General features: G+C 39.5%; 3 protein-coding genes across 4 annotated transcripts; 2 read left to right on the plus strand and 1 right to left on the minus strand.

The window, feature by feature from the left end:
- Positions 1-3864: 3864 nt before the first annotated feature.
- Positions 3865-19185, plus strand: LOC135463817 (sialin-like). Its single transcript, XM_064741264.1, has 12 exons — positions 3865-4002; positions 6380-6535; positions 7967-8154; positions 9548-9781; positions 10396-10483; positions 11073-11168; positions 12546-12670; positions 13668-13817; positions 14442-14574; positions 16412-16567; positions 16881-16966; positions 18519-19185. Exons 2-12 carry the CDS (start codon positions 6421-6423, stop codon positions 18741-18743), a joined length of 1596 nt encoding a protein of 531 aa, XP_064597334.1. The 5' UTR covers positions 3865-4002; positions 6380-6420; the 3' UTR covers positions 18744-19185.
- Positions 19186-20058: 873 nt separating this feature from the next.
- Positions 20059-30966, minus strand: LOC135464132 (mRNA turnover protein 4 homolog). The gene is made up of 8 exons (XM_064741625.1): positions 30922-30966; positions 28543-28601; positions 27185-27288; positions 26193-26342; positions 24939-25090; positions 23991-24067; positions 20808-20934; positions 20059-20164 (listed from the first exon to the last, which is right to left on the minus strand). Exons 1-8 carry the CDS (start codon positions 30947-30949, stop codon positions 20067-20069), a joined length of 795 nt encoding a protein of 264 aa, XP_064597695.1. The 5' UTR covers positions 30950-30966; the 3' UTR covers positions 20059-20066.
- A 7016-nt stretch (positions 30967-37982) lies between these two features.
- On the plus strand, positions 37983-54741 carry LOC135464073 (14-3-3 protein zeta-like). 2 transcript variants are annotated; one of them, XM_064741558.1, is made up of 6 exons: positions 37983-38119; positions 38327-38666; positions 49160-49283; positions 50826-50989; positions 52123-52218; positions 53029-54741. In XM_064741558.1, exons 2-6 carry the CDS (start codon positions 38334-38336, stop codon positions 53086-53088), a joined length of 777 nt encoding a protein of 258 aa, XP_064597628.1. In that variant the 5' UTR covers positions 37983-38119; positions 38327-38333; the 3' UTR covers positions 53089-54741. The 2 variants fall into 2 exon arrangements, with proteins under 2 accessions (XP_064597628.1, XP_064597627.1); XM_064741557.1 differs by lacking the exon at positions 49160-49283 and adding an exon at positions 49324-49447.
- Positions 54742-72089: the final 17348 nt, after the last annotated feature.

Raw genomic sequence — 72089 nt, forward strand, 5'->3', positions numbered from 1 at the left:
TGAAGTCTGGCAGGCTGTCGTAATCCACCTCTACCGTTCCGCTGCAGGTTTCGAACACTGTTGTATCTCCTAGCCTACATGAGGCCAAAATGAGCTAAAACCAGTCGCCGATCACGTAAATCCCACAGGAGATACAGAACACCTTCTAGCTGAGCCAAGCACATCTCCTGAAATCGGCATGCAATTATTTTATTTGATTTTTATTTGCCGCCAGACTAAATAATAATTAGCGGTATTTCAAATACATGTAGACATGGGGAATTTTATGGGTAGAGGAATTTGCGGTGCATGGTGTAAACCACAGACCTATGGTAATGAAATGACGGCCTTTCCCACTGATGAAGTAGATATAGGCCTACATATTCGCATGCAGTACTTATACACGAATGTTCAAGTTGGAATAGGTGGACTATCACGTGCACACTCGTGATCGTCGTCGATCGCTTATTGTCATCAACATCACATCACAAAACGCAAATTTACGTCAACGAATTCCCCACCCAATGCTAGGATTTAACTCGCATGTAGTGCATGCTTGACGTAGGGCATGTAGAGACAGGATGCTCTCCCCTGTGCTAAGCTGATTTTCAATGACGATGTAGGTCTGTTCTGTCTCTCAGGCCTACATGTAGTGAGTTGGTACATTGTGAATATGAAAGATAGACTGCTGCAACAACCACGTCGCACACAAATTGGACTGATAATCAGACGGGCGTGTTGTTCTCTAGTGGAGGTGGATCATATCTTACCAGTTGTGGTATGAGGGTTTGAGCGACGTAACACGCCAAGGCCTAGTCAGGGGGCGTTGTTAGTGGACTAGATCAACGGAAGCCCATAGCGACCACCGTCACTAAACTTACTCGTTAACGATGGCGTGTACATGTACTTGTTTCCGCTGCAAGGAAACTATGGAAGACAGTTAACACCAAGTGTACAGAACATCACGCTGGAGCAGCAGATTTCCATAACGAAGTAGGCCTATTTTGGATTAACAATTTATAAATATATACTTGTATACGTTAGATGCGTTAGTTTATATATACTTTATATATCCTCTCCTGCCGTATATGGGAAGGCCTACCAGCAGCTTGCTAAGCTTGGTCATGCAAACTTTCACTCGGACAATTTCACTTAATAAACCGGCTGGAACCCTATCTTACTTTTGCCATCCACCGATTCCCTAAAACGCCCGAAATGTAGTATGTCAAAGCCAACATTGGTAAACTATCTTTCAACAGTAACCCAGCCGTATAAAATTTCGAATCGGACATCTCAAATCAACGTCTGCCATGTTTGTAATTTTTTTTTCAACTTTGGGCAAGGTGATGGGCCACGAAAATTTTATCCTACCCAACAATCTCTGTGATAATTGCATGCCATGTAACCAGAATGTTGGGCGTGATAAAATTTTCGGGGCTATGACTTTTGAGTTTTGGCTTTGACATATTAAATTTGTCCGTGTGGAAGTCTATATGATCGAAGCTGGTAGGAACGTCCAGCTTAGCTTTGGGCTCGCAACCTGCGGATGGCCGTGATTTTCCCCGTGGCTCTGTTCCGTTTCCTCCCTCCATAATGCTTTCCACTGTCGCAGAACTGAAATGTTCTTGAGCACCGCGTAAAACACCAATCAAATAAATTAATAGATATACTTTATTGGTTCATGGGCAAGTAAACGTGCTTATACAGCCAGAGCTGGGTGGGCTGTGGCTTTAAGTCAGATTTTTAAAGTAGAGCTGGAAAAAGTCGGTGTTTTCTCCGGGGACATTGGTTTCATCCACCGAGTACGGCGTTGGAGAGGCTATATACCACCTGGAGATTGTTGGCCAAAAAACAATCAAATCAATAGCCTCTTTCAGTAATCACCAAATGAAATAAAATAAAACACTGGCTTGTATGTTGGGGCAGCCAGGCTTGTAAAGTTCCAACCGGAACCACGACAACTGCATTGCTTTTCTGAATTGCCGATCGACACCTGACCAAGGGGTTCGCAGGCTCGAACCCAGCTTTCTCTGGATTGATTCGCGGCTTTCCATAGAAAGGTTTGTCAGGTAGCTAAGCAGTAGTGGTGGATTACTTCGAACACAGATCCCGTTTTCCTCACCAAAAAGCCTAACTGAATTAGCCTTCAAACATGCACCAGTCGAATCAAATTAATAAATAAGCTTCCCTTAATGGTGTTCAAGATATGAGGTCTGTCTGTTGTTGTTTTTGACCCCATCGTTTTAGTGCTCTTGTCCTTCCGATCTGGATAGCCCTGACTGAGTAATAAGCATGATTTATCTTAATATGTCTGGAATCCTGATAGTGTCTATATATAACTTTGCCATAATCTTCTATGGGAATTGGTGTTCATCCTTAATCGAAAGTTCATCCTGCTATTTCTTATTCATTAATCCTTTGTATTAGGATTGGCCTACCAAATTGTCGCAACATGTCTGGAATTCTGATTGTGTCTATATATAACTTTGCCATAATCTTCTGTGGGACTTGGTGTTCATCCTTAATCGAAAGTTCATCCTGCTATTTCTTATTCATTAATCCTTTGTATTAGGATTGGCCTACCAAATTGTCGCAACATGTCTGGAATTCTGATTGTGTCTATATATAACTTTGCCATAATCTTCTGTGGGACTTGGTGTTCATCCTTAATCGAAAGTTCATCCTGCTATTTCTTATTCATTAATCCTTTGTATTAGGATTGGCCTACCAAATTGTCGCAACATATCTGGAATTCTGATTGTGTCTATATATAACTTTGCCATTATCTTCTGTGGGACTTGGTGTTCATCCTTAATCGAAAGTTCATCCTGCTATTTCTTATTCATTAATCCTTCGTATTATGATTGGCCTACCAAATTGGACGCATAAATGAATATATATCTGAATATATAATTCAACATGGCAGCCATGATGTTCGCAGTTCAGGAAAGCAGGTATGTCATCATCTTTATAGTGCATGCGTCGCTCTCTACATTTCGTTTTGCATCACTGCCACCAGTAGCAAAAGTTGTGCAGATATCTTGAACAACGTCGACATCACTGGAGCTGCGGTGATGAAGCAGTAAGTTGTGGTGTTTATCTTTGATTACGACATATGAATGACTGATAATATATATGTGTGTATGTATCATTGTATGCCGTAAAGCGGTTCGAGGACAGCATAGCAGCGAATGTAGGCAGACGTGTTGTAAGCAGGGCTCAGTGTCATTAAATCCAACTTTTTTCTTACTAAATTTATTTATTTATTTGATTGGTGTTTTACGCCGTACTCAAGAATATTTCACTTATACGACAGCGGCTAACACTATGGTGGGAGGAAACCGGACAGAGCCCGGGGGAAACCCACGCTCATCCGCAGGTTGCTGGACTTCCCACTTACGACCGGAGAGTAAGCCAGCATGAGCTGTACTTGAACTCACAGCGATTCTAACTAAAAGCGAAGTCTCTCTAGCTGATGTCAGAAAACACAAACAATCCGTCTCAACATTCATATCTAATAATACTTCATACACATGTGTTCTCTTTATCTAGAGAATGTGCAACATGATTCTATCCAACACCTAAAACAATTTTATTGATGAAAGCTGATTAAATAGTTCCGCGGAAGGACACAAATGATGAGGTTAATTCGAAACAAGCCTACGTGGGTCTCACATGCTTCAAAGGTCAAGCTTGTCTATTGGTGGCAGCGATGTAAAGCGAAAGGTGGAGAGCGACTAATGCGCTGTAGGGAGTATTATGGAAATGTGTGTATATATATACAGGACACATGATGTAGTTAAGCAGATTGGCCCATATACGTTAACAGTATGTTGTGATAATTCTGATAACGGGATATAGGTGAGACCTATCTCTGTTGGACAAGGAGGCTGTGTGCCCGTCTATAGCTTGTCTTTGTTCTCCAGAGTAGTGGCATCGTGTCCCAGTGACGCAAATGTTCGCTATCGGTGCCCAAGCGTTACCTCTGTTTTTCACCTGACGGGGTTTAGGTCATATATCCCGGTGAGTATACACGGAAGTTTAACGGTAACGTACATGGCTTCCTATGTACGTGTGATGCTTAGGTAAACAACTGGGTTTCATGTTAATGTGTGTGTAGTACTTTAAAAGCGAAGTTATTGGCTGTTACTCAGTGCACACTGTGCGTGTGTATTCGTGTTATAGTAAGATTATAACATTGGCCCGATGCAGTTATGTATGAGACTACGATTTGTGTGGTAAGGATTGGAATTAAAGTAGAAAATATATTTAAGGTGGTTGGGGTATTACGTGTGGGGAAATCGTATGGGAGTTGAAGAGTGTGGTTGTGGTGGAGGTGTGAGTGGTGGTTGTGGGTGGGGGGTGGGGTTTGGGGGGTTGGGGTTGTCGTGGTGACTGGGTAGGTTTAGGATGAGATTGTAAGACGTGGCAGAGGTGTTTATTTAATTATACGAATACAGCTATAACGTGTTGATTTTCAAGAAAGTCATGCATTGCATGCATTGTAGATTATTCGAAATCGGTACTTTTACTCCCCATGCGTGTATATCTTCGAACTTTCCAAATTAATTGGGTAACAATCCAGTCGTTTTCACCTGCTAACTGCATGTATACAGCTCCCGGAAAATTTGTAGGACTATTTACTGTAGTCATCAAAGCTGAAATTAGGCATTGAAGAAGAAGGAAAATATATATTAGGCTGCTCATAACGGGAACTACCATACATATTTATCCGTATTAAGACGCTGAGGGTGCGGTGTTTGTGTAGTATGGTAGAAATGATTAACACAAGCCTTTTTTTAGTCTAACCTTTGTCAAATACAAGCTAAAAAAAGTTGAGTTTTTAGCTTCAATTATGACGGACTGACAAAATACCACTAAATATACTCCTCAACCGTAGGCTAAAATGAACGACGAGAAGGTAATGAAGGCACAGATCCAACGCACTTGAAGAAAGTAGACCAAGAACAGTGAAATAGGGTTCTTCTACATATACAAGTGTGATCAAGAGATACCCTGTTCACCAGCCTTTCCCAAAATAAGACTTAAACTACAAACCTTTAAACAATTTTTCAAGTCCACCAAAAATTGATAGGATTCTTCCCGTGCAGTTGGTTCCCCTACATGGGGATCACCGGGATGTTGATTGCAACTGATCTTTGTAAATGATCAAAGCTTGTGATTTTAACCTATTTCTGAAAAAGATTTGTGTGCAAAATTTCTTTACTAACAATGTCAAGGTCACATTCATGTTTAACATGTCCTTTTATGAGGCTTGAAACATCCCATGTCGGCACGAGCAGCATAAACTGTTCAAAATGGGGAAGCTTGACTGTATGAATTTAGCCAATGAAATGCGCCTTTTATGTGCAAATGGAAATGACTCGAGCACTCTCCATTAGGTTCTGTTCCGCCATCAGGAGAAGGCATAGATTTGAGTGAAAGTGATTTGGAAATGTAAATAAGTGTATATAAGAAACACGGACCAACCGCCTGGTTTGATCATAGGTTCATTTGTTGTAGAACGTTGTATCAGACTGAACTCAAAGCAACCAGCCTTGCCATGGTCATTTGTTTTGGTCCAGACGAATTGTTCGTCTGGGAGCTGATAGTTATTCTTTCACTTGTAGATTGTTGTTGCTGTTAAACTTTTGGGTACTCGATATTAACTGTCTCCGTCATTAATACATTCCTGGAACACACGGATTTGTTCACACCGACAAATACTGTCACTGAACAGACTTGGTGTGGAAAATATATCGTACAGTAAACGCAAAGATTCCGTAAAACACGAGCGATTATGAGATAATAATACTACATATCTGTTGTCATATCAGTCCCTTCTTTTTGACTCCACGAGGTGATAATGTGGGTATCTGTTATCATAGCAGTCTCTTCGTATCACGATCCTCACAAGGTGTGCCTGGCGTGCAGAGCGTTGTTCCTTTATGGTATATCACATGATCATAGGTGTATCTGAAATCTCCCCTCATATCAAATGAACCTTGCCTGGTTACGGTGACATTATCTGGATTGAGCTAACTTGTCTAATTTTAATAACCGTGTCTCATTTCAGGGATCTTGTTTGGCTTCAATGACCTTTGTGTGCTTTCCTCAGCATTATCTGGTTTCAGCGACATTATCTGGTTTCATTGACCATGTCTGGTTTGAGTGACCATGTCTGCTTACAGAGACCTTGTCTGTTTTCAGTAACATTAGCTTTGAGCGACCTTGTCTGATTTTGGTAACCTGGTCTAGTTATGGTGAACTTTTCTGGTTCCAGCGACCTTGTCTGGTGTTAGTGACCGTGTTTGGTTTTTAATAATCTTGTCTGCTTGTAATGACATTGTCTGCTTTTAATGATATTTTCTAATTTTCAGTGAAATTTGTCTGGTTTCAGTGACCTTTGCTCGATTTGGTGCCCTCAGTTAAGCCAGGAGAATGTCTCTCCAGGAGGAAAAGCGTCCCCTCCTCCCCACCGCTGACACTGGGGACGGGGGCAGCCTCACCAACCTGCATTCGGAGCAAGAGGGCGCACAGCGAAAAGCTCCCAAAGGTAAGTATTCAAGAATCGTCTTTGCTTTTATTAATATTGTGTAATTTCAGCTACCTGATCTTGATTCTTTGACATTATATATGGATAGATGGGTAGGCCCTATGTTCCCTTTGTAAATGACGGAATAAAGACCTGAATTATAAGATACCCCCGTAAACAAATACAACTGAATAAAAGACACGAAATATAAAGTAAAAGCACGAAAAGCAATAGATGGATAGATAAGTATCTTCCCTTTGTAACTGACGGAATACATGTACTTGATTCAGTGACCTTGTGTTTGGATAGATAGGTATCTACCCTTTGTAACTGACGGAACACAGACACGAATTACAAGGTACCTCCGTAAAGAGATACAACTGAGTAAGTGACGTAAGAAAGACACAAAATATAAAGTACTCCGTAGAGAGATACAACTGAATAACTGACGTATCAAAGACACGAAATACTAGTATAGGATCTCTCTGAAAAGGGGAATAACTGAATATGTTAAGTGGCAAAGACATCAGACAAAGGGTATCCACTTGAAGATATAAAAAAGAGAAGAACAGGAGAAGAAATGAGAGGTGTTTGGGGTCACATATAAAAGTATTACGTTGGATAACTGATTGAACAAAGTCACGAAATATAGGGTTCTTCCTTAAAGAACTACAGTTAAATAACGACCGGTGTATAAAGTGACACAAAATGAGATGGAGCGTTTATCACCCTATTAAGATATGAATTACCCTGTACTTGAGATTCCTCGTGTTCTTGTTGTTTAGTTCTTGGTAATTTGTAGAATAACGTTTTACTTTATGTCGTAGTGTTTTATTTTGGCATTTATTGAGGAACGTCTTCACCTTTATGAACCTTTCTTTTTCACAGTCTGTATTGCTGAATAACTGAAATTCTCCGTGTTGTTGTTGTTTAGAACCCAAAATGTCAGAGGAGCGTCTTCACATTTATGTCTTTCTTTTTCACAGTCTATATTGTTGAATAACTGAAATTCCCTGTGCTGTTACTGTTGTTTAGAACCCAAAATCTCAAAGAGGAGCGTCTTCACATTTATGAACCTTTCTTTTTCACAGTCTATTTTGTTGAATAACTGAAATTCTCCGTGTTGTTGTTGTTGTTTAAGACCCAAAATCTCAAAGAGGAGCGTCTTCACATTTGTGATTCTTTCTTTTTCACAGTCTATATTGTTGATTAACTGAAATTCTCTGTGTTGTTGTTGTTGTTGTTTAGAACCCAAAATCTCAAAGAGGAACGTCTTCACGTTTAGGATTCTTTCTTTTTCACAGTCTATATTTTTGAATAACTGAAATTCTCCGTGTTGTTGTTGTTGTTTAGAACCCAAAATCTCAAAGCGGAACGTCTTCACATTTATGAACCTTTGTTTTATACAGTCTAAATTGTTGAATAATTGAGATTCTCTGCGTCCCTTTTTAGTTCCTGGAATTCCAAAGAGGTACATTCTGACATTTTTGGGTTTCCTCGGCTTCGTTAATGTCTACGCGCTACGCGTGAACCTTAGCGTCGCTCTGGTGGAGATGGTGACGCTCAATGAGACGAAGGTGGAAAACGCCACATCGGAATGCCCTGGTCCTAACAACACCGACGTCCCTGACGTCTATCGGGTAAGACCAGACCCGCCTAACGACACTGATATATACGACTGCATGACAGAGAGTAAAATCAGAGCTGTGATGAGTTTGATGGGTGATATATGCTCACTCGTGTACCCGGTGAAATGCCAAGCTTAATGACTGTTGTTCATTTCTGTTGTTGTTGTTTTTTTTTGGGGGGGGGGGGTTGTTTTTTTTTTGTTTTGTTTTTTTTTTACCTATTTCTGGTTAAGCCATAATGATCGGGAGCACGCATTTTGCTACTATTTAAGCATTAACACGAACAGTTAGAATTAAACCATAACTGCATGACGTAAATTGACCAAAGGCTGTATTTCACCGGTGTGACCATTTGCCAACTATCACAATGTTGTCGATGCTGTGGTTTTTCTCCCTGTGTTGTACGCCCTAATTATGTCGTGTTTCTGCAAAAACCAGAATTCCACTGGTGGACTAAGTATCCCCGAGCCCTGGTCCGTAAGCATTCTTTCAATGCTATTGTAGGCCTATGTTTAATATGATGACGAAATAGCATTTTGAGTATTTCTTGATAACTGACGTCTAATCAATTGTAATTAACATCACTGCATTTTTTGACCTAATTCTGCTTAAGTCATGGCGTGTAAATTGCTACCTTTCATACATTTACATGGACAGTTAGAATGAAACCCTAACTGAGATAAATTGAAAAAGTCCGTATTTCACCGGTTACGTGTGATCATTTCCCAGATATCGCACTGTCGTCGCTGCTCTGGTTTTTCTCTCTATGCTGTACGTCTTAATTATAATTATTTGCAATGACGTTTTATAGACTGACTGCATGAATGCATGACTGTATGAAATCGTATTACTCATACATCACTAGAGAGCAATCATCAGTTCAAATGAACCCCATTCAGAAACCAGGCTTGCTTGGCCAATCGGAAAGCCTGAATGCATTCAAAAATTTGCATTTGTGAGAAAGCTTCTTTGACTCGATTTATAGTATCCGATACCATACGATATCACTTAAATCACACTTACACTAAAATAAAAAGTTTGCAAGAAGGTTTTCTTTAAGTGAATATGAATAAAAAGAGAATCCCTGCCTGGAAGATAGATCCCTAAATCATTCCTAATAATTCATAAATATGTAAATACTTAAGTACGCTTGCTTAAAGGAATACTTGAGCAGAACACTAACCACATAATTTTCAACGTCTAAACACTTTTATCCATTTGCAGCAATGTTCAAAATTCTGTTCATTTATTTATTTATTTCATTGGTGTTCTACGCCATAATCAAGAATATTTCACTTATACGACGGCTGCTAGCATTATGGTGGGAGGAAACCGCGCAGAGCCCGGGGGAAACCCACGATCATCACGTGTTCAAATTCATCCATATCATATTTTCTTGCCACAGAAGGGAGAGTTTGACTGGAGCCCGTCACTGCAGGGAATCATTCTAGGCTCGTTCTTCTACGGTTACGTCACCACCCAGATTCCAGGAGGTTGGATTGCCGAGAATTTTGGTGGAAAAAAACTGTTTGGATTTGGTGTCCTGTGTACGTCGGCGCTGACGTTGTTGACGCCGGTCGCTGCGAGACTACACGTCGGAGTGTTGATCTTGATCAGGATCCTAGAGGGAATAGGAGAGGTAATCACTTATGAGTAGATTTATTCCAATCCCTTGAGGTTATCCTCTACATATACTATTCGCGTTTTTGTCCAACCAAAATTTCTCCAGGGTGACCGAAACCCTCTTATTTTTAAAAGCGTTATTTACTTAAATTGAATATTGATATTTATACGTGAATTTATTCGGCGATCATCCAACAATGATCTCTCAGAGCCGTGGTAGTTTACCTCTGATTTCGAAAATCACTATCACTTTGTCCAGTGGGGAATATAAAGTGAAAATGTAGCATATGTACATATTTAAATCTTCAACCTTTTCAACCACTAAAGCAACTTAATCAGTGGAATTTTTGCATACAGTTATCAGAAAGTTGACACTAAAATGATTTGTTGTGTCATTAAAGATACAAACTTCACAATACTGTGCTAATTATTTCTCCACACCCCATAATTCTCTCAGAATATTTCGAATTACTGGTTGCAGAGGCGGTTGACAAGTTGGAGGAATTGGTGTATTTACCTTACCCATTACGGCTTTGATGACAAAAAATCAATATTTCATTATTTTTGTTATTATGAAGGCTGTAGCCGTATAATTTATAGGATATATTCTCTGTTCATTGTGTTATACAGGGTGTGACGTTCCCGGCAATGCATGCCATGTTTGGCAAGTGGGCGCCGGTGTGGGAGAGAAGCCGATTGGTTTCAATCACATATGCAGGTTTGTTTTTCTTAATTCATTGAGCTTCCTGTTTTCTTGTGTGGTTTTTCTGTTGTTGTTTGTTTTGGGGGGGGGGGGGAGGAGGGGGTGTCAGTTTTGTTTTTGTTTTGTTTCTTTAGTCAGGTATGACGGATGAGGGTGGACAAAAATGGGTAGATCTCTGAAACTTATCAACGCCCTTCGTCGACCTATACCCGTCAAACCGACTTCATGTTTATTGTCTTGGAACGTTCGTTATGCATGACGACTGATGTATGATTTTACACCGTCGTGCTCAAGAAATTTTCACTCATAAGACGGTGGTCAACATTATGGTGGAAGGAAACCGCACATAGTCCGGGGGAAACACACTATCATCCGCAGGTTGCTGGAAGACCTTCCCAGGTACGATCGGAGAGGAAGAGTGTATGAGCTGGATTTGAACTCACAGCGTCCGCATTGGTGAGGGACTCCAGAGCCCATCACAGGACTGGTGCGGATGTCATGTAACCAAAAAATATTGAAGGGCACTATGGTGACAGACAGGGGAACCCATTCAGCTGTACATGTGCATGTACCGCCACTGACACCATGTTGTTTCGTATTTCAGGTGCCCAGATGGGAACTGTTGTGTCATTACCCATCTCTGGCATCCTCTGTGATTCCCACATATTCGGTGGTTGGCCTGCAGTGTTTTATATATTCGGTGAGATCTTCCATATTAAATATCGCAACTTGAACAACTTACTATGGTATATCCGTAAGATGGATATGAAGTAATGGGGACCTGTCCAATACAGGGCTGGAGGACCTTGACGTCATTTTATTGACATCAAATGTTCCTTTCCCAGCTCAGTATAAACTGATACATTGTAACGGTGTAGACGTTACGCTACAATCCATTCTTGATTAGCAATGGCTTGAGGTCCTGCTTCACATTGACGCCACCTCACGAAAATATGCCGTCTCCCCATTAAATCACAAAGTAAGGAAGCTCAGACAGATGCACAAGTTCGGTGCGCACACACTGAAACACATACGTACAGTATGACGTACGCATATGACGAAACACCACACTCACCAGATATATATGAAGATTACAAAGAATCAATCGTTTGTTGAACGTTATCTCGACTCTGAGTGGTTTCCAGTGTGGATGTTTATGGTAGTTGACACTATATACACTCCCCCGTATAATCATTTTTTACCACTTGCTTTAGGTATTGTGGGTTTCATGTGGTTTGTTGTGTAGATGTTCATAGTGGCTGTAATACAATGTCGCCGGACCCGGTCGTACCGTGTGGTTTGTAGATTCGTTAAAGATGTAGAAAACATAAAAGTTACATAAAGATTAGGTGACAGAGTTCGAAAAGTTAGTTGTAAATGTGGTCTTCTGTGCTTTTTTCGATTTTTTGAAAATATTAAACATATGTTACATTCTCATTTATAACATTATTACATAAAGACGTATTTATTTATTCCATTGATGTTGTAAACCGTACTCGAGAATATTTCACCTATACGTCGGGGGCCAGCATTATGGTGGGAGGAAATAGGGCAGAACCCCGGAGGAAAATCACGACCATCTATAAATTGACCTTCCAGGCAGACCACGTACGGCCGGAGAGGAAGCCAACAAAGGCTGGACTTGAACTCAAAGCAAACGCATTCGTGAGAGGCCATTGTGCCGCGCTGTCACGCTAACGACTTTTATCACAGAAAGGCAATGGAGACCAAGAGTTGGTCCAAAATACCTATCACACAAAAAATATTTCAAATTACCTTTTCACCTGAAAGAAAAAATCCAGAAAAAAAATTTAAGACCATATTTACAAATAAGTTTTCACGCTCTTCCATTTGAATTTGACATAACTTTCATGTTTTCTTCTCCTTGTGTTTTGTTTGCTATGTGGATGTATAGGCCTACACTGGCTGAGTCTATCTTTTTTCAGACACTGGGCTGGTTAATTCTGACACAATTTGTTGTAGGAGATCTGGGTTATTTGTGGATCGTTGTGTGGAGGTTTATGTTTGCGGTCTCCCCGAACACTCCGGTGATTAATTATCAAACCATTTGTTTTAGGTGCTGTGGGTTGTTTGTGGTTCGTTGTCTGGATGTTCATGGTGGCTGACACACCGGCTAAACATTCCACCATATCTACAGAGGAAAGGGATTTCATAGAGCAATCCATAGGTTCAAAGCCACAGGTAAATGCATGAAGGTTGCTATACACATATATTATACAAAAAATGAATATCCATGAATATGAAAAAAATGGAAAGATAAATAATAATTAATGTAAAACATCTGATAAAAATTGTACAAATGTTTAATTGATTGATTGATTTATTTATTTGATTGGTGTTTTACGCCGTACTCAAGAATTTTTCACTTATACGACGGCGGCCAGCATATTGGTGAGAGGAAAATGGGAAGGGCCCGGAGAACACCCAAGTACAAATGTTGAATGTTTTAAGAAGTGTTTCACACAAAGTGGACATGTTTTATAAGCAAACAGTTCAAGTATGTGTGGAAGCAGGCCGATCATGCATGGTCTAGTGGTTAGAGTCGTTTTTCATTCATTACCTGAAACACATGCGTTACAAGTTCAAAAGTGGTCTTAGACAAGGGAGCGGTCACTGCTTTTGGGGCCTTGGTGGGAACAAGCGGTCGAGGAAGCACGTGCGACCGTTTGCATACCTACACTCAAAAAAAATAATCTGTTAAATTTAACAGTCTGTTGTCTGAGTAATACTTGAAAGTATTCTGCTCTTGCAGCAGATTATTCTGTTAAATATAACACACATATTCTGTTAATTCAAAACAAATATTTTATTAGACTAGAAGGATGTTATGTTGAATATGAAAGAAGATGGTGTAACAATAACAGAATACATTCTTTCACCAGTCAGACAACAGACTTCTGTTACAATCAACAGATTAATTTTTTAGTAAAATGAAGTTATTTGTTTATTTTAATTGGTATTTTACGCCGTACTAGAGAATATTTCACACACACACGACGGCAGCCAGCATTATGTGGGAGAATACCAGGTAGACCATCCGCAGGTTGCTGGCAGACTCCAAAACCAAGTCAGTTATAAACTGGGTTCGCTATTACTGAATTACCTTCTTACTTGTCAAATGGACCAAATCTGTCAGTCAATCAGTTCATTATTAAACTGATCGTTTCTTTGTTCCCAGAGAGAAAGGACACCATGGCTAGGTATTTTCACGTCCATGCCCTTCTGGGCGATTTTCATCGCTCATTTCTGTAACAATTGGGGTTTCTACACTCTGCTTACCTGTCTTCCAACTTACCTGTCCGAGGTTCTACATTTTAACATCAAAGAGGTATTTTACATAGTACTGAACTCTACAAACAATCCTAAGAAATAAACTCAACATTAAATAAAAGAGCATTTGTATATAAACAGTTGTATAGTATTTGTTTTATTCCTTTTTGAAAAATTATCCCAAAATTCTTATTGTCGTGAGTTAAATTCTCGTATTATGTTTTGTTTATAGTATTTTGGTAAAAGTACTTCTGGTCGCTGCAGATTTCTTCCATTACCAATGTCACAGCAATTATGTTTTTGCTGGCGGGAAAGTTGTAACTCACAAATATTACTTTTCTAACTCCAAAAATTGCAAGAGGCTGGATTTCACCGGTTACCTGTCACTATCTGTCAACAGTCACTTTGTCGTTGCTGCTCTGGTTTTACTGTCTGCACAGTAAAATGCACGGTTTGAATGACATTTTGTGTACATGCATCTTGGCCTTGGATCTACATTGTATGTAAAAAATCCATTACATTATGGCGGTTTTTTGGATCCGAATCCCGGCATTTTTTAAGTTGGATATAGATTAAATGTAAAGCATGTAATGGAAACAAAACACAGTTTGCTAATGTATTAATATATAATTAATCTAACACGTCATCAGCCGATGAATATTCATGTCGGATTTGTTTCCAGAATGGTCTTTTGTCAGCGCTGCCTTATTTCTGCTGTTGGGTAACGATGAATGTGACGGGGTTTGTGGTGGATTACCTGAGAGAACATCGTTACTTGTCCACGGTACATGCCCGAAAACTGGCCACATCACTGGGTAAGTCTGTGTCACTGTCCATGGGTGGCGATGAATGTGACAGGGTTTGTGGTGGATTACCTGAGAGAACATCGTTACCTGTCCACGGTACACGATCGGAAACTGGCCACAGCACTGGGTAAGTCTGTGTCACTGTTCGTGGGTGACAATGTGACAGGGTTTGAGGTGGATTACCTGAGAGAACAGCGTTACCTGTCCACGGTACACGACCGGAAACTGGCCACAGCACTGTGTAAGTCTGTGTCACTGTCCATGAGTGGCGATGAATGTGACAGGGTTTGTGGTGGATTACCTGAGAGAACATCGTTACTTGTCCACAGTACACGCCGGGAAACTGGCCACAGCACTGGGTAAGTCTGTGTCACTGTCCGTGGGTGACGATGAATGTGACAGGGTTTGTGGTGGATTACCTGAGAGAACATCGTTACTTGTCCACAGTACACGCCGGGAAACTGGCCACAGCACTGGGTAAGTCTGTGTCACTGTCCGTGGGTGACGATGAACGTGACAGGGTTTGTGGTGGATTACCTGAGAGAACATCGTTACCTGTCCACGGTATACGACCGGAAACTGGCCACAGCACTGGGTAAGTCTGTGTCACTGTCCGTGGGTGACAATGTGACAGGGTTTGAGGTGGATAACCTGAGAGAACAGCGTTACCCGTCCACGGTACACGACCGGAAACTGGCCACAGCACTGGGTAAGTCTGTGTCACTGTCCGTGGGTGACGATGAACGTGACAGGGTTTGTGGTGGATTACCTGAGAGAACATCGTTACCTGTCCACGGTACACGACCGGAAACTGGCCACAGCACTGGGTAAGTCTGTGTCACTGTCCGTGGGTGACGATGAACGTGACAGGGTTTGTGGTGGATTACCTGAGAGAACATCGTTACCTGTCCACGGTACACGACCGGAAACTGGCCACAGCACTGGGTAAGTCTGTGTCACTGTCCGTGGGTGACGATGAACGTGACAGGGTTTGTGGTGGATTACCTGAGAGAACATCGTTACCTGTCCACGGTACACGACCAGAAACTGGCCATAGCACTGGGTAAGTCTGTGTCACTGTCCGTGGGTGACAATGTGACAGGGTTTGAGGTGGATTACCTGAGAGAACAGCGTTACCTGTCCACGGTACACGACCGGAAACTGGTCACAGCACTGGGTAAGTCTGTGTCACTGTCCGTGGGTGACAATGTGACAGGGTTTGAGGTGGATTACCTGAGAGAACAGCGTTACCTGTCCACGGTACACGACCGGAAACGGCCACAACACTGGGTAAATCCGTGTCACTGTCCATGAGTGGCGATGAATGTGACAGGGTTTGTGGTGGATTACCTGAGAGAACAGCGTTACTTGTCCACGGTACATGCTTGGAAACTGTCCCCAAGACTGGGTAAGTCTGTGTCACTGTCCATGGATGACGATGAAGGTGACAGGGTTTGTGGTGGATTACCTGAGAGAACATCGGTACTTGTCAATAGTACACGCCCGGAAACTGGCCACAGCATTGGGTAGTCTATGGATGTAAGTGGGTCGTGGTATAGGACTCTATGATTATTTTCATCAGAATGCTGAACTATGATATTATCAAGTAAAAATGGTGATCTGGTAAAACTTTTGACTGGTGAGTAGAAAGGTTCACCACAGTAAAGTTTATAAAGTAATGTAAAAGAAGCGTAGACCCCCCCCCCCCACCCCCCACCCCCCCACCCCCCCCTCTTCTCGACAAGGCTGCAATATTACCTAAGTGACATTAAGCCACGGTCATTCATTCGAATTCACTTTTTGTTTGCACTGCCTAAGCTAGGTTTCACATCTTTGTATTCTCCAGGTTTCCTGTTTCCCGGTGGGTTTCTTGTGGCGGCCGGTTATTCGGGATGTAACGCGACGTTAGACGTGGCGTTTTTGACATTGGCGCTTGGTCTCTCGGGGATTTACATGTCTGGTTTCATAGTCAACCACCTGGATATTGCGCCGAAATTTTCAGGTGAGGTTTGTAAACACAAAACATTATCGGGACACATTTTGCCCCAGTTGGACCATAAGGTGCCCTTTGTTTTTTTAACGAAGGAGCTAAATCGTAAACCATAGACATTTTCGTTTAAGAGTACGCAATCAACTGGTATGAGGTTCAGAAAGCCAAACATATTCAAACATTTAAAGTCTCTTCAAAAACCTCAAAAAATGAAAGTAGGTGATAGTACTGTACGCATGATTTTCAGTTGTGTCTTAGTTGAGCCTTACATGATCGTCGTCTTTGAACTTTTTCTTTCACTCCATTCCACATTCGATGTCCACAGGTACTCTAATGGGTTTGACGAACTGTTTCGGAACACTTCCAGGCTTCCTTGGCCCAATTCTCGCTGGGTACCTCACGGATAAACAGGTACATGCATAACCATAAATGTAGGACAGTGTGTATACATGTCTTTGTGGAAGTATTATAGACCTTTCCGAACTGTCAATCAAGAACACGCAGTTGACCAATCATAAACAGTATTGTTGCTAGTAGGTCAACCGGATGTCCCACTCATTGGTTACAAATGCTCTCTTTGACGCAATGACGTAACAATTGCTTTTTTTTTTTTTTTTTATTTATTTTTTTGCACATGTGTAACAACACTGTGAATAAGAAATGGTGTACATGTACTTTATTTTCACAGTGAAGTTTGCTGGCAGTTTGGGGAATTTTACTGCCGAAGCCAAAGTGTTGCAAATGTGTGAACACCAATAGGCCGTATACACCGACATCATGATAATTTAAAGCTAAAATGAGTGTAGGTAATTCGACGGTATGCCTTTGATGTGAACTTGTATTTGTACAATAATAGTTGTAATTATTGTATATATATATATATTTATTTGATTGCTGTTTTACGCCGTACTCAATAATATTTCACTTATACGACGGCGGCCAGCTTTATGGCGGCAGGAACCCGGAAGATATATAGCCCGGGGGAAACCCACGACCATCCGCAGGTTGCTGACAGACATTCCCACGTACGGCCAGAGGAAGCCAGCATGAGCTGAACTTGGTGACCACATTGGTGAGAGGCTCATGGATCATTACGCTGCCGTAGCGCGCTAACCAACTAAGCCACGGAGGCCCCCAATAATATTTGTAAATCAGCTACATTTGTTTTTTAAAGGATTTACAGTACTTTGTCTATGTCGTAAAATACAGCAAAAAGTAATGTGCATATGTACAGAAATTTTCAGCAGGAAAGGGAAATAGAACGTATCAGACGAAATCAAAAGTGAAAACAATTCCCTGAATTTCCCGGTTTGATATGAGTGCATACTCCCTAGTTATGGGTCCCCTGTGTGTCTATTTTATGGTTTAAAAGTGGTATGAGAACGTTGAACGTGACACCTTGGCAATGCCAGTTATGTATAAGAAATAATGACTGTATCGTTGTTCATTTTAGCGCGATTAATGTGAAGTTTTAGAATGAGGCGCCGTATGTTATGACGCAGGTATGGTCCGAAGCCTGTGTCTAATTTTTACACGCGTTGGTGTTCAACGTTGCATGTAGTAGCCAATTACAGTATACAGAATTTGTGTTTTACGCGACACCCGACTCTAAAACAATCCAAAAATGCCTGGAATAAGTACAAAACTGAAAAACCGCCTTTTTCTTTGTCCGATTTCCATGCTTTCTTTTATATAATTTTACTCTCATACTAGGCTTTGTGACCAAGTATCAATGTTTTCAACACTCAAGATTGGCAGAATAGTCCTCACTTTGCACAGCTCATTATGATGGAACCATATTTTGGCAGATAGCTGTAATTGTTCACATAGAGAATGTAGAAGCGCAACTTTGGTCCATGCAAATACACTCTAGTGCTACTGAATTTCTCACTACACGCTCGCCATGTGTCCAGTGGTCCTCTAATTCTTACAGCTCATAACTTTTATATCTTGCCTGTTTCAGCAAACCTCAGCACAGTGGCAGAAAGTGTTCTACATCTCCTGTGGGATTTACGTGTTCGGGACCGTGTTTTATCTTGCCTTCGCCTCAGGAGACATACAAAAGTGGGCGCAGCCTAAGAGCGTAACGATAGAGGTGAACAACGACGGCTCGGACGTCAATAACAAATCTATTCAAAATGGCCGATCTGTGACGCCACTGCCGGAGATATTAACAGGGCCTGACTGATTACAAACTATCATGGTTTGCTGCCATAGTGATCGAGGATGATCACAATTGAAAAAATGACTATCAAAAATCTGAAAGATTTCTTTTTGCGTACATGCAAACCGTAATGTTGAGATAACTTGAGATTAGCTATCCCTCAATAAGAGAAATTCATTAGCCAAGATGATATTCATGTACAGAAGCAATGTTACTAACCACAGATGGTAATGAAGTGGTTATTCTTTACCAACAACTGCATTTAGTTGTTTCTAGATTGTAAATTGTGCATATTAAATTCACAATCAGGTCACATATATACATGTACATCAGCTGTGCATTTTTAGCAATGTTTTACAGGTGTTGCACACAAATGTCCATATCCAAGGATGTGGTACTGAAAATATGTATGGCCAAGTCTACAAATTTTCTTTGATGTATTTCAGTATACAATGATCGGGTACAATTATTTCTACAAATTTGTTTATTTTCTGAAATAAAGGCTTTTTCTTTTTTTTTTTTTACGAGAGATACATCATAGTATTCGTTGGTTGTTATGCGGTTTTACCGGAGTTGCAGTTTTGCACCTTACAATACTGTAACATTCGCCCAGAAAATTTACCTATGAAATCTTAACTCTGACGTCACATTTTGCTCGGGCGATGTTGTACACTTTGGCAAAACATGCATTACGCGATACTGACCAGTTTCATGGGTCCAGACGTACCTGGGGTGAATCACCAGGCTTTGCAGAGCTATTGGCGAACCCCTTTAACATATTCCACATATGTGGAAGGCGAATGATCACCAGTGAACTCCATGCATCCTTGCAAGGCTACACAAACCCTGCTTTCACTGAATCCTCCTACATTATGCCTCTAATGCCCAAACCTTTCGCTTGTAAATTTGTCAAATTTGAAGGAAAGATGTGCAGCATCTACCAGTGTTTTTCGGCAAATGACCCGAGAACAATTGAAACAGGCACTTTACCGCACTTAAATTTGTGATTTACCTAAGGAATTTTTACTCCAATACTGAGCGTTGTCTTTAATAGTTCTTCACAACAAAATCAAAAGTTAGGATTTACAATCAACCACTTCTGTAGTAATACCACAAATTAAGACTAATCCTGACTTAAGTTTAAGGCAGTTTCGTGATCTTGGGGCCTGATTAACTCTTCGTAGCTTAATTTGACATTCTCAGAGAAACACTACAAATTTCTGTCATCTTTTTAACAATGGTTATAACCCATTTCCTTTTTCAAGAAAAACATGACTAACTTGACGTAAGATGAGTAAAACGTCTTTAATACAATCTTCAATGTACAAAGTGAAAGTGAAACTAATGTCACGTATCCTCGTCTTCATCTTCAATCCCTTCCTCCCCATCACTGCCACCAGAGGGCTCCACCTGCATCACGTCATCACCACTCTCACGCGGCTTGGCTAAAAGGTCAGGATAAAAAATAAAGGTTTTTTTCTTATTTTATTATTTACTATGTTTCTTTATTCGCTGTTTTATAAGGTAAGTAACTGTAGATATTAACCTTTGACCCCGACCATGTTTGTTACTCTACGATGTTACTGCATATACTAACCTTTGACCCTGACCACCTTTATCACTTTATAATGTGACTGTAGATACTAACCTTTGACCCTGATTATCTTTATTACTCGATAATGCAAGTGACTGTACATACTCACCTTTAAACCTGATCTTCTTTATTAGTATGTAGTGAAAGTGACTGTAAATGCTAAACTTTGACCCTGACCATCTTTATTAGTCTATAATGTATGGGCTCAGAACTGGATTTGAACACCTCACATGTGGTTTATTAGTATGTAGTGTAAGTGACCTTAAATATTAAACTTTGACCCTGACCATCTTTATTGCTCAATCATGTAAGTGATTGTACATACTAACCTTTGACCCTGACCATGTTTTTTGCTCAATCATGTAAGTGGCTGAACACACTAACCTTTGACCCTGATCATCTTTATTGTTCAATCATGTAAGTGACTGTACATACTAACCTTTGACCCTGATCATCTTTATTAGTCTATAATGTAAGCACATGTGGATACTAACCTTTGACCCTGACCTTAGTAGGTCGTAAAGGTTCAGGCCTGGCTGTGAACACCTCCCATGTGCCGTTATTTGTCCACATACCCTCAAGAGTCAGGTGAAACTCAGCCATTTCATAACCAAACAACTTCTGGAAAAACAGACAGGAAATCAAGTTCTTACGCCAGACGAATGTCAACTTGCAACCTCAAGAAGCTTGGTCAAACCCAACAACGTCGACCTACACGCAATGTTTACGTAGATAAAGTTTGAAAAACCTTGTAACTGTGACCATCCAGCAGTGTCTAACCAGATTCAGTTTCAGTGCACTCAGGTCGACTATGACTGCCAGAAACTGTCAGCTGTGATATAGCAATGTGATGGTCACATGACCTGTTTTGCACGTGAAGCATTATAATACGCAGCTGTAAGCCAACTGTGCCCAAGCACGCATACATCTAATTCAACACAACTGAACCCACCCGGATTCTTCGGCTCACAGAGAAAACAGTTAAAAGTGGAACATGTTCAACTGTGAACATAACCCAAGGAGATCCGATCGTATGCTTCTTGTTGCTTCCAGTTGCGAAAAAAACCCCCCAAAAAACCAGTTGCCCTCGGCTTTAAATATTAAACTGATGCAGAGCTTGGGATTCAACATTATTTTCAACATTCCTTGGATTAAATGCTGTCCTCAAAAATATTTCATCATGCCAGGCAGTCGTTTGGCAACTAACTGTCAAACATTCTCCTGCAAAAATGGTCACCCGCAGAACGAGCTCAATATGTGTGTCACCTTGGTGGAGGGCAACCGATCTCTGACAGACTTCATGTAAGACTCCTGAAATGGCCTTAGTGCGCACTGTCTGCTTATTGCTGCCAAATGTTATCCTGCGTTGGTACAGGCAAACTCTTTGTTGCTTGGGATTCAACTGTGCCTTCAACATTTATTTTGGACATATTTTGCACGCCACTCCCACAGCTGACACACTTATAGTGCTGCCTCACTGACACACCATGCACATGACACTCTGCTCAATCACTCTGCTGATACTGGGCCATCGAAAAGGGCTTAAGATTGAGCAACAGTAAAAAAACTTATATCCATCCAATTATGGTCAAGCAACACAGTTTTGGTGTTCTATTTTGACCATGCACTGTTTTCATGTTTTCTTCAACCAAACCAAACACCGCTGCCTCACTGACAAGCCATGCACATGACACTCTGCTCAATCACTCTGATGATACTGGGCCATCGAAAAGGGCTTAAGACTGAGCAAGAGTAAAAAACTTATATCCATCCAATTACGGTCAAGCAACACAGTTTTGGTGTTCTATTTTGACCATGCACTGTTTTCATGTTTTCTTCAACCAAACCAAACACCGCTGCCTCACTGACAAGCCATGCACATGACAGTCTGCTCAATCACTCTGCAGATACTGGGCCAGCGAAAAGGGCTTAAGATTGAGCAAGAGCAAAAAACTTATATCCATCCAATTATGGTTAAGCAACACAGTTTTGGTGTTCAATTTTGACCATGCACTGTTTTCATGTTTTCTTCAACCAAAGCAAACACCGTGAGCCACTGGCTGGCAGTGAGCTTGATCACAACAAGTGTGCAGCAGACTCTTCCAGGGGACTCGGCAGGTGACAGAGTCAGAGACGGATCAAAGAGACGACATTAACCGACAGAGCACGGGGCTAATTACAGCAACTTTCTGAAATTTACACCGCGTGAAATTCGTCAAACTGTGATCTCACAATTGCTTTATTGTTACTGACAAAGAAAATAGAATTACCGAGTGGATATATCAGTTTTCACCTCTTATTCAATTTTAGGTTTGTTTGAAATCGGGCCTAGTACTGGGCCTAACCCTCTTAGACTGACCGGTATGTCCCAACAAAGCCTTAAACCCTGGCCTCCAGTGGTTGTTTAAAAGTGTTTTAAAATTTAATACCGAATTTTACATTAAGCCAAGTCTTCAATTCTGTCCTTGAAATTATTGCGTAACAGTATGTTAAATATGAACTAAATCTGATGCTGTTATTCTCTGAATTTAGACAACTGCATTGGCTGCAGAGTTCGACGGAAATTTTTAAAATATATTTATTTCTTTATTTCATTGGTGTTTTACCCAGTACTCAAGAATACTTCACTTATACGATGACGGCGAGCCTTACGGCGGGAGGAAACCAGGCACAGCCCTGAGGAAACCAACGACCATCCGCACATTGCTGCCAGACCTTCCCACATACAGCTATAGAGGAAGCCAGCATGAGCTGGGCTTGAACACACATCAACTGCATAGGTGGGAGGCTCCTGGGTCTCAGCATTGCACTGGTGTGCTAACCACCTCTGCAACGGAGGCCCCTCTTAAAAGTACGACTTAAAAACCAGTATTAATACACTTTCGAACAAGCAGGCCCTGCTTACTAGGAGCACCCCCTAACCGAGGGATACTGCAGAATTCTGAACACTGATGTAAAGCTGAAAGTGGCTGTTGGACCATTCATCCAGAGCTCCTAAAAAATTGTTTGTTTCCCCTCAATGTCGTCCCAACTTTTATCCACTGCCTCAATGCCTCAATCCATATTTTAAATTTTTTTAGCTATGGTGAGTAAAATGTGGATTGTGGTGAAAGAAAGCATTTTCAGTAGGCGAGTTTCTAGTTTGAATTCTTTCATGGTTAAAGGTAAAAACAGCCCTATTCTATCATGTGATTTGTGAAAAATGTTAGGCCACCTTTGTTGATATTAATTTATTGATCACCCTATTCCCCCGAGGCCCAAATGGCACCTCTTTCCTTTAACAACTTCATAAGTTCACAAACATTCAACTTCTCAATTTTCTCCATCATTCATCTGCTCTAAATTACTTTCTGTGCAAGTTTTTCTGGATGCTCAAGTTAGAGTAAATGTGATCAATCATAGTTGCCTAACATTCCTGATACGTCACATGACACAGTAAGGCTTTTTCTAACTTTAGCCATAAAAGAGTTCGAAACCGAAATTCCCCTATTATAAATTTCTCCAAAATATTATTTTTTTGACATTTTTTCAAAGGCCCTTCTTGCACTGCCTGGTTCTTCATGCAATTTGTGCTGGGAAACAAGTAATTTTTATTATGTGGCAAGAACAAGAATATGTGTGATCAACTACTAATGCAGGTGTAACAAGCAGGTGTAACAAGCAGGTGTAAAACTCACCAGAATCCGCGCTTGTTCTGGTGTCAGAATGTCTCCCTCCTCACAAACCTGATGTTCTCGTAACAAGGTGATCACACCTGACAAAAAGTCAAACAGAAATACAGGTATGTCAGATCTTCACTTCTCCGTTGTTTGTATCTATAGGTATCTTGGAGTATACTTAACAATTTTTCAGTCCAATGACGATGTGGAGTCATAACGTCTGTATACCACTACATACACTGCATCCTCTGTGTGGCTGGGCGAGACCATGCTGCCAAAGGGCTGCCGGCACTAAGTATCATACCAAAGACGACAGGCATGACACCCCAACCAGTTATATTATACTGACACCAAGCCAATCAGTCCAGTTTTCTAGCTCTAACCTCTCAGTGCTGGGCACCAAGCGAGGCAGAAACAACTTTTGTGTTTGTAATTGTAGCTACCTGCATCAGTTTCATTTATTTATTTGATTGGTGTTTACGCAGTAATCAAGAATATTTCACTTACACGACGGCGGCCAGCATTATGGGGGAAGGAAAACGGGCAGCGCCAGGGGAAAACCCCCATATCCGTTATAGGTACTGTAATTCTTCAACCTTTTCGCAGCTTTACAAGGTGTTTATTCAAGTGTCTTCTCAAGGCATTATCCTGTTTTGACTGACAAAATCACTGTTTTTGTAAAGCTCTGAAACTGGCCAATCCAACTGATGTAGTTTTATAGTCTCCACACTCAATTTAAAATGCGCATAAATTGCCTGAAAGTTGCTCACATGCAAAAAGGTTGAGGAATTAGGGTCAGGTCAAAGTTTCAAAATAGACTTAGTTTCACTGGTGGTCGTGGATTTCCCCTGGAGCTCCCACCATCATGCTGACCACTGCCATATAAGTGAAATATTCTTGAGTACAGCGTAAAACACCAATCAAACAAAACAAATAAATAAGTAAATACGCAACACTTTTACGCACCTCTCTTCAGACTTGTGGGTAACCCAAGCTGTCGTAATTGAGGTTCCATGGAATGAGAGAATTCTGGGATAGGTCCTTCCTCGAGGACGACTGTCTGTGTTGCTTTGTTACCGGAACGGGCAAAGTCCAAACATCGGTAACTATCAAAATATCTGCAGAACATAAAATATTTATTTGAATTATTTTATTATACATTTGCTTGACGTATACTAAAGTCTATTCAAGAAGTTTTCACACATAATATTGCAGCCAGTTTCATGGGTGGGAGAAACTGGAGCCCTTGAATTTAACAAGTGACCTTTAGCAAGTCCTGGAAGCCAAGTCAGGTTCACTAGAAACGTTTCCTTTAAACCTACCCTATTTTTTCTCGAAGGGTCAGTTTTTAACAGACAGGATACGATTGCTGTTTAATATAACACTAGAATTTTTCCACTCACTTGGTGACAGTCTTTTGTATTGACTTATTTACACTTTGAGTAAAACAGTCAGTATTACGGGAGGAAGAAACAAAAGTGCCCGTGGAAAACCACAGACTTCTGACAAGGAACTGACTGACTTCTCCACATGTAACATACACATAATGCTCACCATACTAGTGGAAGTCAAGTGCTCTTAAACAAACACTATTTATTTATTTCAATAGTGTTTCAAGCCATACAAGAATATTTCACTTATCCGACCGCAGCCAGCCTTATGGTGGAAAGAAACCGGGCACAGCTCTGACGAATCTACGATCATCCACCGGTTGCTGCCAGAATTTCCCCATGTATGACATAAGAGAAAACCAGCTGAAACTGGGCTTGAACCCACACCAACTGCATCGGTGAGAGGCTAATGGGTCATTGCGCTGCACTAGCACGCTAGCCACCAGGCCACAGAGGCCCCCCTCAACACTAGACCGTGCAAATGTCCACATAAGCTTTGTTTGTGGTCACTTTTACAAGTGCAGAACCACCAACAGTCCTTGAATTTCGTCAAATTCTACGAGTAGATAAATGGATACTTGTTCAGAATATTTATTGGTATCCAATAGTATCCAGCTAGTACTCGTTTTATTTTCTAACTCTTGATCAACAGACCACCGTTAACAGTTTGTGATGTTTGCAAGATTTCCTTTCAACAGTATGTGAGCAATTACTTTAAAATCTCACCTCTCTTAGACACCGGCCATCAATTCAATCAAATATACACCCCCCAAAAATTCTGACAATTCAATAAACTCAGCTAATCAACCCATTCCTATTCCTGACTTACTTGAGGACGTCTTCCTTGGTTGTGTTGGTGAAGAGCAGCCCTGTCTGTCCTTTCAGCTGACGGCTGATTTGATGAAGAGACTCTCTGTACTCCTCTTGAGGAGATCTCCCCAGGGCAAGGGACATAACTTTGTTCTTCCCAAAGAAAAATCTGGAAGAATAGTATGCACATGTATGCTGTTGGGGTTTTACTTCGCGAGTCATGTGACGAGAAAGGCGTCATCATAAAAATAGCACAAAGTCAGAAATCAGAACATGACCGTGCAACATTTTTTTAACTCATTTTAGATGACGAGAACAGGTCATCTAAACAGGTGCAATGCAATGATTGATTGACTCAAATTAAAGTTTCACCTGTTCAACCAAAGAGGGGCTATCTAAAGGCTGAGAGGCTGAGAGATTTAGTTTGTGACAAGTCAGTACTGGGAGCTGCTGCTAGACCTGATGTAATGATCTCTTTATTTATGTAATGATCTCTTTCTTTATGTAATGATTTATTTATTTATGTAATGATTTATTTATTTACGTAATGATTTATTTGTTTATTTGATTTGTGTATGCCGTACTCAAGAATATTTCACTTATGCAATGGCAGCCAGTATTATGATGGGAGGAAAGCAGGCAGACCCCCTGTTCATGCGCAGGTCACTGACAAACCGCCCCACGTATGATCAGAGAGGAAGCCGGTCTTACACTCAGAGCAACGACATTATTGAGAGGTTCCTGGGTCCAATGACTGCGGACAGCATTATGCTAATACTATATCAGACGCACAGTGCTAGCAAGCTAACTACTAAGCCTGATTTACTGAGATGAACCCAGATCAAAAACCTATAATACACCATCAAAAGGGAAGATGTATCAAAAAGGTATAATATAACCCTAATCTTGAAACCAACTGCATCTTATAGAACAACCAGTGAAATATAGAGGGGAGGGAATGGGGTTTCTCATTTAGTACAACCTAAGGAAATCATGCAAACAGAAGAATACCTGCTGTGTCTCCATTCTTGTCGGACTGTCTTCAGCTGCACATTCCGCATATTCTGCACGGAAAATGTGAATATTCGAGCATACTTATCACAACAGTCTCTTATCTAGAGGAAAACAAAAAAGAATGCCAGGTCATTTAATAATACTTTGATATTTAGCATCAAATAAAATGGTTATGACAAGAAATATTCTCATTATTCAAAATGGAGTTTTGTCAAGAGTTAATCCTGTTAATCCCAGTGTTAAACATTAATGTGGCCTAACTAATGCTTAATGTAATGAGAACTGTGAGTTCAAGTCCAGCTCATGCTGGCTTCCTCTCCGGCCGTACGTGCGAAGGTCTGCGGATGGTTGTTGGTTTCCCCCCAGGATCTGCCCAGTTTCCTCCCGTCATAATGCTTGTCGCCGTCGTATAAGTGAAATATTCTTGAGTATGGTGTAGAACACCAATCAAATAAATAAATAATGTAATGCGAAAGTGGCAAATCCTGTGAGGTGGTGATAGTTTGATGTAGGGTGTCGAGTTACTGTCACATAAATTATTAGTATTTACATATTTATTTGATTGGTGTTTTATGCCGTACTCAAGAACATTTCACTTATATGACGGCAGCCAGCAGTAAGGTGGGATAAAACAGGGCAGAGCCGAGGGGAAACCCATGACTATCTACAGGTTGGTGACAGGCTTTCCCATGTATGGCCAGAGGAACATGTTTGTAAACAATGCTATATGTATGGCCAGTATGGCCGGTTTCCACTGTAACCTTGTTTCCACATTATGCCGATCAGAGAAAGGAATATTGGACAAGAATATTTATTTATTTATTTATCTGATTGGTGTCTTACGCCGTACTCAAGAATATTTCACTAAGACGACAAAGGCCAGCATTATGGTGGGTGGAAAACGGGCAGAGCCCGGGGGAAACCCACGACCATTGGCAGGTTGATGGCCACTTCCACAGCAACATGAGGTTACAGACTTTTACACCACTCAGCCAGATAGAGCGTAACAAGTTTTGAACTTGCTAACTGCTGCTGGCATAAATACTTAATTAAAAACACGTTGGGGTGGGGGCCGAGTCACACTTCACTGCTCAACTGGAAGTATGAAATTAACAATAACTGCAATGTGCCGAGTATCAATTTTCAATATCATATAAAGGGCAGTGATAATTACAATGGAATCATAGGTGTTTAGTAAAGTCAAAAAAAAAAAAATATTCAATTTGGTAGAACAAATGCCCAGCGGAAACAATAAAAAACGAGTTAAAAGTCTTCAACTGACAAAAAAACCTCAATTTCCTCAGGAGAACAATGTGGAAAAAATGAACACGACAGGTGGTTTTGAACCTTGTTACCTCTTCTATGAAAGTCTGCTTCCATTCCAAACCCTTCTTTCTTGTCTGTGTCAATGAAACTGTAAAATACAAAGAGAATAGGGATGAGACCAGCAAAGTGAACATAAAGTCTGCCACAACATATACACAGAAAAAATTATATAGGCCGCAGTTATCATTGAAAAAAATACCATAAAGATTTGAAAGCTGAGAATATGAAATTCAGCACTGGGGAGATGGCACTGATGGACAATTCATGTTGGGCAGTGGACTGCAATAATTTATCAAGGTAAGCTGGCCTCAGGAGAGTCATAGTTTGAAGAAAAATATTGTGACTTTGCATTATTTTTCCTTCTCAAAGTCAGATTTATTACGCAAATACCTTCCCAAAACCTGAATGAAAGGGTCTGTTATCAATCAGAGGGTCGTGCTATGTTCGGTAAATTCCATGAAGTCGGTACAGCAAGCTAGGCCAAATGCTTACACCCATGCAGGACGTGTACAAGCAGGGCTGCTAAAACATGACACTTATGTTCATGAACATCACCCTGACACCAAACTAAACATCGACCCTTTAAACACCGAACAGAGCTGATACTCTTTGGTTGTGTAACAGGTGTTTTGGTTTGTAGTTTCTAACTGTCACCTTGTTTAATACCGATGGTGCGGGAGAGATCCTAGGTTTTGTGACGTCACTCTAGATAGCTAAAGATGGCAAAATGGCGTCACCAAGTAAGAGTCTAGGTACTGAGGATTGCTTGCTATTTATTTTGTTGCTAAGGGGTGTAGAATTTTTAAAATATTTTTAGAACATTTCTGGAATACTACTTTACTAATTAATTCAGTTTTAGTGACTGACTCTATGTTCACCAAATGCCAAATGGTATTGTAACGTCAATTCACTTAAGAATCTGGTCTTCACAATGAACATCTGAGGAGCAAGTCAATAACAGACAGAGCATGACCCAATAGATGTTGTAACAACTGGACCTGCTTCTCAGTTGTCATTTCTAGATCGTTTTAGTTCCGGAACACCCAAACAGCTGGGCATTGCAATAACCTCCTTTATCTCGCCCAGCGCTGTGTGATGTCCTGAGACTGGAGTTTGTGAAGACAAATGTGCTATTTACATGGTGATTTCCACGTCCACGAAAACAGTGTCACGAAAACAGTGTCAGTAAGATGTTCTTCATTCCAGCCTCTGTCAACTGCTCATGGGTCCTACATTTCAGAAAGTCATTTCTTTCTTTGTTTAGATAAGACCTGGATTTGAATTTCCATCAGACAGCATGTCGGGTCTGTAACCAGACTCAAGTTGTTATGATAGGAAGTATTTTTTAGACACGTTGAAGACAGATGAAGAGGGTATGGCTTCAGTATGACTGAAATGATGTAAGAGACGAACTGACGTCAATACGCATGTGTTTGTGTCACATGCTTGTGTCACATGCTTGTGTCACATGGACCACATCTGAATAGGGTCTCCTACATATTTGGCCAGCCTCATTGGCCAGCCTCATTCAGGGAAGTATGATTGAATTGACGTAAGAGACGAATTGACATCAATACGCATGTGCTTGTGTCACATGCTTGTGTCACTTGCTTTAGTCACATGGACTACATCTGAATAGGGTCTCCTCCATATCTGGCCAGCCTCATTCAGGGAAGTATGGTTGAAATGACGTAAGAGACGAATCGACTATATAGCACATCAACTTGAATGGTACGGTGTTATAAGCAACCGACTATGGACCCAAAATGTTGTTTGATAGAAGTTCGAATCCAGAGTATTTCACAACAAAGTCGTGTAAATCCTTTCAAAAAAAGTATAAATTGAGACGCAGAGTCATATAACATGACAGGCACGTGATAGAAAATAGAGTGATAAACTTCTTATTTACACTGTTTTTTCTTTGCATGCAAATTGAACATCTAATTTAACCACTGAAAAATCATTAAAAGCATGTGGCCATGGGGGGGGGGGGGGGAATGGGGTGCTAAAGCACGTGGAAATTAACACGTAGATATAGCCCTAGTCCTTACAACTTCCTAAGCTGCTTCATCAATAGATTGAGGTCAATACCATGTGACAGCAACCCAACTTAAAAATTCCCAATGGCTCTGACCGCACTATATATTTAGCAACACGTCCTTCCTTTCTAGTGTGACAAGTCAAAGTTGCCTTTCCATACGCGGACACCGAGGCCCTATACACAACAACAACAACCATTTACAAACTTGTGAGCCACGAAGTAACAGACGGGTCTGACGAGACAATTTAAAAGAGGCAGAAATTACACCGAACAAGTAGAGATTAAGGGAAATAAGACTGGTAAGTTCAACGCTTTCAATATATCGGTGTTAAACCTTAAAAAAATAGACGGTACAATCGCAGTTTACCTTTTTTGTCACGTTTAGATTTCGGCATCTTGAGATGTCAACACGTGCACGCGGTCCACTGTGAGGTTAGTATTTGTGAGTAATTTAACAGCGACCTGTTGCCAACTGGGCCCTCACTCAGGAACGACGCACGTTATTATTCTCGGCCGCTTGTCGTATGAAGACCCTTCTGACACTGGTTTCTCCAGTCTCCATCGAAACGTTTAAGTTTCAGTGTAGGACATGTACATTCTATGGATCCTATGTTTAGTCACTGCCAGTGTAATATAGAAAGCCATTTTGGTATCTATTCTCTATTTATACCTAAAACAATCGTGCATATGTACATGTATACGCCAAAAACATTATATCTCACATATACATACCGGTATACTGTGTGTGTAAAATCATTTTATACATATGTGCAGTTATTTTGTACATAAGTGAAAATATTTTGCACATATGTGGAAATCTTTTGTACATATGTGGAGATAAAATTTACTTTACGTACATTGTATATATAGAAATTTAACCCATCTATGTACAAATAACCGAAGCCGAATCTTTTAGACATACACTAATATGTGTATTATGTGCAAATTTTACATAAATTACACACAGAAGAATTGTATGGGCATGCATATTCACACACTTTTGCACACACAGGATCTATAATTAGAAAAATATACTACAGTTGTATCCCATTTTAGGCTTAGTGTCAGTTACATAACACATGTTTGACGACGACAATAAATCCGATAGGCTTTATAATGATGCATTATTCATTTCAGCCTCCAAAAACTATTGATTAAGGCGTATAAATCTGTGCGAGGGGAGCCTGACAAAGCCAGGTAACATGTATTGTGAAGCTGATTGCCTTTACGTAGCCAGGAAACACACGATGCAGGGTCATACCCGGCGTTATAGAGACAGGAATTATATATTTAGAGTTCCCACTCCCCCACACCCCACACACCTCTCATTGTCATGAGCCCTTGATGATAACAAAGTGGTAGACGACGCCGATGTGGCCATTTGTTGAGTCATGAACCAGATAAGAGCTTTTAAAAGCAAAGAAAACACTTTAAATACAGCATATGTCTGTTAAAAGAGCATTAAACACTGTCCAGGAAAATAGTTTGATTATATTTATTTTAATGTATTTTTTTTACCTCTAGAGCAAATTTTTTTTAAAACATCAGATTCTCCCGTGATCTGTATTTAGTGACTTAGAGAGTATCCGTGAGGCCACCTCGGTCTTTTTTTTTTTTTTTTCTTTTTTTTTAACTTGAATTTATTCGGTGAATGCGTTGACATATCTACATCAGTACACACTGAATGTTGACATCTAGAGGCGTATGTGTGCTAAATGGCAAAAGCGGATGTGACGTCATTGGTCCAATATATTGTCAGAAACGATCACCGTATATATATATAGGATTCAAAGTTTCAAATACATTTTACTGGGATGGGGAATTATCGAATTATCTTCATACACAGTATTTAATGTTACTTCTGAATATATACATCACGTTGTAGTCTTTTGGCTTCGTCATCGCCACGACATGACAATACATGTCCCCCCGCCCCACACACACACCACTACCACCACCACAAAATATTCTTGGGTAGGCTATTATAGTAGACTAGATACTTTAAAGAGGCAGAAATTACACCAACCTAAAACAGATTAAGGAAAAGAAGACTGGCAAGTTCCAGCCTCTTATTAGGCCTGTAAAATTCGCCGTAATAAATTTGCCTTAATATTTTTCCACATTGCATTCATATAAATATTGCAAGTATATACACAGAAAATTGCGCATGTAGTATGCTATGCAATATCAGTAAACGTATTATACAATACATGAATATAATTGAAAACAATATGATTATAAACAATGAAATATCGACCAACAATGTTTTGCTCGTGTTCAGTGTTCATGCTCGGACATAATTGTGTATACTTGGATAACTGTATACATCCAAAGCCGCTGGGTATAATCTATAATAACACATTGTAAACATTACAGTAAATCTAAACAAATTCTGCTATTTATATTGCTCATCATATATGCAGTCGTCGTGCATATATATATATATATATATATATATATATATATATATATATATATTATATATATATATATATATATATATATATATATATATATATATATATATATATATAGGCACACCGTACAGGCATTCGTACGCATTATGGGATAGTGTGTTGCATTGTTTCAAGCAGCTGCTCGTATCCCGCGTGCAGACCTTATATATCGGAACCGATTAGCTGGTCGAAATATTATGCAATACCAGTTAAATTACCTTGATTATTCGTCAGATATTGCTAATCAAATAGACATTGGATGCCTTGGCCATCTGCTCTTCATGGAAACATGCATATGCTATGTACTGTCCCTGATGTTCTTTTATCATTGGGAAAACCGGGTTTCCCCAACCGTATAATACTGGCCATTCTGGTATAAGTGAAATATTGTTGAGTTTACACGGTGTAAAAACACCAGTCATATAACAAAAAAATCATTGGAAATATATATGGATGAATGCTTCACAGATATATTTTCATAAGTCGCATTCGAACAACAAACCAAAATATTAAGACAACTTCAGTCAATTGGTTTTTAACGTGACAAAGCAATAAGCAACGCTCCTGGTCGTTCATACAGTGACTTTTGGTAAGACTTTATTTGAAGTCAGACATAGTAACGTTCCCATGCACTTTCTCAATGGGCATCTGGCACGACTTAGTGATTTTGAAGACAAACACACAGTTAAATAAACTAATTGCATAATGTATTAATGGACTTCTAACACAACTTAACGACTCGAACAAACAATTAAATAAACTTGCATAGGGCCTTGATGGACATCTGACATGACTTAATGACTTTGAGGGCAGACAAACAAATGAACTATCGTGTTTTAATTGACCTCAGACATGACTTCAAGACTTTGAACACAAACAATTAAATAAACTTGCATAGTGCACTAATGGACATCTGACATGACTTAATGACTTTGAAGGCAGAGAAACAAATGAACTTCTATCGTGTTTTAATTGACATCAGACATGACTTAATGACTTTGAACACAAACAATTAAATAAACTTGTACATTTCCTTAATGGACATCTGACATGACTTAATGACTTTGAAGGCAGAGAAACAAATGAACTTCTATCGTGTTTTAATTGACATCAGACATGACTTAATGACTTTGAACACAAACAATTAAATAAACTTGTACATTTCCTTAATGGACATCTGACATGACTTAATGACTTTGAAGGCAGAGAAACAAATGAACTTCTATCGTGTTTTAATTGACATCAGACATTACTTAATGACTTTGAACACAAACAATTAAATAAACTTGTACATTTCCTTAATGGACATCTGACATGACTTAATGACTTTGAAGGCAGAGAAACAAATGAACTTCTATCGTGTTTTAACTGACATCAGACATGACTTAATGACTTTGAACACAAACAATTAAATAAACTTGTATAGTGCCTTAATGGACATCTGACATGACTTAATGACTTTGAAGACAAACAAACAAATGAACTTAAAAACGTGTTTTATTGGACTTCAGGTATGACTTTATGAGGTTGAACTGTGGTGAACTTCCATCGAGACTTAATGGACTTCAGACATGACTGACTCTGAAGAAACGCAAACAAAAGAACTTCCAACGTGTCTCAATAGACCTCTGCTATGACTTATTCGGAAGACAGACAAACAAATGAACTTCCAACGTGTTTTACTGGACTTCAGGTATGACTTTATGAGGTTGAACTATGGTGAACTTCCATCGAAACTTAATGGACTTCAGACATGACTGACTCTGAAGAAACGCAAACAAAAGAACTTCCAACGTGTCTCAATAGACCTCTGCTATGACTTATTCGGAAGACAGACAAACAAATGAACATTTGTCGTGCCATGGCTGACTTCATCAGCATGAATTAAAATTGTCAATATTTTAAAATGTACACTGTAGAAAATTGTAGGCTTTTATAAAGAACTATATACATGTACATGTACTTTATGATGATATAGAAGTCAATGATATGTAGTTTATGACAACATTTCGAGTAATGCTCTCAAAAAATTGAAATATAGTGTCTACTGCGTGGAACCATTATTGAACAAAATAATAGTCTACACAATCAATATATATCTATATGTATGCGTGAGTTTTAAGTCGTACTTGTGGCGGGGCGAGTTCATGCCGCCAACGTAACTTACGCCACTGAAATATCATGCCGAAGACACCACACATGACACTCCACTCAGTCACAATACACTGACACCAGGCCAACCAGTCGTGTCTCTTTGCTCTAGCCTCTCAGCCCGTAATCACCAATCGAAGCAGCAACAAGAGCCATTTTTTATGCAGATATATTGTCATGGATGTCAAACGAGGCATCACACTGAACATTCGGGAATAAACTTGTGTGTAGAATGAGGACCTCGACAGAATTAGCTTGGTTTATTCCCAAATATATGGCTCTGTCTGGTTTTAGTTTTAAACTTAAATTGCTTTAAGTTTGTAAGTCGACATACAAGTAAAGTATTTTTGATCATGCACGGCGTGAACTCTAATCAAGAAAACATAGCGCATTTGTAACGATTCCGCCTACCCAATGACCCCCGTCGTCATATGGCCGAAAAATTAAGTACCCATAAGACATTAGTCTTTCATGCATGCATTCATTCATTCATTTATTTTGTATGATGTTTTATCAGCCGTACGTTCATACCCCGAATCTGTTTAGTTTATCATCTTCTTTCCATATCACATTTATCAAGTTAACATTTAATGAGTCTCAATTCTTATATTTATTTATTTATTTATTTATTTATTTGCTTGATTGGTGTTTTACGCCATACCCAATGATATTTCACTTATACGACGGCTGCCAGCATTATAGTGGGGGAAATCAGGTACAGTCCGGGTGAATCCCACAACCGTCCGGAGGTTGCTGTCGGATCTTCCTCGTGTATAGATGAAGAGGAAGCCAACAAGAACTGAACTTACAGTGATCGCATTGGTGAGAGGCTCCTTGGTCATTAGGACCCCTACGCTGCGCTAGCGCGCTAACCAACTGAGCCACGGAGCCCTCCTCGATTCTTATAAGACTCAATGTGGTCTTAATGAACACACGAAGCGCATGTTTGATTTTACGTCTTAATATGCAGTTTATAAGCTCTAAGACATGAAGGTATTTTTTTAAAAAAAAAAAAAAAAAAAAAAGCTTTTTAGTTTCCGTCTTATCTGGGCATAAAAATTGGCTTTAAATTACACTTTTCTGCAGTCGTGACGTCGGCGATTACAGGGTGCAAAACAACCGTGTTAGAGAAAAGTACCAAAAATGGGGGCGCTGGGTAGCCATTGGTGCCTAGATTTGACCTTTTTTTTTTGGGCAAATTTTGGTTACTGGTTGGTTTTAATTATATTTCCTCTCTTACAGATGAAAACCAAACTCCAAATTTAAATATATGTACCTTAAATTTGAAAAACGCATGTAACTTATTGATTTTGATGTTATCCAATTAAGGGAATCGTCTTGTCTTTGTGTCTACTGATCAGGGGCGTTAACTCGTGCATCATAGGGGATCGCCACCTGTGAAAATACCACCCTGTGCTAAATGTTTACTGCATTCTGCTATAATGTTTGCTTATGAACCACTGCTTGTGCAGCCTTCTCCAATACAGCACTACAGAATCGTTAGGAGTATACATACAATTTAAGACACATTGAAAACAAGGTTTTGCTCAGGCCTGTCAAAATAAAACACCAGTTGATGCTTTCTGTGAGAATTATAATTTACAAAACTTTACATAAATAGGTTGATTTATTCTTTTAGCTTAAAGGTACATTGTAACTGATTTAGAAAATGGCAAAAAATAGTATATATATAGCAAAACAGCTCCCTTTTTTATTCATTTTTTTCAACGAAATGAAGAGTTTGCGAAATTGGGAATCTATTTCTTTTTAAGCAGTCTTTTAGTTTTGAAAATATATTATAGTCATATATGAATATATATATATATATATATATATATATATATATATATATATATATATATATATATATATATATATATATATATATATATATATATTCATGTATGACAATATGAAATCAACATTTACACGCCATGTAAATAAGACAGAATGATACATGTGCATCAGCAGGGCTCTGTGTGGTATCCTTACTGTAGGCCCAATTAATACAGAACAAAAATGTGGCAAACCTCTCTTACACAAAGACATGGACGTTAAACCCCAATCGAACAAAACAACCACAAAGACGTGCAGAAATAATAATTAATCAGCTTGGAGTTCGAATCTAGTCACTATGCTTTGGGGTTGGACTTTTTTTTCTTTTTACGGAGAGGAGTGTTGTTATGTTTCATTGTTGTTGTTTAATGTTGTTTTTTTTTTTTTAACACATTTGGTACGGTAACAAACTTCAATACTCGACGATAACTCAGCAATCAGTATTACCGAGTATCTAAGCCCACAGGTATACTTGAATGGTAAGATTTCTAATGAATAAGCGTTGTTTAGTCCTCAGTCTGTAACTGGACCCTTGAGCACCTGAAGTGATACTCAGACATAGATTGTGGAAATAACTTCGGTGATTCTTAGCGTGATTATGGACTTCCTTGTTTGCAATAATGGATTTTCCAATCCGATACATTTTGTTGCCATGACGGTGTTGAGTAACACGGAAGTACGTGTAACGAGAGACGAGCTAGTAAGACACGCCCACTATGCTGCTTTTGTGATTTTCCAGACTTCATGCATACTCTGTTTTATATTAGCACTGCTTAATCATAATCAGACGACCCATTTCGGCCGCACATATAATTTTCGTGCTGCGTCCAACGATCAAGCGAAAAATTATAATTCAGTTTGTTTCGACTGGTGCGATAAGCGCAAGGCTTGCTGCCTTAGAACAGGAAAAACGTCTCCCCGACCATGAGCATGCCGCCTAGTGCCACCATGGCAACGGCGTGACGTAAATGTCTCCCGTGTCAATCTAAAGGGCATCCCCGCAGAAGGTTTCTGGAATAGCCATAGGTCTGAATTTACCGGGCTGGAGCACACAGGCAGCGACCAACTAGTACCGATAGAATTTTATTTGTTTCTCCCCTGTACATAGCCACAGTAAATAAGGTAATTATGGACGGATTTTATTGGTTTTATTTCTATGACTGAATTTGCTGATCCGTTTGTGTAATCACTGTGTTTGTCGGAGATTGTTAGGGCGCAGTAATAAATGATGTCACTAACCTGGTGACTGTACCCTAGCTTCCGCCATTTTGTGGAAGTGTTCAGTGCTCCCGTGCAGCTCGATATACCAGTTTAATTTTGCGTTTTTAGGTCCAAAATGGATGCTTCGGCCAAGGATACTAAGGCCTTGGAGGAAAAGAAGGCAGAATTGGTTCAGAAAGCTAAGCTGGCTGAACAAGCCGAACGGTACGATGACATGTCGACAGCGATGAAAGAGCTGACGGAGTTAGAGATTGAGCTGAACAACGAGGAGCGGAATCTGCTGTCAGTAGCGTACAAAAATGTGGTAGGGGCTCGCCGTTCATCGTGGAGAGTCATCTCCAGTATCGAGTCCAAGACGGCAGATTCAAGCGAAAAGAAACAGAAGATGGCAAGTGAATATCGGCAGAAGGTCGAAGGGGAACTGAAAGACATCTGCCAAGCTGTACTGGTAAGAGAATGGCAGGTGTAACCCCTCCCCAAACCGGCATGACTCTCCTTTTTTTTTTGTCCACATTCTTCTTCCAGTTCTTCATATCTAATCGTTAATGGTTGAAACAAACAGTTGTGCAGTGTATGTGTCAATCAGAGTGTGCAGTAAAGGTGTTAAGGCGATTTATTTTATCATGTCGCTGGATCTATCACGTTACTGCTTACAAAACGTGTGTAAGCCTGTAGGACGTTGGGTGCAAGTAGTCCACGGGTCAGCGTAGGCTGAGGCTAATAGGAAGTGATACCGCAGCCAAGGTCATTATCATAATATCTTACCTTACACACTTTCCTCTGGTCATTTTCTTGTGGTACTTTACTCTGTGTTGACAAAAGAGTTGCACAGATGTCGAATCATTTCACAATTGAAGCTTTTTAGGGATCTGATTTGGCCATGAACCTCGCCCTCTTGACACTTGGGTTACGATTGTCTGACTGCTCTGTTCATTTTTGTGCTTGCTCATCCTGTAATGTATCCACTGTACACTCATCTTCAGTTAATTTTAAACACAGGAAACTTATTTTTGAGATATAAATGCTAGTAATATGTGTGTGAAGTTCATTTAGTTGCTGTTGATCAGATAGCTTGCAGATGACATTTTATGGATTATGTAAGACGAGAAACAGGGGATAGCAGTCAAATTACTCAGCTTTTAGATGGAATTCGTTGATCTGTAAAAAACTTTTATCTCATGCTGGTGAAAAGTTTGTTTTAGCAGAAAACAGAGGGCAAAAGTTAATGAGATGAAGGTGAAGAGTAAATCAGATGTCACAAGTTTGAGTTGTTGCTTTTTGTCTTTCATTTGTATTCATAATTTATTTGAAAGTCATGAAATATTAATTTTCTGTGTTTGTGCAAAGTTCATTCTGTTACATCTCTACTCCGAATTTTTGTTTGTAAGGAAATGTGTGCCAAGGAAGTGTGCAGAAGTGGAAAATTGTTTCAGACAGCGTGCGGTTAATCAAGAGTTCAGCATTTAATATTTTGCTCAGGGGAGGTAATTCATTCAGTCTAGCTGTTGAAATCAGCACTATAGATTTATAGTAATAAATGTAATACTGCTGTATGGTTAATGGCTTTCTTCACTGTTGTGAATAGCTAATACTGTGATACTGGTCATATAATGCAATTAATATGATTTTACACCTAAACATGTAAAACTTGATTCAAACAAAAACGTTATTCAAGGCTGATTCAGACAAGCAGAATTCAAGAGACAAGCTTTAGTTTGAGTCTGTCAAACTGGTACATGTACATGATTTGACAAAATGTGCTAATGTTTCCTCTTAAAACTGGACAGGGGTTGATTGGACAGTTGACCACAGGCATTTCCAGGGATGAAGCCACGGTCTAATGTATTCTTATTAACGCACAGTCTTCAGTATTACAATTAGATAACAATAAGTTGAGCTTAAGCGGTGTGACTTGAAATGTCAGCTGTAGAATTCATTTGGGAACATGGGAGAGGGATCTTCTTTCTAGCCCTATTTGTGTTCTAATATCTTCATTACTCGTATAGAGATAAACGGCATATGCAAATATCTGCAGATGATAGTAAGAACAATTTCTCCAAATTTGCATTTGTGGGCAGGTTTAATAGGTCATGAACAGAGCTTAAATTGTTTTAATCATTTGTGAGTTGTTATGTCTAACACCTGTGAAGTGAAGCAACTGGATTGTGTGAGGCAATAAGTTATAATGTATTTGTCTACAGGGTGTGGGATAGTCTGCACTCCTGTGCAGTGAAACCCGGTGGTGCTATTTAGTGTCTCTTCTAGGTGAGAAAGTCAAGCCTAAAGCCTTCATTAAAGTGAATTGAACTACTTGTGAAAATGGCACTGGTTCAAGTAGGAGCTTAGCCGAAGAGTTCAGCTTGCAGTCCTACTATTGAACTAAAAACGTTTCCATACGTTTGTTAGTTTACAAAGAGTTCTTTTAAATCAGTGGATTTTGGATGGCCAATTTTTTGAATGGAACTATTTTTTAGTGCATTATTGGGTCACATGTTTTACAAAGCTGTGTGATAAAACAATGCATTCACACTTATGCCAATGGGTACCCATGCGCGGTCTGAATATCCTCTGAGCAAATTATACACGGTTTGACAATCTTTTTTGATGAGCAAATTACAAAATTGATTGCTGGGTAATACCTCCACTTCCTGTTGGTTTTCCAGTTTAACATTATATTTATGATGCTGCAAAAAGGTTTTTACAGTATTTGATGCTCCATTTTGGCTGTGTACATGTAAGTAACAAAGGGCAGTGGCTGTGCATGTACATGCTGCAGAGCTCCGACAACAGTGTTCATTAAGCTATGTGAAAATCAATACAGATGTCGAACTGATAATGGTGGGACTTGAGATGCTTGCACCAGGGCCTGCAGCCACCTATATGTCACAGAGGGCGGTTTGATGCTTCAAAATGGCAGGTGGCTCTTTGCCCATGACTTCCATGATGTGTCACCAAGGAGTCACTCTGTGGTCATCTTCCGTCCAGTCTGATGCTCCAATTACAATCAGACATTGGATTCTTTCGTTCAAGACTGGTTTGTTCCTTGGTGAGGGATTCATTTTACTCAATTCCTGTTGTTTCTGCCAACTGTTCAGCGTAAATTGTCTTCCATCAATACACATTTTACCAAACACATCTAACTATTCTTTCCAATTAAAACTTGATTAAGCGTCTGTTTATTGTTGCATTGCAATAGGTATGAAAATATTTTAAGGCAACTAATTAAAGGTTTTGTTTCTATTGTACTAAATGAGCAAGCTGTTCTGATGTCTGCATGGGTTTGCATCAGTCTTTTAAAGACCACAACAAAGATAAACATCAAATAGTAAGAGGATTTTCATGTTGTATGAACACTTGCCACGGTGCATATGCTGACCCTGAAGGCTGCAGTAAGTTAGTGTGGGATACCTCTTACATTTATCGTGGGTTTTATGTTTAGAGAGGAATTGGTGATATGAATTGGAATTGGTCCCATCCATTTCTGTAGGCTATTGGTAGGTGAGAGCTTCTGTTGTGATGGGTTATGAAAATCCTTCAGAAGCAAGCCTAGACACATAACATGGTATTGACAGGTAGCTGGAAGTAAGTGGGCCTTTGGAAGTAATCAATGGCAGTCAGATTTGATGCTAAGGACGCTGTGGTGGAAATCGCTGCCTTAGGCTATGGATAATGTAAGTGGAGATGGGGACGCTTTGTGGTAATATTACACGTGAATATAGTAACTCCCATTTAACAGCTGAATGTTTGGAGGAAATATATGTGCCATTGATTTTCACCCACCGGGATTGCCAGTTCACATTCATAAGATGTAACATTGAATTGATCCCAAGGTGCTAGACTGTTCCAGTTGGTTAGGAGGGAAAAAAATATATTCCTGTGTTTAAAGTAGTCGATGTGCAGGTTGGAATCAACTTGTCCTAATCCAGGATGAAAAGTTCCAGTTGATCTTTATAGCCATGTATTAAATGGGCAGAATTAAGACATCGTTAAAATACGTGTAATACAGTTTAGTTCAGGTCATTGATGTATTTGAATACAGGCCATTCAGGAAAAATTGTGTCAAGAAACATGATGGGGGGAAAAAATGGATAGATGTTGGCCTTGTGAACCATCAAAGATCAGAAGAACGTGTAGAGCAGTGCAGAGAAAGGGAGAGACTGTTAAGGGAGTGTAGGGTTTACTAGAGCATGTTAAGTTTCTTGGAACTTCCTGGTTAAAAAAATGTAAAAAGTACCTGTTGTACTGGTGTGTTATAGAAGCAAAACCTCACTAAAACAAAGCGGAATCTGATAGTAAATATGAACCTGCTAGTGAGTTTAACCAAATGGATGCCCATGAGAGGTTATCCATCTGGTGAACCTTCCCGTCCCGGTTAAAAATAGTGTACAAATAGAGTTCATCTTGCCCTAAACCTGTAGCAGTGGTCCCATGTTCTCTCCCTCTCTGCAATGAGAACATCTTAAGCTCACATGGGTGAAATTTGAGCATAAATTTGCCCATTTTTGTTATTGTAATGCATTTTGTTTTAATGGTTTAGAATATTGGAGGTTTTGTTTTAATGGTGTGGAATATTGGAGTTTATGTTTATTTTTTTTCCCGGAGGTTTGGTGTGGTTTCATAATATAGGATTGCATTCTAACATCTAGGAACAAATTATTGTACACTTGTCAGTAATGGTCATTTGCCTTCATGATGCCCCCTATCCATTGCTGTGGTCCCGGATATGGTATGAAAAGGTTATTCGAGAAGCTAAGCTTGCCAGCATGTAGTCCTATCATAGGTCAGATCGTACATGTATGCTTGTCACAAATGTATGTTCAGTAGTCATTCAGGTGATCAAATGTCTGGTGTGAAACATTCTTGTATGTGAAAGGTAATGTAATAGTTGTGCAGTATTCATTTCTTAGAAGTTCCGAATCCTGTGATTTCCCATGCATGTAATTATTCCGCTGCTTCATTTCAGATAAGATTTTTGCCCTTGCGTGACCTTTTGACTGAAGGTCATAAAACAGTATCATGACAAATGACACTATTCAGCGATGTTATTAATGTTGATATGCGCTGAAGCAGGACGACATTCTTACTTGATGAACTCAGTTAAGTGTGGCCATTAGAATGTCTTCACCATAGGAGTGTACATAAGTATGACACTCATCATACCTGTAGGATTGTATCATGTATGATTTCAAGCATACTTCTTTTGCATACTTGGAAGGTGATGAGAGGTTGACATTTTCGGGCATGATGTAAATCACTGTTCAGACCATAGGGGTAGCCAGCTACCCATCCACGAGTGAAATAGAGAACTGGTGCTATTTGGACACCCTGTTTTCAGCAATTTTAACTTTTTAAGAGATAGGAGAAAATGAAATCTGGACACCCTCCTTTAACAAAAGAGCAACAAAAAGAGCTGTTTGGACAACCTCTTCCACATTTCTGGCTAACCTCCTGATTCATACATACAGCCCTTCTAAATCCTGTTAATGACTAGGAAGGAGTATAGTTCACGCCCTAGTTTTGTGCATCTGGGAAATTTCAAAATGGAGATTCCCCTTCAAGGTTAGTCTGAAACTACAACATTTATGCAGTAGTGTTGGATGCAACTTAGATTTGGTGGTCCTGATTCTCAAGAAATTTTTTTTGTTTGATTCTTAAACTTTAGTCAAGCTATTGATTTTAGGCATTAGTATGTCTTTCATAGGACACAACCAAAGTTCATTTTCCTGTGCTGACCTACATACATGTATGTAAAGGTGATACATTGGGCTGTTTTGTGTGCTAGAATTCTGCTTAACAAGTACATACATTACAAAAACCAGTAATTTAATCCATTCTAAGAGTTCTCGCTTCTGCTATGTATTTCCTTTCAATTTTGTCTTTTCTGTTATTTCCGTAATTTTTCTCGGACCAAGTCACACTTGCCAGTTGTATTGCCGAAAACTCAAGTCAGTGCAGTGTCAAATTGTCAAAATTGCTTTGCCAATGAAGCAGCGGTAATGTGTAAGGATAAATTTGACTATTTCTGTATGTTTTTTCCACGTCCTTCAGGATTGTATTACTCAGGCTTGTTTAACATGAATGTACTACATGTTAAACAACATGTAGTACAGTTTCTCCTTATAGCTCCATAATGTTGTGCTCAAGCCTGCTCAGTTCGGGATGTTAAACTGGCTGGTTGTGTGAGGATCTCCCTCTGAATCAGCTGCACCTTGTGTCAACCAGGAAATGAAATCCTCACCCTGTCATGTGTCCCTGGGCTAACACACTTGAATGAGGCAGATTTGACCCCATTTCTCTGGCTGTAGTGTCGACTTCAGCTATAAATGTGAAATGACCCATCCCCCACCAGACTAACCTGTTTGCCTTGATGCTTGTAAGGCTGTCAAAGTTCGGTAATTCTGGACATTTTATTGCTATATTATCAAATTTTTATTTTAATACTTTGCTTTATGTAAGGTGATACAATGTTTTAGCCATCCAAGAATTAGACAATTCTTTTCTTGTGTTATGTCCTGAAAACTCTTTGTGCTTGGCATAGACCGGCAGACCCCCAGGTAAAACTCTAAAAGTGGCAGGGTGCAAAGGGACATTGCTCAAAAAAAATGGGGGAGTGGAAATTTCCAGTGCCTATCTATTAATGTGTCTGACACAAAAGTGGCAAGGTGCTCATTTTAGGGATGGGGGCATATGGGTGCAGCACCTTCCAAAAAAAATGTCTAGCCATGGATATGGCTCGTATGACTGAAAGCATACGTATTGGAATTATGAACCTATCAGTGGCTTCGTTTGTTGTCCGCTTCAAAATTATCTGTTGATAGCTCATTTATAAAGACTGGAACGTATTCTACAACGTAGCTGTAAAGAAGATGCTTAAGAAAGCGACTTCTGCAGCTCTATCACAACACATTAGAACTACATGGAAGACCCAGTTTTCCCCTGTGTTGAAGAATGTGGCACCACATGTATCACAACACTGTAAATGTTGCCATTTTATTGTTGGTAGGTGTCCCAGAGGTCACTTCATTGGGACTGGAATGAAAGGGACAAAGTGAGAATCTTGATTCCGTTGTTCACCTTTCTTGATGTGAAGACAGGGCTGGGCTGAGATATTCAGGTGTAGACATTTACCCACTATATTAGAGTGAGTGTGTCATTCCATGCTCGCCTGTGGTAGAATTGATCATCCTGGCTTTCCTTGTGAGGTCGTGAATGAAACTGTGTCTGAACACTAACTGCAAGCCTGTGACACCAGGGTTCATTGCAAGTGCAGCTTGAATTACACACTGCCCTTAATTAGTGAGTGTAATCCTGAATGTTAGCTCTAATGTATTCCCTCACACCTGCCATCCTGTTCAGGCCCATGCTCTCAGCTGAAGTGGTGTTGATGATGACTAATGCATGTCTTGCTAATCTGTGCTTCGAGGATAATGATCTAGTGGTCTGATTGATAGTGGACATGTTTGTGGACATGTAAAACGTGTAGGCGTTGTTATTCATGTTCAGAACCAGACTCTCTTGGGCTTTGAAATGCCTGTTTCCTTTGATGATATTGATGCAATGTGCATCATTGATTCCATGCTTAACAAATTAAGTGCTAAACAGTAAGGTAGGTGTGCGTTCTCGACCTCTGGTTCAAACTCTGCATTTACAGTCAGTATCTCCAAATCTTCTTCAGCATTTTCAAAATCACAAGTTCATGTATCATCCGCCAAATGCAGTGTCATTTCTTGCATTGATTAATGCGCAGTAAGACATTGGTAATGTTAATTTATTGGCCTAAATTGGTGCTAAAACTGGCCAGCCTTTCTTTTTTTACATGAAAACTAAAGGCTTGAAAAGATTTCAAGCAGAGGACTTTATATAGTGGTGTTAAATGGGCTTACATTTAAATGGTTCATTAGTTACAAAATCTCCTACAAAATGTGAAGAGCCATACACATGTACATGTGTTAATCTACCCTGGTCTTCAGACAGCTCTTTGTGAATTGTATGGAATACTATTCTTTAGAGTGAGTGGCTCTGTGTTAAACATCATGCACATGTAGGTCTGTGTCAGTGAAAGAGCAAGTGATAGAATTTTTTATAGCCTTATTGTGGGCAGTTGTAGAGAATTTTTGCATAGAATGAAATATATTCTTTGGACTTGAAGTTGTTTGGGAAGGATCCTCAGGTTGTGCATAGCCTTGGCTGGGATATGGTTAGAGTCTAATTATTCAGGTGAATGTAGGTATGGCTGTGTGTAAAGAGCTATGTTTGTGTAAATTCAGATTGAAGGGATGACTCAGTGTTCATTTGAATGACAAGTTTAGTAGATTTTTTTATGAAGCTTTATTAAACATGCTGACTGAATTTTCTCAACAGGAAAACAAGAGCTGAACAAAATGATTTCCTCTAATATGTTTTCACATTGCTGTGATCCTGTTTTAAAAATAGAAAAACAATAGTGTTGTTCAGTTCCGTTCAGCTTAGCACCACATACATGTATCCGTTTGCAGCTGTGACTAATCTTTCCTTACAAGGGAGATAATTATGGTGCTATTTGCCTTTATCAAAGAAAATGATATTGAACAAATCTGGTTCAGAATATTATTTCAAATGACAAACTATTGAACTGAAACTATTGGGGCTGTATTTTTAAGAATTTTGCACCATCGGACAAAGGACACAAAGACTGTTGAAAGCCATATTTTAAAGGGGCACTCCTAATGAATAAGACATATTGTATAAATACAATATGTCAAATTTTGTTTTTGGGTGTGAAGGTCATTCATTTGTATTTGATTTTCACTGCGGTCTAGATGCTGTGCTAAAAGAAGTTGAACTGTTGTGCATTTCAACTATATTTTGTTTTAAATTCCCACTTGAACAAGGATAAAAAGGCCGTTTATTTAGACACGTCTATCTCTAATGTAAGCCCTGTGGGTGCTGGGAAAAGTCTGCTTAGTGGTGTAGCTGAAAGGTCAAGACAGACTGACAAAGTTACTATGACCACATCTGGCTCTTTACAGAGTACTGTGCGTGTAAAATGGGTTACAGTTTTGTCATAACGAGGTCAATGTGTACGAAGATCTGAAGACTGTCATTTTATTAAATTTACAGCTCACTGATTTTGTCAAAGACTCTAGGTGCAGATGTACTGAAAGTGCCATGATGATGAATAGATAGGCCCTATGTAGGGTTTGGTGCTGGATACTGATCGTCTTCAAAATTTTTACAGTTTTGAAATGTTCCTGTTAAGGTTGTTGCCTTGTATTGCGATTGTTGGACTTCTGATTTCTGCAGAGTTAGGCTTGTCTCTGAAAGTTAAATGTCACATGATATAATAATACTGTTCAATAAGTAACTGTGTCTGACGCATGCACATACAGGTAAGCCTTTCTGACTGGTCACTATCTACTTGCATCCCACCATAAAAAACAAATAGATAGCAAGAACCAGCACAAAAGTGGAAACTGTGTCTTAGTCATGTGCTCTTGCGTTTAGCTTCACGTAGTCTAGAGGTACATTGTCTGATGAATGCGTTGTGCGGAAACACCATCAAGAATGTGGTATTCATAATTTTTCACAACACGTGCACACGTACATGTAAAATTTACACTTTCTGTTGATTGGTAACACCTCAACAACTGTTACAAGAAAAGAAGCAGATTTGAGAGGTTTAGGAGTTCAGGTATGGTGTGAATGGCAGAATTGGATGAAGTATTAAGGGATATGGAATGCATACGAATGAGCCAGTGACAAGCTTGCACGGTGTAGTGTACTCTCTCTACGCACTGCACAGCCTAGCCCCAACTGATAGTATGAAATAAGTTGTGAATAAAGCGGGTATGGGGTTGGGTTACGGCTCTCCTTGTGACTCATGGCTTGCCTATTTATAGCCTTAGCTCACACTGGCCTTACTGGAGAGAGGGAGGGAGGGCATGCCTTCTTGCTTGCTTGGTTGCAGGACGGGCTGCTCATGTACTGTAGTGTACTGATATACTGCCTGGGGCCAGTGCAGATACTGATAGACTTGGCAACATTTTGGGGTGGGTGGCTGCCTCACTGGCTCTTAGAGTGTAGACATATGGCCTGTTGCTGAAAACAGACCAGGAGGTTTAACCAGTTTGAGTCATTAGACTATGACAGTGCAGCCCAATGACCTGACCTTCCTATCCTGTAGTCATTAAACATGGCTGCCAGGTATTGGTTTTTTTAGGGGGCATCTACAAGTAGAAGACATGTAGCAAAGAATTTAGCCCATAATGCTGTTGGTATGATAATGTATTGTGTGAACTGGTGATTTTATGGATGAGTGACAGTCTGTAAAGGATACATTACACTGTACAATATGTATGTAGCTCCGTCTGAAGATTCGTGCCTGATTATCCCCCTAGGGTAACATTCGGAACTGTATGTACAGCCATGATAGTTTGTCTTCACGACTTTCCAGTGTATTATGATGGGTCAGTAACAAAGGAAATCAATTTTTGTCTTGCAATTCCACGAATGAGTGACCCTAAGGTGCCCTACAAGAACCTGTCCCTCCACCCTCTGCCCACACTATTCTCTCTTATGCTTACTGTAGAAGACCCTCATTGTCCATGTGACTATAGAATTTTATCCCCTAATTATTGGTGTTACATTTTATTCTCATCTTCAATACGTATTTCAATACTTTCAGATTACATACATTTAGGAAACATTCTATTTTCAATTCCAGATTATTGCAGTTGTAAAGAATGATTTTTTTTTATGTGATATGTCAACAGTCATGCATCAATACACTTGTCACTTCTGTTGTTTGCAGGTGATTTGATGCAAAGACTCTTAGCAGAACATACAATGTGTCCAACAATGCTGTAATGTCTTAGAAATGATTACTGTTAACAAAGTTTTAAATGTACTTTATGGATGACATACAGAATATATTTGTTCTAACTTCGTTGCCCTTTTTCTCAGCGTCTTTTAGACCAGTTCTTACTTCCTAAAGCCTCTTCTATAGAAAGTAAAGTCTTCTACCTGAAGATGAAAGGGGACTATCACAGGTATTTAGCAGAGGTGGCTGGCGGAGCCCAGAAACATGGTAAAAATGCCTGCATTTGTCTTGTTTTTCTTCCCCACAGAAACTGCTCGCCAACTTATTAATTCCAAAAGCTACTAATGTAGAAAGCAGGGTGTTCTACTTGAAGATGAAGGGTGACTATTACAGGTATTTAGCAGAGGTGACAAGCGGTGGAAAAAAACAGGGTAAATGTATTCCCTTTTCATACTTATTACTATAAATTTGGTAGTTATTCTGTTGACAAGCCATGGCCCCTGGCACAAAAACTTTAGTTACAGATCAGGAGCCTGTTTCACAAAAGCTATGTAAAATGTTATGCACATGTATCTGTCATAATGAAGCAACACCATGGTAGTCCTGTGCATATGATGTTACGTAGCATTTATGAAATGCTCCAAGGGATTTGTACAAACACCTCTGTAGTTAAGCACTTCAGCCAATGAAACAAACCTATTAGAAAACAGAATAAGATGACACCTTGTCTTCTAAGCTCATTCTTTGATTTACCTTTGGGTATGTGCTTGATACAGGTGTTTGGCTTTTACATGTAGAGTAATTTGCCGAGGTGTTCGTCTTTTGCCATTGTTGCACTTGTCCTTCATAGAAGTATTTTACTGTGATGTGTGCTTTCAGTTTTGCTGTTGCTGTTTATTTACACGTGTCACAAAGCAAAAGAGTAGATTAGATGCTGTGATCTACACGATTCACTTTTAAGTAGCACAAATCTTTCTTGAGGGCAGAGTGCGGAACTATGCTGTATCAAACCATTGTGATTTTGACATAATGATTAACGTTGAAGAACCTTCAGATATTTGCAAAAAAATATCAGTTTTGTCTACATATAGCGGCTTTCAACTGAATTGTGTAGACATTTACTGTAAAGTAGTAACTATAAAGAGGTGTTGTTTCCCTTCTGACTTCCTTTGCTTACTGGCTGCACTTAATTGCTCAGTGGATCAACCCAATTGATAGTAATTTTGTCCTAAAATGCAGAATGGCTTACTCAACCTGAAATTGTTGTATTTGTGGTAGACTGTTTTGCCAAACATGCTAAGCAAAAATAAGTAGTTCTTTTGATTCTTTATTCAAGTTTAAATGCAGTTCCTTTTAGTTATGCTTCATAGATCTTTGTCTTGAGGCAGTAAAATGTAATCTAACAGATCTACTTAAAGAGACAGTGCTGTCAAAACCTAGCCACAATAGTTAGATATGACCAGAAATGTTTGGTATTAAAACTGTCAAATTAGCTCTTTGATTATAAACAGATATATGAATAAAGCACAAACTGTTTTAGTCATTTTGTGTCTTGAGCCAGTGTTATGTAGTTTGAAAATGTATCCTTACGCTATTATCTTCATATGTAGAGTTTAAGGTACAGGTATACATATCTGTTAATATTCACAGTGGTGATAAAAAGAAAAGTGTTTTTTTTTTGCATTCTCTCAATTCTAGGAAAACAGCGGGACTCCTGACGGTACTAGAGGCCTTATAGGAAGAAATGCCCATGGGTGCTGCTGAGTTTTGGCAGAGTATTTACATCACCTTTACATTTTCTGTTTGCAGAGGTTGTTGAAAATTCACAAGCAGCATATGAGGATGCTTATAATATCGCCAAAGTGGAAATGGCTCCCACACATCCCATACGGCTGGGCCTGGCTCTTAACTTCTCTGTATTCTATTATGAAATTCTCAATTCACCTGATAAAGCTTGTCATCTAGCAAAACAGGTAGGTGGATTCCCAGTAAATTGTATTGGTAGATCTGTAATCCTCTGGTCTTAGGAATCAAACCACATTAATCTTCTGCACCACACAGTGATGTGAGGAAAGGCTTATGAAATGTACATGATTCAAAGACAATATCAAATTCAACAAATACAACATTCAAATTCCATTGTTAACGCATACTGGATGTCTCAGTGAGTACTTTGATTGTAGCCGTGATTAACAGCAGGCAGAGGCTGAGAAAGCAGAGAATTTAAATATGAGACATCTTGGCAGTGCATGTTTTCTCAAAGTTCATGTTTTTAAACATTACACATAGTTGACACCACTGTGAGCCATCCATCACAACTGCAAACATCATTTGATTAGAAATGTTGTTTGGTATCATTTTTTGAAACCGATGGTTGTAAGAAATAGTTAACACCTACAATGGGTTGGATCATACACGTAAAGTTTTAGGTTTTTTTCTTTGGGTTTAACAAACTGGCAAAGAAACTAGTCTAAGTTTGGAGTTGTTCAGGAGTTACGTCCCTTTGAGTAATATTTTTAAGTGCTTAGTTTGAAGTTGAACATTTGTAAGTACTGCGTCAAAGGTAATGTGAGAAGTTTTTCAACAGTCTTTAAAGGTCTTGTTACTTAAACCTTGTCCTCAGACAGATAAGGGACATGAATATTCAGTTGCACAACTTCCAAGACCATCAATTTTCTCTTTGAACTAAACAAAAAAGCAGCAGAGACTTCAGTGAAAATATGGGGACTGTATGAACATAAATGATCTAGAGAACCTTACAGGGTAAAAGGAGCCTGCACAACCAGCCGATGAAAGTAGAGCTCAATCAGGTTTCTGTAGACTGTAGATTAGGGCAAGTTTCTGTTTTTATGTGCCAAGAATTATTGCCCTCGTACATAAAGCCAGAGGTCTTTTGTACTTTCAGCTGATGTATTGACATTTTCGAGGATTTGTCTTGCAGATTCCAATATTGAAATGAAGGGGTTACAAGAACGCAATATTGATGAAAAATTAACTGATAGACCTGATGCCTTGTTTATGTTGGATATTACGACAAATTCCCTTCATCTTCGGTGAAATGTATACTGCTGTTAATTGTGTGTAATGTAGCTTTTGTTTTTCACAGGCATTTGATGACGCAATCGCAGAACTAGACCAATTAAGTGATGAATCATACAAAGATAGCACGCTGATCATGCAGCTTCTCAGAGACAACCTCACGGTAAGTTGACTCCAACAGTTGAATCGTTTTGTCATTAAAAATTACACTTCTGGTTTCCTTCTTTGATGGTGTGCATGTTACAGTATGACTGGGTGGAACTTTGTGGTGTTCCAGTGAGACTCCGCCACAAATGTCCACCTTGGGTCTGACCAGCTATAAGGAGACCCTGTCATGATTGAAATAATGACATTAAACCTGAGCAAACTTTTCCTGTGTTCATTGAAGGTTTGTTATAAGAACACAGTGGTGTAGCAAATGATTTCTAGGATCAAAACATGATTTAGATAAGTCTTTGTGTATCTTCACATGTTATAACTATTATGGTACTTAGTAAGGATTTCCATGACTTATTGCACATACTTTGTGTGGATTCAATACCAGCCTTGAAAAGAGAATTTATAGTTTTTCATCTGTTTGTAAGGACTTTGGTTACAGTGGGGTTGTCAGCAGTGCTTGTAAGGCCATCTACGCAATCTTGCATTCTATGAAATCCACCTGGCATGCAAGTGTGTGCACTTTAGGAAAAATTGGTCCGTTTACAGCTGGTACTGATATTTCCTCCACCTCGTAAAACTAATCAGTCCCTCTCATAGTAAGTGATAAATTCTTGAGTATGGCATCAGTCCTCAGTCAAATAGGTCAATAAACATGTGGTTTGTGTGTTTCTGTCCTCAGTCAAATAGGTCAATAAACATGTGATTTGTGTGTTTCTGTCCTCAGTCAAATAGGTCAATAAACATGCGGTTTGTGTGTTTCTGTCCTCAGTCAAATAGGTCAATAAACATGTGGTTTGTGTGTTTCTGTTCTCAGCTCTGGACCTCGGATAATCCGGGTGATGATGATTCGGAACAGCAAGCCGACAACAACTGAGGAGAGAAGCGTGTTTGAGCAGTAACCAACACCCAGATAAAAAAAACAGCCAGCTTGTCATCTGGTCATCATATTTACTATGTACACTAACCAACATCTTGGTAAAACACACACACCGTAACAGGATTGAACTCTGGGAGGGGAACTACTTAAGTGTCAGGTGAGAAACCTGCGACCTGTTCAGCGTACGTCATCATTCTCATCAGTTGCTCTCCTCCTGGACTCTGGGTGGACAGATGTTAACCTCTTTCGTGCTGACTTTTGAATTTTTCTCTGCCTGCTGGGCTGATGGCTTTGTAAAAAGTTTTAGAATTCTTCCCGGAGACGCTGGGAGAGCAGAATGTTTAAATATGAACGAATTTGTGACTTGCACTTGATGGAACCCAGGCGGGACAGAGACGTATGGGCGTGGCAAACATCAGATACCTGTTTTTAGATTCATTGCTGTTTAAAAAAAAAAAATGACGTAACTGACAATAAGGAATGGACATAGTGCGCTTTTTTTTTCTTTTTTTTTTTTTTATCATTTATCACTCATGTGGTAGAATCGTATATCAAATGGCTGAAGAAAGAACTTTTTTGTGAACATGTCCTAACAGTGTCCAGTGCTTATTCTATGTTACATGTTATAAGTTTTCTTTTTGTATCAGCATCTTAATAGTAAGGTATGTGCTTGGGCTCTGAATATATAAATATATGTACATTTATAGACCTCCATCTGTTCTGTAGTAGCTTAGTCTAGTGACAGTCAACATTCGGATTATAGTACCACGTCTGTTATCTGTTTGCCTAGTGAAAAAGAGAGAAAAATAAGTACTTGCCTCGGCAGAAAGTAAAGTAACCTGTTTATCTACTCTCGTCTGATTGCATATTGTGGAAATTAAAGGAAAACACTACATACAATAAAAGAACTTGGTAATTTAGTGGAAGGTTGGGGTCTGTGGGCTATCCATTTCTTTATTCGTCGTAATATCTGTACTAAATGACTTGTAGACATGGTATGAAATCACTCCCATTGGTCACCCGTATGTTTGTCTGTTTGCCTGTCGTGTTTGAATATATGCCCGGATTTCCCCCGCTGTGGCTTTGTTCATTTACTGTGTACCAGATAGTTCTTAAAAAAAAAAATAAGCTAAATCTTAGATGTTTCATTAGTCAGATGGCGTAGCAGTAGCTGTTATTGCTGCATGGTGAACGTGGCAACCGTTTATGATGGATAGATATTAATGAGAATAATAACAATTGTGGCTTTTTGTATAATCTTCGTCAGTGGCACCAAGACGCGTTGTTCCGTGCTTTTTGGCAGTGTGTTTTTCGTTTTCATGTATACAACCACTATAACTACATCTATTATGATTTTACCCAAATATGGCAAGCCTTTTCGCTGCTCAGCGGTCTGACAGATATATTTAGTGTCACTCATTTTTGCCAAGCAGTGATTGTGGATGAAAAATATAGCAGAGAGCCGTCAGTGTTTGTGGTTCCGCTGCTCAACTTGCCTGCCTCATAAGGCCTGCTGCAGTGGCTCATCAGCAACTGCAGTCGTCTAGAGCTTGCTGATGAAAATGGTTTTTAGACATCCAGTTAAGTGCAGTAACTTATTATGCCCTTTGATTACTTTCACACAGAGAAAAATAAAGTTTCTTTCCTCAATTCATTGTTTGGGCGTACCCTCATCTGCTAATTTGAAACGTGTGGAAACCAAAAGCATGCAGTTGGTTATTAACTGTACCGTAGTCTTGAAGAATTCCACATGAAAATACACAATTGCGAAGCATTCCATAGTTCATGGACAGCTTGTGAAACGGAAAACACTCCATGCATTTTCCAGGGGCTCGTCCACGTCTGTGTAGCGTTGCTAATCCTTAGTATTTGTAGTAAGTTCTGTTAAGTGATGACTTCAGCTGAGTTTTAAAGAAGACTTCCAGGAATCTCTTTGATAGAGCAAGTGTGACGAGTTTGTCAGATATGGAGACAAGGATGAATATCTGCCACTGTGGCCTAAATCGGATCCAAGCTGTCAAGTGTTTCTCGGCCTTTGACAATGAATTTGCATTGACATTGAATCCAGGGTTGTGGAAAATCATTTACTCTGGTGATAATATTAGCGTTCAGTATGTTTCCTGGGTGTACCTCGTTGTGACAGACAGCTAACCAAGTGATCGAAAAAGAAACAACTTAGCCAGATCGACGAAGTAGGTAAACTAAGAATTTCGCCCTTTTGATCAAAATTAGGAAACACACCTGGAGTAACCTAAGCCTACTCAGCGCTCGGTAAGCTTACGTCATCTCACGAGGTTCCATAGTGACGGACCAATGACGTAAAATTTTTAGCATGTACTGTGTCTCGGGTGCCTCCTTGTGACGTCGGCCTACATGAAGGTGATGTACTACTGAAAGGATTTCAAGCTTTCACCGGAGGTGCATCAAGCCCTACATGTTATGGTATTCTACCCAGTTACCCTTGTGGAAGCTCAGATTTTGGGATAGTCATTTTCTTCATGGAGAATTTAATTAATCCGAATTTACCTGCCAGATTGGTTGTTCACGTATATCATTGAAGGTGGGCCAAAAATGACAACCACTGGCGAAGAACATCAGAATCGTTGAGTTAACTTGGAAATTGCTACGTGTTTTCAGCCCACTTCCTTATGCTTTGCAGTGCAGGGGACACAACTCTGGGCGATAGTTCGTTTTGAGCATTTGACGTTGGTTGGTACTTCCAAACAGACGAAATATATACTGGAAACATGAGTGTGGTTTTCCTCATGTTATCTGCGGGTTTCCTATGCAAGAAAACTTTGTTTTAATCCTTGTTATGGGAATAGTGCTGAACCAAATGTATGCATCGGACAAGCCGTGCTGAAGAATTTGCATGCATGTGATGGTTAAGGCCTCCAGCCAGTCAGTCCTTGGGTTGATAGTAACACTCCAGCGAGATAGATTCTTCAAGTACGGACAAACGCGTTTACCTGGTGACCATTTCATTATAAGTGTACCCGTTAAATACGTGAAGCTCTTCAAAGATCACTTGCCTTTCGCCAGTATGATGTAAGGCTTCATAAAAATGGGGGGTGGGGGGATCAGATACCTACGAAAGACTGCTTTCAGTTGGTTTCCTCCGCTTACGAGACTGACAGCAGCATGGGACATTGCAACAGTGAAGAGGACCTATTTCTGAGCTTTCGTATTCATCTGATTGCCAAACACCATGCTCAAGAATTCTTTACTTAATAGATGGCGATTCTTATGAGTGGATGAGACCACGGTAAATCACCGACTTCTGTGTCGACTTCACCGACGTGCACATGTGACAAGCAAATATGCACGCCCTATTAGTAGAAAACAAGTGCTATTATAGGACGTATGACTGCGTAAAATGGCCACGCGTCGTCAACCTTGTGTTTGATGAGTTTAAGATAAACCAGAAATTTCATACTACCTAAATGTCCAAAACTAATCTTTTTGTTAATGAATAACAGATGGTAGAGGAAATTACAGTTCATTTTAATGGATGAGCTTCTTTCCCTTGTTTTGTATCCAAAGCCTCACGAGCACTAACAGCAGAGAAATCTTTGCAAATATTTCACACGTAGCTTCCAGCGCCATATCGAGATACTTTTAGGCCTTTGCCGTTGGATATCGTGGTGTGATTTCTCGAGGCCTAGAAACTTTCAAGGACAGGAGTCCATGTATACGTTAGACCATGGTTAGCGAGAATTACACACCACTGAATCGAGGCGAATCCGAGATAAAATGTTGTGTAGCCCGAATCAATCATGGGCTGATCTTTTTCGCACATACCGCCTTTTTCAAACAACAAAATATAAAAAGCAACAAGTTGTAGTACTACAGGAAAGAGAACTCCCTCAAACCGTGGGTGCTATCGGGAAATTCTTGGTTGATTGTTTGAACGCGGCGGGAAAAAGGACAATATGTGCTAAATAGGCAGATTTCGTTTGACCAATATGCACGAAAATGGATGATTTACATTTAGAGAAATCAATGGTGCTGGAAAAATTAGAACGTCAATTACCTGGCCAATGAAATGTAGAATGCTGTGGCATATATATATTTATATGACATCATCGTTCACGCGAACAACATATAGAGACGTACAATGGCCTTGTAAAGTGTCGCTGTTTCAACGACGGCAGTGTGGTCGTCCCTATGTTTGGGGATGACGCACGCGGTAGGTCAGCATAAACTGAAAGTGGATAACCTCCCTTGATTTGATTACGTTAGGAATGATCTCCCTTGCTCTGGACAAATGCAATGTACTGCCCGAACAGGATTTGAACCCCGTGAGGATTACGGCCTCCTGCCCTTATAGGCTACATGTATTTCTATATCTTACCTCGTATACCCTGGTTTAATTATTTCAGTCTCATTTCCTAACCGCAATCCCCGTGTGTTCCGTCAGAAATAATGAAAATGACTGGAAGCGTGATGTTTGAATTGGTATCGTTGGCCATCACTCATTTGATTCTGTATAGCTATCTTGTGTAGCCCTGCATGTAGTTATGCGATTATTACTGGGTAGATGTTTGACAGACAGAAGAGTTCTATTCCAGATGTTCAGTTTTTTCCACTTAGAATGTTATATAGAATGCTGACAAGTAGAGTGTTTCATTTGAATATAGCTGACAACATTGAATAAGACACCGTTTCCCACTTTGAATGTCAGCAGAGTGTTTCATTTGAATATAGCTGACAACATTGAATAAGACACCGTTTCCCACTTTGAATGTTATGTGTGAATATCGCTGACAAAATTAAAACATTGCAACCTTTCGATCAATCAGTCAATCATGCTCACTGCTCTCTCACGTCTTTACATAGACGGAAAAATAAAACCAAAACAAATTTGTTTACATGAAAAAAAATCGATTTTTTTAATTTTTTTTTTTTAAAGAATGTTTTCAAGAATAGACATACAATACATTATTCATTTTACATCTTATACATATATCAAACAACTCGGATTTCAGTTTTTTCGGACGTTTGCTTTGCAATCCGTTCCGACTTTCAACCGATCCGGTTGTTTATGGCACTTTGAATTCTCTGTGTAATCGGGATTTCTCTCGGACACTCTCCTCGTCTCGATACAATCCCTCTAAACATCCCAGCCGTGCATAACTTGAGTTATCTTTTCTACAAGATAGTAATAAACATATGACCAGAGCTACACATGCGCAATCGAAACATGTATTTAAGCCTCGAAAAATCCCATGCAATCTCGCGTTTTCATGAAGACAGCGGTATACCTTAAACAGCATATACAGAGCTCGGCAAGGAGAGCAGTACATGTTGCCTGTTGGATCAATCTATATATCTTGTCAGTACTAACATATTCCCAGTTGGTAAAAATACATCTATGAGAACATCTTCACAATTTTCCTTGCATGTATTACCGCGCGATTTGGCGAAACATTTGGCTTGAGGCAGTATGGAATTTTGCGAGGCAAAAATATTAACAAAATTATAAAAGCACTACAACATTCTACGAAGCAACCTGTTTTAAAACACCCCTATGGTCATGATATGTAATCGACCTTGCATCTGTACCGGAGCTCTCCATCACAAGATACAGGGGTGATGGGAACAGGTGGAGCACCAAAAATATCAGATTGCTCGAGTAAGCATACTCGTAAAAAATAAGACCTAATATACATGATAAATAACACACAATTGTCTTGACTTGGAAGATTCTTGGATTCGTGTACACAAAATAGTGTTTTTGGAAAATTACTGAAAAAGGAATTTCGGACATACAATATTTGTGTATATATTATTTTAAGGAAATGTTTAAACATTATTTAAAGGCATTAACCACACACGACCAATCATGAGAAATGTGGTGTTGATTTAGACGCCTGCATGGAGTTTTCAAAAAAGGTATATTTGGAAGAGATATTATTGCTCCACATTGCTCGGAATACGATAATACAAACTTATTTTACAGAAAGCTAAAGAGCTTACAGCTTTCACCAAATATTTTTTTACCAGTTTCATTTTCCATTCCACTATCTTTCACCATAAACAGCACTACATATATATGGACCAAAGTGTAAGGTTTCAACTACATGGCTTAAAAATACAAAAATAAAAAAAAGTACGTAAGAGCGTAAATAAGTACAGCACTGGAATTCTCCTCTAAACTCCGGAGATTAAACATATACACACATATCACAGTCTAAGCACAACGTACGAGTGGTTAAATATATGCACGTTATTTTCGGCTTGCACCTTGCCACAAAGAAAAAAATATATACTAGTACACGTAAATAGCACTTTTAGGAATGATGTCAAAGGCAGCAAAATGATGACAAAAGCACTGAAACTCATGACAACAACACACTTATAGATGAGTCACTAACATACACGCCACTGATTCCGTTAAGGAAGTATCATTTACATCACTTAATACGAAATACAAATATCGTAAGTAGTACTTTAAAAAACATCATTTCTGTGTATGCAACTTAAGTTTGATGAGCCATGAACACACATAAGTGTATGCCACTTAAGTTTGATGAGTCAAGAACACAGAAGTGTATGCCACATAAGTTTGATGAGTCATGAACACACAGAAGTGTATGCCACATAAGTTTGATGAGTCATGAACACACAGAAGTGTATGCCACATAAGTTTGATGGGTCATGAACACACAGAAGTGTATGCCACTTAAGTTTGATGAGCCATGAACACACAGAAGTGTATGCCACATAAGTTTGATGAGTCATGAACACACAGAAGTGTATGCCACATAATTTTGATGAGTCATGAACACACAGAAGTGTATGCCACATAAGTTTGATGAGTCAAATGAGTCTATTTGAGACATTCGTATAAGCTCAGCAAAAAATATACGGTACGAAATGACTCATGTAAGTAAGCCATATTGGCTCGCGTAGCCTTAAAGAACGGAATATTTACTGGGACTGTAATGATTCTCATTAAATTAATTCACTCGTTCCATTGATTTCAACCCAAGCGTTCTCATATATCAACGAATCGAGTAATTATATATGGATGCATGTGTTTACAAAATAAACGAATTTGTGACGGTTTATTACAATCGTGAGTGCGTGATTTCAAAATGCAATGTCTTCATGTAATAAAGGGTCGACGCAATAGCCCTTTGTCCACGTGGACGTGTAACCGTTACCTTGCATCCTTGAAGACTTCCCTTCATTAAAATGAACATAACAAATAGTTCTTTTTTATATAAAAATCAGTCACTTACACAAACAAATGATAAACACTGAATTAAGTTTACCATATGTTCAGGTGCCATTCCTGAATAAAAGTATTGAAAGTTATTCATGACTCTGTTAATGACTATCAATAGGTACAGGATGCCATAAGCTTGTTCGTTCTTGCATTGACTGTATTAGTATGTCAGCTGTACCCAGAGCAAATTTTGACTGATGGCGACAGCTTCTGGCTGCAGCTAATGTGACGAAAACAACATATAATGAAAACAACGAGAATGAATTTGTGTTTAAACTTTAAGATTATTGTACAGCGTGGCCTATATTGATACACATATAAATGACTTGACAAAACTGATATGTATGTATGTAGGTATTTATCAATATAAATACGTCGATGAAGAGATGGTTTTTACAGGATGCTAAAGTGCATGTATAATGAAATGACGGGACACGAAATTTATTTAAACTCTGAAGCGACGAAAAGTTAAAGAAAGACTTCATAAATTCTCAGGTAGAAAGTGTGATGATGTGAAGACAGCGCTCAAGGCGTAACCATGGTGATCGCGTAAGGTGCCGGAAATTGGCTTGATATATGTTGTCGTGAGAGATCCAATGACAAATTCCACAGGTGACTGACCTGTTAAAAGAAAAAAGGACCAGGTTTTACATATAAATGGAGTTAACAAATATTGTTCGAAAATTAGATCATGTGACCTAAGATCCAACAAAAAAGAAGAAACGAAATAAACAGAAGAAATATGCAGGATTCATAACACCGTGTTCTGAAGAGAAAAAAAGTGAACATTCATCAGTAAAACCCTAGACCTTAGTCTTCTAATCAAATTTACACAATAAAAATTTATTAATAAGAAGTGACGACTGCCTGATTTGAACTCACGATTCATTTGATTAAACATAATACGTTCCACATGTGTTTTGACAGCACCACGCATCGTCTATGGCGTCAAATGACTGATGTGCAAGTGAGGAATAATAAACCGAATAAGTTTGATATATTCTCACTATTCATTTTTAGCTTGTGACATTCCACCCAATGCCGATTTCATCTACGTAGCCCTCAGCCATTTCGTCAGACGTGTAGCCGGTCAACCGCAGCCTTCTCGGAATCGAGCAGAGATGTTCCCAAAACCACGTCAGCATCTGCAATGACACAGAAAAAAAAATCCATACAGATGGCTAGGAAAGACAAATCTAATTTGCCAAAGTTTGATCTTGATAGTTAAATGACCTCAATCAGTCATTTGCGTCTTGCAAAGAAGCTATATGATTTGCACGATGTTACCATGGTTACTGATGTCAGACGACTGTTACATTTGACCCTGAGATAAGAAGGTTAATTCTTGGCGCATCCTGACACTGGTTACTTTGGTGGGCTACTTTCGAAAAACAGATTAATTAATTACTTTTAATTTCTCACTAAAAGGCCCATAAAAAGGAAGCGGGGTATAGAACCGAGAAATGAACCGGTTTAGTATACACAAGGCTATACTTAACTATAGATGTATAGAACACAAAGCCGTGAAAAATCATGTAACAAAAATACCATCGTCGTCAAGATGAATATTCAAGATACGAGTGGAGGAGTTGTGATAATCAAGAGGCCAAAGTTCACGAGGTAAAATGCGTGTTCAGCGGAGGGCATGTTACACATTACACACACACACACACACACACATATATATACATATATATACCACTATGACAGATGAGTTTGTCGCAGTCTAACTCTTAAACGTGTAGGAAATATACGCTTATTTCGGCTCTTTTTCCCCTTGACAACAAAACGACTATCGACGGCAGTCAGATAAGAACAAACTTGTCTAAAATGCAAAATGCGCTGAATACCAAATGAACATATGTTTATGGTAATGTTTGCAGTATACCTGGAGGGCGGCGGGAAAGACGAGGCTCTGAACGAGGGGGTGGGGTGCCACTGACGCCTAACGGAGACAACCTTGCACTCTCCTAGAAAGGACACTTTGAATGTAATTTTTTATTTCAGCTTCTTGCGCCTCTGTTTCCCCTTCAGACTTTTGAATTCAGGCTATACAAATAAACTACATAAACCCAGCGTTGGATATAAGATTTCGGACATAGAACCATTATAATCCTGTACGTGAACGGTGTGCTGTAACACGAAGGTTTACCCACAGGGGCACTATAGGGCCTACGTCCTGTCACCCTATAACAGGTTTACATGTATTTACATACACTAGTATTCTGAGCTCTGTATAAGCCTAAATTCCTTTGATGCCTGTATCTGTTTTTTTAGTCGTACTATCTTTTTAACTTATACCTAGGATAAACTCAGAAAACTAATTTGTTGGTTTTAACAGAAAGTATGTTGTCTGAGTGACGAAAGATTGAATTCTGCTATTGCAGCAGATTGTTTTGCTAAATATAACACGCATATTCTATTAATTCAACATTAAGATCCTATTAGACTAACGCGACATTATCTTGAATATGACATAATATTGTGTTTTAGCAACAGAATACATTATAGCATCACTCAGGCAACAAACTTTCAGTTGAAATTAACACATTAATATTTTGAGTGTACAAAATGAGATATGGTATCCCAGGTTGCACATTGTAAGTAAATGCAGCCACTTATTACACCTACATCTGTATGTCACCGCTGTAGGCCTACTTCTATTTGCACATGATCTCAGATGGGCTTGTTTTACTGCTGCTTCAAGCACGCCTATGTCTTACTCAACATTATTTCACATGAATCAGTTTTATGGGCGTAGGACGAGTTTATTCTAAAGAGTTTTTATTTCGACATTTATAAATCCTACGGAAACTATCCTCAAAATCCGGCTCTTTCTCCATATGTAACCTATATTGCCTTACTATGGAGCAATCCGATCGCATAAAGTCATTAACCGACAAAGTGACAATCATCAAACAACAGACTGGAAGTTAAGAAACACCCGTGGGAGCCTTGGGTTTATTCTCGCCTAATACCAATTTGACTTTTAAACAATTAATTCCTTTGACTTCTTGGTGTCTTTCTTCAAATATCATACACAATTGGACCCAAAACGAGGATGAACGGATCTGATCAGTTAAATGTGTTATATCCGAGTGACGTCATATCCGGACATGCGCGGATGAATGTTTACCCGGTGATGAGCTTATGATTACATCAGACCAGGCAGACACTCATCACGCATGACAGGAAAATCATATCTCCAACATACAGATGGAAATATATATGCATTTACATCATCGTTAATAATTTGGATAATATATGTATGCCTTCACACATCATAAATAATGGGTGGATACTTTGACAGCTTTTCATCAGTATATATCATATAGAACGTGTTTTACAGTGAAGTCTATAGACAGTTGTTATGGTATAGAGTTCTGTATGCTTTTGAATATTAACTATACCTGCATATTGCATCTGGTAAATTGCAATGTCACGTTGTGTTTTCTTTATATTACCACGTAATGTGCTTATCGGTTCATATCGCCTGCAGTAGCTGGAAGGGACCATCTCGAGCCTCCCCTTATTAAATCAGGCCGTTTCGCAAGGTGTGTTTCGCAGGGTCATACATGAACACAGCAAACACTGACAGCAGAATGATATTCAGCCGGCCTGAACTATTGACCGCAGTGACACGCCAAGCACTTGGGTCGGACAGCGATCGTTCCTGTCCAGAAAATACCCCTAGGGCATTCCATGCTCTCGTGCGCAGGTCCGATATGTACAGTGGGCTCCACTCAGCCCTGTCCAGTGTTTAACAGCGTTCAACTCTCGTAAAAATAAATCGTCCATATAAACTGAGTGAACGATTGTATTTGCACATGTCAAACTTCCACCTTCTATCATAGATTCAGCTTATTAAATCTGGTTTTACAAAACTGAAAAAGTAATACATAATAAATTTGCGCAGGACACGAAAACTGTCGACATGCAAAGGAATGCAGTTGCGTGTGTATATGCTTCAAGATGCGTGGCATTTGATGTCAGTTCATAACGATTTTGTGTGTAGGCCTAGGCCTGTTAATCGAAAACAGAGTTCATAAATTAAATTTTAGAAGTGGACGAGTACATTAGCTGTGAAAATATATAAGATGTAGAAATATATGGATTGAGAAGACTGTGTTCATAGCTGTAAAAATGCATCTGGCTATTTATTAACGAGCCCGGAGACACGTTCGTAAAGTTTTATGAATTGCCTTTATGTGGCCACACTTTACACATCCGTGTTAAAACCTTATAATGAAGTGACGTCGTCTATAGGCGAAATTTATACAAAAACTAAAACTCCTTACATATATGTATCCAATCAGTACCACGCAAACGTCACAACGGTTGGGGAAATATCATAAAGCCTTTGTGTGATCCGTTTAAAATGTTCTCAGGCGGAGGAGAGAAAAGCTATTCGTGTTTTTATTATTATTATTATTACTATTATTATTATTAAAATTTTACAATTAAATGTCAAGGTCGCGTTACAGTTACAATGCATGGAAATATATTTTGCCGACTGTGTGTTTTAAGTGTATTTATTACGGTCACGTGATTTCGATCCGCCATTATTATACAAATAAGACAGCTAACATTTTTTTTAGCAAGATAGACATGAAAATACATTAGATTTCAAGAATGTTTCAACTGATACGTGTAGGCCCACGTGGAAAGACCGGTAGTTTTACTGGGAAGTTATTAACCCATTCCTATTGAACGTAGATATATATGTAAAAGTTCAAAATGTTGATAAAGGGGCAGACAACTCAGGTAAGCTCTTTAAACTCAGTTGTGTATTAGTCATTGACAGGTGACTGAATGTTCACATTATAGAGGAGATATTCAACATCTTATGGCTACCCTGCAAGTTTATCTGCAAGTTGACTTATGAATGTCTACAACACTTGCTACTGATTGTGTAGAGCCATTATATTCTTCTTGTTGGACTTTGTGAGCCGCTTACACCAGCGCTCAAACACTGGCTGTGATGTACAGAAGCGCCCTGTTCTGACAGCAAACCCCCAAAGGGCGCTAACCCATGTTATCCTAGTTGATATCTCCTGACCGCCAAAAAATCTCAAAATGGCGTCTATTCATACCACAGTCTGTTCTCATTTCAGTAGATCTCTGAAGATAAGAAATCAAAGTCCGTGAGATCGGGACCGCGAAAAACCGGTTTTTCGTTTAAGTAAAGGCTGGGTCAGAGTGTTGGATTCCCTCCCCCTGGAGTTTGACAACTCCCAGCTCGTCTGCTCAGTCGACTGTTAACCCACGTCACTATTTGACACATAGCTGGGTTGCTCACCTTTGCTAACAAGGAAAGATAACTCCGCAATCACCTTGACCACATGGCGAGGACAATCTCACAATTTCAATCTAGTCTCACAACTAGATCTGTGCGAGAAGTCTTGGCCAAACTGTGCTGGAGTTGGTCCAAGAATTTTGCTCCTGGTGCATGTTAAGTTACTCAATACATGTTAATATCTTAGAATTCCCACGGTGTCTGTCCGATTTCCTCCCATCACAATGCTGGTTGCCGACGTATAAGTGAAATATTCTGGAGTACGGCGTAAAACACCAAGGAAATAAATATTTTAGTAGTTGGTCAATTTGCGGGCCCTGTCCCGCTTCCATCATATTACTGGCCGCTGTTGCATCAGTGAAATATTCTTGAGCACGGCATAAAACACCAGGTCAAATAACAAAATATTTGCATTTGTATTATTATATTCGATATCACAGGCTGATCCAGAATCGGTTACATGCCTTTGTCAGCATGGTGTTTTTTTTTTTTGTTTTTTTTTTTAAACCAGCGTTTGACAAGACCTATAGAGTCAGCCCGTCATTAAAATGTTAAAACTGGTCAGTACACGATCGCTTAAAGCTCGAGGTCGAGTCATTATAGCATACATTCTAACCAACTTCGAAAAGCACTCGTTAGAACTTTAGTTCTTAGGGCGTTTTTAATTGAAGAAAACGTCATGTATCACTATAACCGCGGATACTGCTGATGGGGTTTCACCTTTACACACAGCGCCAGGTATAGGCAATCAGACACCTGTGACGCACAACTTGATACCTGTGGTTTAATGCCTCGCCCTGCTCCACAGAGCCAGATTTCTTCCTGTCCCAGACTTCAATTCATACTGGAGACGGATTCTTATGTAGGTTACCCAAATAAATCAATCTTCTATTGGACAGTAGGACGAATACCGCCATTTTTTTTTATATATACGTACGTATATATACATATGCACGCACAACCAGACATACCTAGCACTCATAACGCTAGCTGTACGGACTATTGAGGTCAGTTGTTGACATACCAGAAGCTGGTGTCTCGAGGTGCTTTACCTCTGCACGAGTGTTTGCGCGCGAGTGCTTGGGGTTTAACGTGATACTCAATGAGTTGGTTTTTTATTTAATTTTTTTTTCTTTTCAATAAGGGGACAGCAGAGCAGAGTTAGGTGGAATATTATAATCCAACGTTAAGAAATTCCCCCATTGAGGTGAGCTGTCCTTGGTGAGCGTCACTTTAAGTGATCGAAAATGTGAATTACATATCTTCACGTTACAATTTAAACTAAGTACCATAGTTATAGTAGGAGTAAAATGCTGCATTGTTTAAGATTTAGACTGGGATCTGGTTTCCGGTTTTAGTCTTTTAGATATCTGGCAAGAAGGTCAACATATATCACTTCAGAGTCTGTCGTCCGCATCATAGGAGGTCTATTCTACCTCATTAATAGCACCTGCTCGGAAAATCGGAATCAAAACAGAATGGACAATATGGAGGGGAACAACCCCTGCTGTATTTTGAGTAATTAGAAACAATGTAATGCAGTTAATTTCTTCAAGAGAGAAACCCAGTACTTAACTCTGACCCCCCCCCCCCGCCACTCTTCCTTTTACAATAGCTGGGGTTAAAAAAAAAAAAAAAAAAAAAAAAAAAAAACCCAAGGTATGTTTGAGCGGATTGCCGGTCGCTGGGATACAGGGTTGTATGCCGTGTCGTATACGGTAATAACTACTGGGGTATTCTAGTCCATATGACCAGTCATCCGAACAGGGCAGTACAGCCTTTTCATTCTATTCTTCAATCTTGAATACCTATACACTTGCCAATAGCAGAGCCGATCTATTCGTGCCCAACCAAGCGTGGAGGACTTGACAACGGCATTTTAGCATTGAACTCAATAGACAAACTTGCAGAACACCAGCGGTATGGAGGAAAGGCATTATTCTCAGCGGTACTGCTAGGTTTTAAATTTGACAATCCATCGGTTCTTGTAAAAAGAAGCATTCATTTGGGTTGTTCTTCAGCGTGCCTGCACATGTTGGGTCGGAGATTGCGGGCCAGTTCACAAGATTGAAGTCTCAGACAGGATATGGGCGGGGGTGACGGCCAGCGTGGGAAACTAGCTACTGCAGACAGAACAGGGGTAGTGTTTAAAATATTGTTGGAGAGAAACTGGGGGAACGGGTAAGATGTAGGGGCTTCTTGAAGAAATCGCTGGTTCGTTTAAACACTATATCCTATGATAACCTGCATGTACAGCTCAAAGAATATGACTCAATATTTCCAAACTGGTTTAACACTTTCCAACTTGTGATGCGAGAGAGATACCTGAAGGGAAATAGAGAGAGGGGAGGTGGGAGGGGGGAGGGGAGGAGGGGGTCAAGTTAACAATACATTTCAATATACGGTCGTGATGCTCTTTCACTAAAATACGACAAATTCACCTAGCAGGGAGTGCATTTACCGACCACTGAAACTTTAGTTATTCCAAACATACGAATGGAATTAGATGAATTTTAAGAGGTAAAATATACCAAGCAATATTTCAGCCAATAATTCGGCCCAGCAGTAGAATTATACCATTTCTGAAATAAAGCAACACAGTATAACAAATTTCATAAATGGTTTTCAGGTGTATTGTTCATACCATTAAAAACATACAATTGGAGCCTTAGGAACAATAATATAACCAGGAGAAAATGCGGTTGGTGGTTGTGGTTTTCCGTCGCCAAGGTTCTACACAGTGGATGAGTGTGGATCTAGTCATGATCCCGATATCAACATGGACAAGAACCACAGTCACCCGTACGTGAAGAACCACTTATATACACAAGACTCTAAATATACGCCTATACAATTCAATATTAACAACTTCGTGAACGCGAAGGACGATTGGTACCCTAAACACACTACTGTCGCTACTATCAAGGTAAATTAAGAGTCTAGGATAAGCAGGATTCACCCGCCGCCCCCTTTCAAGTGAAATTAATTTTTCCTTTTAAATTGATCTTTAAACTGACAAGCTTTGCAACAAGTGTACTAGAAAAAAAAAAATCTACTACACGCAATTTTTCATAACTTAAAGACATCTTAAAAATTTGAACCAAAATAAAATAGCACACAACTTTGGTAACGTGGTTAATAAGTGATGAATAAGTCCTCTTCAATACTCACGAAGATCTATACACCGGTTAAAAACAAAATTTCTCAAAAACCTTAAAATGTAATTTTTGTTATAACCCAGCGCAGAAAGTCAAAAAATCAGATTTACGGAGATTGCACATCGAACGATTCAACAAGCGTGGCTAACTTTTCAGGAAAAGAAAAAAAAGAAAAAAAAAGACAAAACACTCCAATGAGATCAGCAGATTCATTAGAAGTTTAGCAACTCAGTGCAGGTGCATGAACTCCGACTGGGACGTGGCCCATAAAAAAAAACTTACTAAAACACTCCATGTGATCTTATCTGTTGACAGTCCGGTGAAACTAAACTTACAGTTAGTCAGGCATCGCCATGTTGTGTGCCGCGCGGTTGACCCGGCAAGTTGAAGACGATCACAGGCCTCCGGTTCGTACAGGTAAGCGAGCCAGCTAGAACGACAGGTACGTACACGGGGCCTGCTTTGAACTTGCCGGTGAACAGGTGAAACTGGCCTTGAGTGGTGAGAGAGCGCATAACATCCCCAACACAACGAAGCGAGAAAATTTTCAACGGGGATTAAAATCCGTAACGTTGCTGTGTCGATAGACGTTTGGAATGCTCTTCCCAGGGTAGATTCACGGCCACACCTTCCCTTAGACGGCACTCTAGAGACAGCCTCTCGGTTCGTTGTGCCTCTATTTATGGCTAACGACAAGGCAAGTCGTTTTGAAAGCCCTCAGTAGGAATGCACAATTCTGAATAGAGTAATGCCACGGAACGGCGCATGCGCGCTAGCACGCGGGCGCCCTGAGCGCAGTAATTTGGCGGGATTTTGCATATAAAGAGCGCAAGGCGAGATAAAATGACCGCGTGCATTTGGTGGGTCGCGGTGGGGAGACAAGTTGAACAAAAGATGAAAGTGTCGCTGGGTGAAAGGGGGCGGCGTAATTAACATGGGCTTTATTCTAGCATGGACTTGAATAGAACATGCTTTACCCTCACCCCTTCACCCCAAACTCCCCCGCCTAAATACATGTCACGATAAGTCCACTCTCGCTGAAATCACTGTACACACAGGCCGAAGCAGGTGGTTAAATATACTATTCACATATCAAATGATATATCATCAAATCATTTCTGCTGTCAAATATTTTATAACAGTCAAAATGTTTTTATTATTATTATTATTGGAATCTATATCGCTGGGATTTCACGAACTACCGGTAGTATTTTTCCTTTGTTAAGGTTTTATATTATGCTTGCCTACATCATATATTCTTCAGTGAAATAAAATATGAGAAAAAAAAATCAGGTACAAGTCTCTTTCCATGCATAATAGTGTGTTAATATCAGGGATTTCACTACCTTCTAACTCTATATTGTTACCTTTGGAATGCAATTAATACGACCATTTGTTCCAGTGTATAACTATTTTTCTGAAGGTTAAGTGCTTGTAAATTTGAAAAATACCTCTAGTTTTAAAATATTAAACTTATGTATGTAAATACACTTTAGAATACAACCAGTTGCTTCAAAACGTTTGAAGAGCAGGGGCAAATATATTTGCCCGTTTAATGGATTGGTGGTTGTGTTGGGGGTTTGGGGGGGGAGGGGCTTACACTTCTCAAACGTGTCGTCTTTAGGGGTATAGATAGGTACATGAGGTATTCAGAACAGCTCCCTATGCACTCACAATGTGGGACCTAAAACTGGTTTTCAAAAAAAAGGTACTCTTGCCCAGTGTATATAGTCACAGATAGACCCCAGTGACATAAAAATGGGGGAGCTTCTCCCTCTCCCCCTTCTCTCTCTATCACACAAAGGACGGTTAGTGTCTATGGGTCTGCTGGCTTTACAAAATGTATTTGGAGACGTTTTATAAAAGCTCGGCGACCGTCTCATTTTACACGCCCTATACTGCAGCTTATCCAGGGCTGTTCGATTCTTCTCCTGCAGTCAGTCGAGGCCAGTGGGCATTAGACTAACAAAAGACCGGTTGGTGGGCGGTGAACTTTTTCATGAGAACCCGTGCGGACGTGCATGAGCCTTCCTTCACCCGAAATTCCCGTGCTATAGCGAATTCTTACGGGAGGGGCGGCTGAGTGGGGTGGGGCAACGGCGGCCATACGAAGGAAGGTGGGCACAGTTTTGAAGTTAGGTAACTCTTCGGGTACTGCTGGTGACAGGTAGCAAATCCATTTGGGCTTCAGAGCTCTTCACTGATCAGCATAAGTCAAAAGTACACTTGCAAATAGATCTTCACGGACTTTAACGTTTACACGTTTTAGGATGGCAATGCTGGTTCATACTAACCTATACTCTCCATTACGCAACATAAATCAAAACGCAAATTTAGCAAGAAATTATGCTATATAACTAACAAAAACTTATAAATACCAAGAATGGATTACTTGATTAAGAGTACATTGATCGATGTCATGGCAGCATTTTTTAAATAAACTGGGTAAATACTTATTTGCAAAAATGAAAAGACACCAAGAACGCAAACCCGGACTGTCGTTGTACATTACATATTTTTTAGGAACTTAGTAAATCTAAAATTAAGCATGCACATAAATCTAATCACTTAAGCCTGACTTATCTGATCACCAAACAAACTTAAACTTTAGAAATTAGACTTTCAACGTCTGCTGCTTACAGAATGATGACAAATCTGTGTAAACGTCTGTCTAAACTGATAAATCATCATCTTTGCCAACTGACAGAAACTATCACTTTTCAAATCTCATTTGATACATATTGTATTAGTTCATATTTTATAACTGCCGATTGTTTTATTTCGGTTTGAACTAATCTTGCAGGCCAACCGTAAAAAAAATGGGATAAAGTTAGGGATAGCCATGCAAAAGTCCCCTCCTCTCTCACCCACACACCCACCCAAACCGCCTTGCCCGACCGAGAGGCGTGATTGGGGTGGAACTGTTTACCTCTAAACTGGCACATGGGGGGAATGGGAATGTAATACGGAATCAGTGTTGAAGTATGGCAGGTGAAAAACTAGATATCTTGACAGTCTGTCATTACGGATCTGCTTGACGCACAACATGTGATTACCAATCTTACTTTATGCAAAACATGTGATTACCAATCTTATTTTGTACAAATCATGTAACTACCTGTCTTATCTTGTGCATAACATGTTATTACCAATCGTACTTTATGCAAAACACGTGATTACCAATTTTACTTTATGCAAAAGGTGTGATTACCAATCTTCTTTTGTACAAACCATGTAATTACCTGTCTTATTTTGTGCATAACATGTTATTACCAATCGTACTTTATGAAAAACATGTGATTAACAATCT

This window comes from Liolophura sinensis, chromosome 3, assembly GCF_032854445.1.
Source record: "Liolophura sinensis isolate JHLJ2023 chromosome 3, CUHK_Ljap_v2, whole genome shotgun sequence".
NCBI classification, from domain to species: domain Eukaryota; kingdom Metazoa; phylum Mollusca; class Polyplacophora; order Chitonida; family Chitonidae; genus Liolophura; species Liolophura sinensis.

Excerpts from the sequence above, each read along its gene's own strand:
- LOC135464073 (XM_064741558.1), top strand. The coding sequence starts at position 38,334 with ATGGATGCTTCGGCCAAGGATACTAAGGCCTTGGAGGAAAAGAAGGCA. Across the intron at positions 49,284-50,825 it reads TGGCGGAGCCCAGAAACATG|AGGTTGTTGAAAATTCACAA; the intron begins GTAAAAATGCCT and ends TTCTGTTTGCAG. Across the intron at positions 50,990-52,122 it reads CTTGTCATCTAGCAAAACAG|GCATTTGATGACGCAATCGC; the intron begins GTAGGTGGATTC and ends TGTTTTTCACAG.
- LOC135464132 (XM_064741625.1), bottom strand. The coding sequence starts at position 30,949 with ATGCCGAAATCTAAACGTGACAAAAAAG. Across the intron at positions 28,602-30,921 it reads ATCTAAACGTGACAAAAAAG|TTTCATTGACACAGACAAGA; the intron begins GTAAACTGCGAT and ends TGTATTTTACAG. Across the intron at positions 25,091-26,192 it reads ACCAAGGAAGACGTCCTCAA|ATATTTTGATAGTTACCGAT; the intron begins GTAAGTCAGGAA and ends TATGTTCTGCAG.
- LOC135463817 (XM_064741264.1), top strand. The coding sequence starts at position 6,421 with ATGTCTCTCCAGGAGGAAAAGCGTCCCCTCCTCCCCACCGCTGACACT. Across the intron at positions 6,536-7,966 it reads ACAGCGAAAAGCTCCCAAAG|TTCCTGGAATTCCAAAGAGG; the intron begins GTAAGTATTCAA and ends GTCCCTTTTTAG. Across the intron at positions 11,169-12,545 it reads TGCAGTGTTTTATATATTCG|GTGCTGTGGGTTGTTTGTGG; the intron begins GTGAGATCTTCC and ends CATTTGTTTTAG.